Genomic DNA, 72,089 nt, shown 5'->3' on the forward strand with positions numbered 1-72,089 from the left:
CTCCATGACATAAATCATAGCAAGATCCTTTTTGACCCACATCCTAGAGAAGTGGAAACAAAAGCAAAAATGAACAAATGGGACCTAATGAAACTTCAAAGATTTTGCACAGCAAAGGAAAACATAAACAAGACAAAAAGAGAACACTCTGAATGGGAGAAAATACTTGCAAACGAAGCAACTGACAAAGGATTAATCTCCAAAATATACAAGCAGCTCATGCAGCTCAATATGAACAAAACAAACAACCCAATCCAAAAATGGGCAGAAGACCTAAATAGACATTTCTCCAATGAAGATATATAGATTGCCAACCAACACATGAAAGGATGCTCAACATCACTAATCATTAGAGAAATGCAAATCAAAACTACAATGAAGTATTACCTCACTCCAGTCAGAATGGCCATCATCAAAAAATCTACAAACAATAAATGCTGGAGAGGGTGTGGAAAAAAGGGAACCCTCTTGCACTGTTGGTGGGAATGTAAATTGATACAGCCACTATGGAGAACAGAATGGAGTTTCCTTAAAAAACTAAAAATAAACTACCATATGACCCAGCAATCCCACTACTGGGCATATACCCTGAGAAAACCATAATTCAAAAATAGTCATATACCGCAATGTTCATTGTAGCACTATTTACAATAGCCAGGACATGGAAGCAACATAAGTGTCCACTGACAGAAGAATGGATAAAGATGTGGCACATATATACAATGAAATACTACTCTGCCGTAAAAGAAAATGAAATTTTGTAATTTTCAGTGAGGTGGATAGACTTAACATCTGTCACACAGAGTGAAGTAAGAAAGAAAGAGAAAAACAAATACTGTATGCTAACATATATATATGGAATCAAAAAAAAATGTTTTTGAAGAAACGAGGGGCAGCACAGGGGTAAAGACGCAGACGTGGAGAGTGGACTTGAGGACACGGGGAGCAGGATGGGTGGGCTGGGACGAGCTGAGAGAGTGGCATTGACATATATACACTACCAAATGTAGAATGGATCTCTGGTGGGAAGCAGCCTCATAGTACAGGGAGATCAGCTCAGTGCTTTGTGACCACCTAGAGGGGTGGGATAGGGAGGATGGGAGGGAGATGCAAGAGAGAAGTTATATGGAGATATGTGTATACATATGGCTGATTCACTTTGTTATACAGCAGAAGCTAACGCACCATTGTAGAGAAATTATACTCCAATAAAGATGTTGAAAAAAAATATTATGATGTGATGACAAAACAACTCTAGCTGAAGGATAAAATAGTAATTTAAACTACCATTCAAAGACCACCATTCATCATGTTTAAGAACATACGTTGGCCTGACAAAATTACGATGGAATTTCATTCTTTTCTTAGTCATTGGCTTATAACTATAGGTAGACCAGTCTTCCAGGATTTTCCTCAGGGGGCTATTGAATGGAATTAAAGAAGTGCTTCTCATATTTGATCTACAGAACACTCATGCACGGACTAAGAACGAACCAAATCCTTGCAAGCAATGGAAGCCTCAAACCAAAAACCAAACAGAAACCAAAACAAAATCAGCTTCAAAGTTCCAACTTAGACTGTGATTTCTGTTCAAACAGCGAGCCTTCCAAGTGAGATCCTCCAGAATGGAAAATCCCCTAAATGGGAACCAAGGATCTCCCAAACAGGGGCAAAAGGGTCTTTGGAGTGCTTGTCTACCACACACTAGACAAGGTGTCATGACATCCTAGATGCTACTTTTCTGCTTCCCCAAAATAATTCCTCGGAGTAGCAAGTCCAGGGTAGTCCAGGTAGAGAGGAAAGTACTTAAGGCAAAGATGACCTCAGCAGCTGCTAGGGCAGTCCCTCTTCCCCTCTCTATTCCCGCCTTGGAGTTCCAGCTTCTGGGATGGTGGACAGGGTATGACTGTGGCTTGGCCTTTCCAGGCAAGTGTCCCAAGCTGTCTGCTCTCTAAAGGAATTCTCCAACCCTCTGCTCTCTTGAAAGAGGCCAGCATGGAGAAAACCTCAGAGCATCCGATCAAGCCAGGGGTCCCCCATGAGGGACTGTCCCCAAGTCAGCCCCATGTTGGATGCCAAATTTGATGCCAGAATCTTCGTTTCTGTGCACCAGTGTCAAATCAAATCTCTGAGGCAGTTTTGGGTGAAGTAGAAAAGAATAGCTTTATTACTTTGCCAGGCAAAGGGGGACACAGTGGGCTCTTGCCCTCAAAAACTTTGTGTCCCAACCTGAGAGGGTTTAGTGAGGAGTTTTATAGCAATCAGTTCAAGCCTGGAGTTGCTGATAATATTAGGGTGTGTGCAGGGTCTGCACTTCTTTAATCCAGTCTCAGGTAATCTGATGAGTTTCTGTGGTTCCTTTAATCTGGCCTCAGGTGGTCTTCTTGAAGAGTTTCTCTGGTTCCTTTAATCTGCAATGAAGAATGCTGACATTTTTATTTGTTGGAGGTTTTAGTTCTATAAAGAGCTTGATATGTGTATCCCTGGAGGCAGAACCAGGACCCTGCTCCAAGGCTGCACTACTGTTTCTTGGCTGTTCCTCTGGTGCCTCTGCATCCCCTCTTTTCCCTATTAGCAACTGTTCAAATCTGCCCTTTGGAACTAGGGAAGGTCACAGAGGCTGGAGTCAAACAAGGAATGGGAGACAAGGAAAGGCTTCTGTGCCCTGGATCCCTGCAGGGTCCTGCTCAGTTTCATAAGTAGTAATTTTTTACATATGTTTTTATGAGTTGTTGACCTGAAAAGAAAAGACTGCCAGATATTTTTCCAGCAAACATGGGTTTATTCAGAATCAGCAAAGAATTGTAATTCAGGCTTGTTGGGCTGTACCCCTCAGGCCTACAAAGCCTGTACTTGCCCAGCTTTAAGACCTAAGAAAGAGCCCTGAGTTAGCAACAAAGACATCAGTGATTTAATGGATAGGAGGATCTTACACATCAGCAGCAAGTTTCTGGTGTGACACCCCACCCTGTACTGCAAATGGTGGGCAGGGCAAGGCGGCAGTCTTTGCTCTAGAAAAGGGGGAACGAGAGATTGCCAGGAATAGGGGGAATGATGTCAGGTTGGCTAGTTTACCAGGAAAACTAGCAGAGGGTTATGCCCCTCACTGCCCCTTTGATAAGAACAATCACTAGCTGGGGCCTGGGGCAAGTATATAGGTAGGTCAGTCTTGTGAGTAGGGTGTAGGTAAAGTAGGCACTGGTCGGGCAGAGGATGTACAGAGAGGAAGTGAACAGCTGCCTTGAGTGGCCTGACCATACAAGGGTCTGCAACATATATATGTATCTCTCTCTCTCTCTCTCTCTCTCTCTCTCTCTCTCTCTCTCTGTCTACCTACCTATCTATCTATCTATACATGTATATATATTCATAGTCTGTTGCTTTTTCATGGCCTTTTCTCTTTTAAAGAGAGCATTAAAAGGTTGCATGTAATCATCAAACGTATGTAAAAATGGAGTATTTTTTAACTTAATAATTGTTGACTATATGAATGTTCATTCAGCACTGCCTATTCAAAGTATGAAAAGCATTAAATCTAAGATTAGAATTGATCGTTTCATGTTATGTATTATTTTCTTCTTTTAGTCAAAGGAATGTTTAAGATAAGCTGACCTTCAAGGAAATGCCATGTCTCAGTGAAAATTAGATAATTTACTTATGAAACATGTTTTAACAAAATCAATATAATGCCTATCTAAAAAATAACACATAAAATCAGAGTAACCTCTAATAAGCAGATTTTTAAGATATCTTCCATTGTGGACAGTTTTAACAACATGCTAATGATACTTCTCGTTAATGTTAAATGCATATATGCGGAAATAAAAAATCATCATCATGGAAGATAATTAAAAGTACCAAACAAAATCAAGACAATTCTTTAAATGTATTTTAAATCATTCTCATTAATCAGTTGTTTTTCAAATGTAAATCATCCAAGAAACATTTGATTGCTGTGTTCAAGACTGTTGACATTATCCTGGTTCATTACTTCAGGTTTCACTGCAAGCAGAGCCTGAGACAAGATCTTAGTGCAGGTGGTTAATTGAGAAGTGATCACAAGAAGTAGGACTATGTGTGTGGCAAGAATGGGACAGGACAGGGTTAAAAGCCACAAATGATGATGTCCTATGAAGTTCATTGTGGTAGTCTGTAGGAGTTGTTTCTTCCCACATCTGAGAAAATTACAGAATGAAATCTACAAGTATCTCCCTGAAATATTGGTGGCTGGGATATTTATTTACTGGCTCCTGCACCCCATTTGAGGGCTGCCACTAGAGACACTATCTTCTACAGGGGTGTTAAGTTTGGTAGGCTTTAAGTGTGTAGTCGGTGTGTACTTTGTTCCAGGTGCCAGATAAGGCCCCAGGGCAAACGCAGAAAGATGAGCAACAACCACTCCGGGCGAGACACTGACAGTGCAAAATCAGTCTGAATCCACACAGAATTTTTCAGTACCTCTAGCTGAAATCAGGCATAAGCTAAAGAGATGTAATGCAGGCATTAGAAGGATCTGCCAGTCCTGGAGGCATTAAAAAAACCAAAGCACAGTCACTGCAAGAACAAATTAGAGAAGATACTGGCTTTTAAATAAAGAATTACAAAAGGGGTGAGTTGTGTAAAATACAGTTATGTAATGAAGAGTAAAATAATTGGCTGGCTTGGTAGGAAGTTATTAGTTACTGGTTACCAAGTGTATTAGTTTCTTATTGCTACTGTAACAAATTACCACAAATTTAGTGACTTAAAACAAAACAAATGTATTATCCTACAATTCTGGAAGCTCAGAGTCCAAAATCAGTTTCACTTGGCTAAGGTCATGGTGTTCACAGGGATGGTTTCTTCACAGGCTTTAAGAGAATCTGTTTCCTTGCGTTTTCCAGTTTCTAGATTTTGCCTATGTTCCCTGGCTCATGCCCCACCCACCGACCTCCATCTTTCAGTCCAAACATTGTGGCATCTTCTTTCCTCTCTGACTTCTGATTCCATCTTCATATCTTCTCTCTCTGACCCTAACTTTATTGTCTCCCTCTCATAAAGACCCTTGTGATTACATTAGGCCCACCTGCATCATCCAAGATAATCTCCCAATTTTAAGATTATTGGTTTAATCACATCTGAAAAGTCCCTTCTTCCAAATAAGATAAAATACACACAAGTTCTTGGGATAAGGATACGGAGATCTTTGGGAGGCCATTATTCAACCTACAATAAATTAAATTTTGAAGCAAAAATATAATCTGAGGACTTTATCAGAAATCTAGCTACTTCTAAATACTCTGGTGCTTTATGAAACTTACATGTAATTCTACCTGTTTCTCCAAGTTCTTATTCAAGGCAAACTTTTCATGAAGTACAAACATCTCAAAGACACAAATGAGAAACAGAATAGGGATGAATTACTCCAGATCCTCTAAATGATTCTCTCTGGGAAAAATAGTTTCTTGGTGTCCTTCAAATCTAAGTTTGGGCATAAAGAGTTAGGCTGAATATTCTTTAATAAACTCTCCAAAAAATATCATTCTTTTTGTTTTGATATGGAACAACTGTTTAGGGTCACTTATACATTCCCCCATCCATTTAGGGTAAAATGTTTCATGTTTACTGTAATGAATACTAATGCCATTTATTTACCCCAGGTTCCCCACTGCCCCACTTTTGGTTGTTGGAAGATATTCATAAAGTAGAATATTTTCTACTTTATAGATATTCATAGATATTCATATAGTAGAAGATATTCATAAATGTCATAAAGTAGACATTTTGAAAAGCTACTTTTCTCAGTAAGGGTAAAGCAGCCTTAGATGCCAGAAATGTATTTCAGTTCTATGCCTAATTACCATAGTAAATGTCAGGAAAGCGTGGCTTTAAGTGTATTTTCATAAAAAGCCTATAGTGTGCAGTGGATCTCATTATCTTGACTAAAGGGGGCATTTCATAGTAGAGTTTCAATGACTCAAAGCCAAGCTACCTTTCAGTGATTTATAATTCCTATTACCAGGACGTTCTGCATGATGAACCAGCCATTTCATCAGACAGAAAGTTCTCAGTTGTGCAATTCTCTATCAAACCTGTTTGTGGAAAGAAAGATTTAGGAAAGCAGTACAAATTTTTCAAAAACATAACACTAAATCTATAGTTGCAACCTACTCTCTCAGCATATCTAAAGGTTACAATTAGAATTTGCTAAATGAAAGTGTTTATATCCTGTCCTTTACCAAACACATGCACCACATATACATACTCAAACACAAACACAATTATTCCTCTAACTGTTGAGTGATAGTTTACTGTTAAATATTATCCAGAAAATCCCCATAAAATTATTACTGAAAATAACCTGTACAATAGCTGATGAAAGAGCAAAAACAATGCATGATATAAAATCATGCAAATAAATAGTAATTAAAATATTTTAAGTAAAAAGCACTCTACCTCTGAAAAATCCAAAATTAAAAAATATGATTATTCATACATTTAAAATTTTATTAAGACAGAAAGGTACACATATCACAAGGATACATTATACTGATTTTTAGCAAACTGAACGCATCACCTACAACATTACCAGCAACTTAGAAGTCTCTTGCTGCTCCCTTTCAGTCACTCGCCCCAAGGATAACCACTTCCAGACCTTTAACAGTATGAATAATTTTCCTCTTTTTGTCTTTTATTTAAATGAAATTCTATAAAGGGTACTCCTGTGACTGGCTTCATAGCCTTTAATTATTCCCTGATGAGTTGAAAAGTTCTGTCTTTTGTCTCTGTTGCAGAGGTTGTTACTATCTGATTCAAGGAATATTCCTTTTGTGATACAGAAAACAACAATTTAATCAAAGAAAGGTGCCTTCATAAGAATATTAAAAAAACTCCAAGGTAATCCAATTGTTGCAGGAAAGGCGACCCCTTCCAGGGCCGGAGAGTGAGCTCTTAGCTAACACTTTAAAATGCATTGTCCGAGGAGACACACATATTGACAAAGCAAAAGACTTTATTGGGAAGGGGCGCCCAGGTGGAGAGCAGTGGGGTAAGGGAATCCGGAAGAACTGCTCTGCCACCTGGCTCCCAGTCACAGGTTTTATGGTAATGAGGTTAGTTTCTGGGTTGTCTCTGGTCAGTTATCTTGGTTGGCCTGTATTTGGTCTGACTCAGGATTCTTCCTGGTGGCCCTGCCCATCTCTCAGCCAAGATGGATTCCAGCAAGAAGGATTCTGGAAGGTTGGTAGGACATATTATGGGCTGGCGTCTCCTCACTCTTTTCAACCCCTCCCGAATTCGCCTTGTTAGTTTTTGGTGGCAGCACCATGTTCCTTATTGTGACTTCCTGTTGTGAGACAGCTCATGCAAGTGGTCATCATTGTGCCTGGCCAAAGTGGGCTGTTCCGCTCAACAGTTTCCTAACAAAATGATATATATTTTATATATGCAAATGAATTTTTAAGATATAATCGGAACCTATAGAGTGTTGGGAATGTGATATAGATTACAAAGTTACAATCTCTAAAAATACATTTTGTAATCAAGAAGAAAAAGTGTGCACATGTTTTTAGTGATTTCAATATATTCAAAAAAGCTGGGCTTTTAGAGAACTACTCAATCTAATTTTAAGGAATTGTTAAAGAATAGTATTTTTTTCAATCTTGTCCTCAAAAAATTCCCAGGTAAAGTCCTAGGCATTAGATTAAAGCCAGTCAAAAGACCCCCACAACCACTTTAAGTGGGCCTGTCATAATTCCAAATTATTTTTTCAAGAATGCCAAATTAACCTATATTGAAGATATTTTTGGCATATTTTAATTAAGGAATGTTCATTGGGCATAACTTCTAATTGGTAAGAATTTTCTCTCCTAAAACACCATGTCAATATTGATACATGCAATTTTTCAGCACTTAGTCTTACAGGAACACACATAAGGTGTGTGTTATTATAGTTCATGGGTAAAGCTCTATGTAGTTGGAATCCATCAACCCCGGCTCTGGCTGCCTCAGGCATCACCCAGAAACACCGAGAGCAAAGGAGATCAATAATTTTGGCACAGCTGTCATCAACTGGGGGGCACTCCTGTGTCCTCTTGAATATCCATTGAGAAACTCTATGCTAAAGCCTTGCTATTCAGTATGGTCTGGAAAAAGGCCAGCTTTGAAAGCACTTGGGAACTTGTTAGAAATTTGGAAAACTCAGGTGCCACCCCACCCCTGCATTTTAACAAGAGTTTGGGAGTTCCGTTTAAATATTGTAATTTTAGAAGTGTTGCTGTAAAGAAAGTAAGAGCGCTGATTGTAAGTTTTGGTGTGAAAGGGGAAAATTAGGATACACATATTTCTTTGGAAGAATGGAATGCTTACTATAAGAGGACATGGATGTTTTATTTGCATCTCCATACAAATATTTTTACCATGAAATAAATCACCTTTATTCAAACTGACCATTTCTCAGAAATGGTTTCTTCGTGGAACATATGCATCTCTTTTTTTCTCCTTTCTGATTTATCTGTGAACTAGTCATTAATTTAGTCATTGGAAAAGTCATTTATCTATTTTCCTATAAAAAACATATTTAAAGAGGGAGATTAGGTTTAAAAGTCATATTTGGTTATTCTGTGACTCTCTGTGATTTCAGATCAGGATTTTTTCCCTTTGTTTTTAGGTATCTATTTCTTTACAATTCACTGTCATGTTTCACAGTGTACCAAAGGCAAAGAGGAAACTCTATTATCTTTTGTCTTTGGAGAGATTCTTAGGTATAGTTGTGAAAGGAAATGTGCAAACAATGTAAGTTTGCCTATTTTATGAAAGTCAATATTTCAGACATATTTGCCAATATATCCTGGGGCACTGTTAGCAAAGCTGGGTTTGTCTCATGGAAGTTTTGCTCCCCACTGCTTCCAGTGAATCAGAAACATCTGATGCTCCCCTCTGGTTAGCAGATTTCTGCATTGAGATTCTGTTCTGTTTCTCCACAGAAGTACTCCTATGTTGCCTTTAACGTTTTAGCCAATCAATTCTTAAAAAATAACTTCAGCCACGTATGGTACCTAAACTCCTAATGAGTCTGCAAATATGGAGTTTTTAAATAAAATGACTCATTTTTATGTTATACCAACACAGGGCCATTATTTCTGGAGAAATAATGCTTATGTTAACTCTGAGTTACTCACAAATGTCCAAAACACGGAACTCTCTCTCTACTTTTATCTTGACTACTGGTATTTTCTTGAAATTACATACATTTGTTTCCAAAGTACGTATCATAAAGCAAAATTTCCACAAAACATATGGTTGGAAAAAATACAACAGTGATCTATTTCAGAAATAGGTATTTTATTTAAAATCTCTCTATCATATTTTTTCTAAGTGAAATTTTTCTGACAGATCAACAGCAATTGTCTTTATGTCCATATTTAATTATTGAAGTAACTATGTATTTGGTGAGATATCTCTTTAAAAAAATATTAAGTTATAAGGTACTTACTTTGTACCATGTGGAGCTTTTCATGCTACATTTTTTAATTTAGGTTTTAGAACTCTTCGACATTTTAATCCACGTGTAGAAAAACTATACATTTTTCCATTTATGCAAAGAGAAGGTATACAACAAACCTCAAAATAAGATATGCAGTTAGCTAGACACTGAGCTAAACACAACACACATACACGCAATCATATAATAATGCATATATATAATATGCATAATGATATATATGCATTCTTGCCAAACTTTTAGAAGTGATTAAAGAGGCAGAATCCTATTTGGCAACACATTTTCCTTATGTTCTCCACAATTTAGGTGGTCTAAATTTTTTTTTTCTTTTTTTCTCATGGAAGTTTGGTATTCTGTTAGGAATAAGCCCAACTTGGGCACAATAATTCACATGATTTTATGATTTGCTTGGTTACTGGCACAGAGGAAGTAGATCTTCAAGGCAAAGTGATTCAATATATGTTCAAATACTCATCAACTTGGATAATGGTTTGCTTGATTTTACTAAGATATTCTCTCATTATCTAAGATGGAAAAAATAAGGGTAACTGAGTTGATGTTCCTTGTTATCAGAAATGGGGCCAAGATGTATATTCTGACTTAGATATATCTTAATAGATTTATTGGCCCAGAGAAAACATGAACTATTTTATTCAGTACACAAATAATTCATCTCAATGACCATACAGGATATTGAAAGAATAATGTATATAACACTCACAGGCTATTATAAAATATTTTCATTAAAAGTCATGTTATATTCAAATGAAAGATTAAATATTTCATAAAGGCATAAGTATTAACATAAGAACTGATAATGAACATGAGATCCATTTACAAATAGGAATGATACAATATAGTATGTAGAATTATAGCTTCAGAATAAAAGGTAAGTAGTACATACACACACACACAAATCAACCTCAAAATATATATGGCTTTAATTCAAAGTTTTAAAAAATAGGATTTTCGCCATTTTTGAAAAGGAAAATCTACAGAGAGATATCTATATTTATTAGTACACAATCCATAAAAAGACTACAGAATAATCACGTACATATAAAGTGTGATGTTATCATTTATAAACTTCTCAAAACCTATGTAATCTGTTGGCATTCTTTCACCATTTATTCTCTTCCTTAGACATAGATTGGCCATCAGCTACTAACATAGCAGCATAATTTATACCCACACAAGACTGTGTTGGAGGGCATGGTCTCCATCTGTGTTTTCCCTCCATCTCTGAGCGCTATACTCTTTATATTTGCTGACATTTGAAAGCTACACATTACGTCTACAATTCACAACACTATACATTTTATCTTGGTACACATTTGCCTACTAGAAATTTCTTATTTGATTATCATACCTTAGAATCCCACATATATTTTTATTACATTTTAATATTATGCCTTCAGCTTTCTATGAAAGTCATTGTATAAAATGTCTCACAAAATATTTCAAAAATGTTTCTGAGTGTAATCCTTCTAAATATACCTACCTCCTGATTAAGTATTCGCCCAGGAACTTTCTTTTGAAATTCAATGCTAAAAAAAAATGCTTTTTCTGTGAAAATAGACAGTCCTTCTTTCCGTCAAGATAAATGGTACTATCAGTGGTGGTGATGTTCTATTGCCCTTTGGAAGCAAAGAAATCCACCTATATGAATTACCCTTTTCTTCCTAATCTCTTATACTTCTTCCTTAAACCTGAATTTGATTTTCTAATTTGATATCATTTTATGATTTTATCATGAAAAATAGAATCAACTACCTAAGTTTGTGCAGATAGATGAAAATCAACCAACATTTCATTTATTTTTATGGGATTAAAGAACACACACTTTAGGGCTTCCCTGGTGGCGCAGTGGTTGAGGGTCCGCTTGCCGATGCAGGGGACACGGGTTCGTGCCCCGGTCCAGGAAGATCCCACATGTCGCGGAGCGGCTGGGCCCGTGAGCCATGGCCGCTGAGCCTGCGCGTTCGGAGCCTGTGCTCCGCAACGGGGGAGGCCACAACAGTGAGAGGCCCGCGTACCACACACACACAAAAAAAGAACACACACTTTAATATATTTGTTTGGGGTTCTGTCATTTTAAATGATTATGTCCAAAGTAGCAGTTTACCAGATTGCATTTCAATGTATTATGTAACTCCAATAAAGAGCAACAATAATTTAATTTTGATAAATTTGAAAAAGAGATTGAGTTAAAGCGCATGATAAAATAAAATTTGTGAATTGTCTTTAAGAGGTAACTGTTGAGAATTAATAAAATATTAATTAGATTCAGTTGTTCACACAAAGAAAATTAAAGTAAAAACTTAATCTTCATTTTATTTAAACCTTTTAATCCTCAATACAATAATTTTAATTTGAATCATTATATTCTAAATTTATTAATTTTAGGTGTTGTTAATAATGAGACAATGATAGGCATAGTTTCATTAACCATGATAAAGAACCTGAACATATTAAAAACCCTTTCAGCATTATTCTTGTGTCTGTTAATTGACTCAAGAGAAAATAATTTATGACCTCTTAATTTAACACACTGGCTTTCGAGAGTTTGCTAATAGACAAATGATGTATCCTTTTGATTAACTGAACACATTTTCAGGAGTGTTAATAGACTGCTTTACTGAACTTTAGTAATCTTGAATTTTTAATACCATAGTGATGTTTAAAGAGGCTGGAAATGACCGTTTCCTTTTATAGGTTGGTGTTTAATTAACCATTTATTCATTCAGTCAGTCAGAGAGAGTTTTAATGTATACCTATGTGCCAAGAACTCTTCTAGATGTTGGGGATTCAGCACCCAACTAAAGAAATCACTAGATTAGATTATTAGAGAGTACTCAGAGGACATTTCCCTCATTTTGGCACCACTGATGAATGTGGTGTCAAAATTTTGCAAACAGCATTGATGGCTAGGCTGTCAGGGTAATCTGTTTGGTATTGAGCTTCCTTATGAGCTTATAAGCTCATAAGGCTGGTGGGATGCTAGAATGGCAGAGCACAGCTAAAGCATTCAACAGTCAGAGACAACAGGAAGTTGATTAATGTGATGAGCTGTAATGCTGGGTTGAAATCACAGTCTCTTAACTCAAAGAAATCTATGGCAATGTATAAAAGCTCATTGTATGCATAGCACACAATAGTAATGCTGTTAATTTGTATATTTTATAAAAAGGATTAAAGGTCGGCCAGCAGAAGTTTGACCACAGTGGAAAAATTAAATTCCTCACTCAGTGTATTAATTTTCTATTTCTGCCACCACAAATCAAATATAACCACTTAAAGCACACCCATTTATTATCTCACAGCTCCATAGGTCATAAGTCCAGTCAGACTCAAACAGCTTCTCTGCTTAGGGCCTCACAAGATCAAAGTCAATGTTTCAGCCAGGTTAGGCTCCTATTGCAAGGATCTGGTGGAAAATCCACTTCCAAACTCATTCAAGTTGTTGGTTCTCCCAGTTCTTTGTGGTTGTAGATCTGTGGTTCCACTTCCTTGCTGGCTGTCATCCAGGGGTTGCTTTCCTCCTAAGGCTGCACAAGTTCTTCACATGGCTCCTTCTATCTCAAAGCCAGCAAGAGTATATTGAGTTCTCACACTTCCATTTTCTCTGCCTTCCCCTCCTGCCATCAGCCAGGGAAAGCTCTCTGAGCTTAAGGTCTCATGTGATTAGACAAAGCCCACCTGGATAATTTCCCTATCTGAAGGTCAACTGCACCATACCACATAAACTAATCATGTGTGATGTTTCATTATATTCACAGATTCCGAGGGTTACAGTAAGACGTTTTGGGAACGGGAAGGGGAAGGGCACTTGAACATTTTTAACAGCCACATTCAGTTTCTAGATCTAAATCAACTCCTGAATTCAAAGACCTAAAGTTATTGCTGGATATACTTGAGGAAAGCCATTGCACTCTAACTAGAAGTATATACAGTATCTTCCAGTCCTTCACCAAATGGACCTGCAGCCACAATCTGGAGTGTAATGTGCTCTGGTGTGCTGCCCAGATATCCCTTTCAGGACCAAAGTCCTTATTTCCCCAGGTGCCAAGAGAGTTGACATGTAATGGCTCATAGCTGAGAAATTCCCTGGAAACTGTTCCCAATTGTTTTTGGTCAAAGGAGCTGTATTTCCCAAAGTTCTGTGTCTTCTCTGGGAGCAGCTCATACCTAGTGACCAGTCAATGTGTTGTAGGTCCCTTTCCTATATTTCAGTTCACTGTGAAGGGCCATCCTCACATCAGAGCTATAGTAGGATCAGCTGAGGCCTCTGGTGCAACTGCATCAGAGCTCACCATAAAAATACAATCCTCTGCTTAATTCATTCCTGCTTCCCTCACCTTGTTTTGGATATATTCCTGAAAGTCCAAAACACATCCTACATGCAAGTCTCTACCTCGGAGTCTAATTCCCAGGAGGTTGATTTAAATAAAATGAAGTAAAATTTGCACTGGGAAAGGATAGTATCTAGACTTATTGGGGACTATTAGATACAGGGTCTGGGTTAACCTGGGTAACAGGTGATGCAAAATGCTGATTAATCTTAAACACAAAAAGGAGTACAATACATTCTATCCGTGCCAGTAGTTCTCTAAATCCTGGCTGTCAGTGGTGGAGAGGTGAGAAAGAGGTTTGCTTCATGGAGCATCACTGACCTATGTAATAAACTCCTATTGTATTAGACTTAGTGGCTAGACAACTGTCTCATACCACTGGCTCATATGAGCTTTCTGTCCACTGAAATGTTGCATTTTTTAATTGGACAATTATTAGTTCAAAAAACAACAAACAACACAAAATAAAAACTACATATATTGACATTCATAGAAATATATTAATGTATTTCAGAATGCAAATCCACATGAACTGACATTTTCACCATAAAGATCACAGTTTAAAAATGTCTTACATCATGTATCCATTTTCTAATGCTGTGTAATATATTATGAAAAATTTAGCAGCTTAAAACCATACCCACTTATCAACTCACATTTCTGTAGGTCAGAATTCCTGGTGGGTTTGAGTGGGTTCTCTGCATATGGTTGCAAAAATCTGAAGTTACATGTCAGCCAGAAATGACTCTTATCTAGGAACTTGTTTTGGATATATTCCTGAATATATCCAAAACAAGAAGAATCCACTTCTAAGCACATTCAAGTTGTGACCAAACTCAGTACCTTGAGGTGTAGGACTAAGGTTCCCATTCCTTTGTCACTGTCAGCCAGGGACTGCCCTTTATCATGTAGAAGATGCCCGCATTTCTTGGCATGTGGCCTCCTCTATCTGCAAAGACAGATGTGGAATGTCCATTCATTCCTCCCTAGGCTTTAAATCTTTCTTAATTCCTTTTTCTACCAATCAGGAAAATCTCTGCTTTTAAAGGCTTATGTGATCAGAGTAGGTCCACCTAGATATTCCTCCTTTTGTCATATGAAGTAGCAGAATCATGAAATGATATCTTACAATATTCACTATCTCTACCCACACTTAAAGAGAAGTGGGTTATGCTAGGGCAAGGAACATTGGGGACTATTCTCAGAATCCTTCCTACCACACATCTCATGTGTGAAAACATGTATATTTGACCATATGCCCTCAAACAGGAAAAAGAGACACTCAAAGAGAATTTTTCAATTTGCATGTTGATAGAACAATACTACATAGTATATCTGATTGTTTAAAATTTATGGGATGAATAAATTTAGTTAATGTCTACAATCCTACTTGAACATAACTTTCTGAAAATACATAAAAATGAATAAATGACTAGAGTTCAGTTTTCTTTTCTTCCTTTCTATGATGAGAGCTCCTGAAAACCCCAAATCTCCTCCAAAAAGAAGAGAGTAGGAATAAAATTACACCTTTAGGTATTTCTTTCATTATGATGTCAGTGTCAACTAGTATAAAAATAGTATGGGCAAGGTTCTATTCATTATTTTAATCCAGGAACTTAACAATTCCTGGTAACCCCCCCCCACACACACACACACAAAGCCCAACAAACAAACAAAAACTAAGGCAAATTATAGTGTAAACCAGGTACATTTTTTCTCTGATGCTCCATTAGTTCTAGCAGATTGAAATAATATATGTAACATGCTTTCTAAAAAAATACCTGTTGCTACCTGCCATCTTTTACCCATATGCACTGAACTATTTTTTATATTTGGTTGGTTTTCTACTGGGACACCGGTTTCTATAGAATGTTTCTGCTTCCTCTCCTTTTCCATCAGAAAATGCTGGTTGAAGTTCCTGCATCTGTTGTATCACACCTGAGTTTACTTGAGTTATGACTAAGAATATCTCTCCAAAGCTGTTCACATATGTTGTATTTTATAAATCTTCAGTTCCAGAAAACTGCAACTGTTTTCACCCCCTGGACTATAACATTTTATTATTAACTCTCTTACAATACTTGAAAACAATTTTGGGATAGTATCAACCTTGGATTTATCTTTGATTTTTATTATTATAAAATAATACATATTTATTTAAAGATTATTACATTTTTAAACACTTAGTTTGTCTCTGTATAATACAAACTCTTTTTTGTATAGTATATGCTCAATTAATTCCAGTGAGTTCATTTATCATTTATTTCTTCATTCTATGTTTATTCATTCTACAAAGATTAAATTATCAATGGAACATTAAGAAAAAATCTTATCTATTTTAAACATTTTCAAGGTAATTTGACATCGTACTAAAATATTCTTTAGAAATTAACTATAAATTATAATGTTTACTAAAAATTTGTATGTCAGGCTGTTTTATTTTTATTTTTTCCCCAAGGAAATTTTAATTTTATTAAATAGAACTGTCATGCAATCAGAGCACAATGTACTTACTGACAACTCAACAGCAAAATTGTCTAATGCTCTTCTGTATGACATATTATTATAGTTTTACAAGTTATAGTAATGGGTAACAGTCAGTGAGTAATTACTATGTGCCTAGCAATCTGCTAATTATTTTGCATAATTTATCTCTAAACTTTGTTACATTTCTGCAAAGTAGGCATTATTGTTCCTAATTCATACCTGGGAAAAATGAAGCTCAGAGAAGTTAAGGAACTTGCCCAAAGTCAGAGATAGTAAGTGACAGAAATCCACTGATTTCAAAGTCTGCTTTTTACACAATGTTACTTTGCTAGGGCCTTTGTGAAGTAGCTGAGTGCTCTATCTCTGCAAGCAGAATGTCCTGGGTTTATTCAAGGCTCTATCAGTCTGTGGCCAATGTATTTGGGCAAATAAATTACATCAGGCTGCTTTAAACTCTGCATGTCAGTAGCATATAATAGTAACATCCTTAGTCAGAAATCCTGGGTTCTAGTCCTAGTTAGCTTCTTTGTAGCTAATTAACACTAAGTAAGTAACTTATTCTAAAATGCAGTTTCATAATCAATTAAAAATAATTTTATAAAATGCTACATAAATGTAAGCTGTAATGATGACGATATAATGACAACACCTTCCATTCTGCAATACCTGCGTGATCTGGAATTGATCAGCTCCATTCTTAGGAGAGCATTCTAACAAGAAACAAAATTTTTCCTGGAGTAATATACCTTGATAAAGCTTCAAATGATACAATCATTGAATACTCACAAATTCTGAACATCTGAGTTATTTTCTTTTTATCTTGTTCTGCAAGCCTATTCATGTGAGGAAAATTGATGGCAATTAGATTCCAAAGCAACCTGTGTATGAGGAACTGAAGAAACCAGTTGTGCAACAGATGGTCATAAGAAATCCTTTGAGAGCATGTTTGAAGCACAATTTGGATCAATATGATAGAGTTGTCAATATCAGAGAAGCCCAGACTTAACGTGCCTGTGCAGCAAAGTGTGAAGGGGTGTCTCAGTCAGAACAAAATGCTCTTAGGAGGCAAAGAGGCAGAACTATAAACAACAAACTGTGCAAGTGGCAGCCAGTCATTAAGGCTGAGATAGTTTATACATATAATCAATGTTGTGGAAATTTCAGTTTATTCATTAAGGTATTTGACTCACTAGACCATGTTTTTACATTGGGTGCAGTTTGATGCCATCAAAGAAAATATGTATCCTTCATTCACTGTTTCAAAAAGGAGAAATTTTTAAGTCATTGGATATATGCCTGTTATCCCTCTGAATTCTTCGTATGCAGGGGGAATATTATGTTTGTATTGTTTTAATACTTAACACGTGTAAAATTCCTTACAGTTACTGTATGACTAAAAAGCAATATGAAATATTTATGAAATTTATTTTCTCATTCAATAATATTTTTTGAGCAACTATCATTTACCAGACTATGGAGATAAAATAGTAAACAGGACACATACAGCATGTTCTCTATTGTTTTAATAGGATGACAGGAAAAAAGACAGACAATTACACTGATGTGTGACTAATTCTGTGTCAAAGTAAATCATAATATAGAACAAATACTGGAGGAATCTGATCCAGTCTACACAATGTCTGGGTACTTTACCAGAAAACATCTCTCTTCCACCTTAGCTAGAAATCTCCCAAACTAGCATTGTTCCTTAGTTCATTGTTTCTCAAACTGTAGTAATAACTTCCTTTAAAAAGAAATAAATCATTTCATGGGAGCTGAGCATTGTTATTTTTATTATAATATTATTTAAATATGCCCAATCATAAAACTTAGAACAAAGTTCTTGGGGTTTCAGTTCGTCTGCTACGTTAAAGTGTACTGTATAATGAATCATAAAGCAACACAAATCAAATGACTGGAATGGAAATGTTTGCCTACTGGTAAATTGCTACAATGTAGATTTTTGAATATGACCTGATTTACTGCTAAATGATTTCTAACACAAAGTTCATTTCATAACTTAAAAAAAATAAAAAATCTAAAAACAACAGCTCTTCGTCAGGGTCTGCCTCAGCAAAGTCAACACACAGAAAACTGTGTTGGAAAATCAGTACACATTCAAGAACCAACAAACATTTGAATAAGGTTACTATCTTAAATGAGATATAAGGAATACAAGAAGACAGAATTACACAGAGGAAAAGAAAAAAGAGTATACTTAGAACTTTAAAATAAGTGTTTCTTTTCATTTCTCAGAGATATAAGTGAAGGATCTGTGTCCATTAAGCAGAGATCATCACACAGTAATAAGTTATTGGAGATTCTGGAACTTAAAACTGTGATTGTTGAAATTAAAAATGAAAATAAAAACAAAAGTTCAGAATGTGGAAATAATTCCAGACTAAACAAAACTGAAGAGAAAATTACTATGGTGCAATGTTGAGCTACAAAATTATCAGAGAAAACAGAACCAAAAAATAAAGCACTGGATATACACTCATATGTGCTCACACCTACAAGTACACACTTACCACACAGAATTGTTAAAAATTCTAAAGTAAAACCCAGTGGTTCTTAACAGTGTCTAGGAATGGAGCTAGAATAGGAGATTGTCCAGCCTTGTATGCAATGTTCTCCTTATTAAAGGAAAATGCATTCCTATGTGGTTTACGGATATAAAGGTATTTAATTTTAAAAGGCATGAAATAATGGGCTTATTTGGAAATAGAGGAGCAAAAAATAATATAATAATACTTACCTGGTATATATTTTAGTAACCAAGGCACTTAAATAATGTTAGTTGGAAGTCAAATTTAAAATGAAACATTAATGTAGTCAATTATTCCTGTCTGATTTAACCAAACAGAGAAGAGTGAAAAGAGAAAGAAAGGAAAGGAGGAAGGAATTTTCTACTTAAGCTGCTCCAACAACTTACTACTAAAGTTACCCAGCTTCCTTAGTAAAAAGAGTCCCAAAAGTGGCATCATTTTTAAATGCGTTTCAATAACAACAAGAAAATAATGCAGTGAACCAATTTCTGAAATGATTAACTGCTACCAGTTAAAATACAATTTTGTTCTTGATAATAATGACATAACTGCACATTAATTATAAATGTCTACAAATAGCTTAACAAATGCACTTAGAAACCTAAACAGCATTTGTAATATAACTGAAATTCAGCTTTAGAACATAAACATTACATGTGCATTGGTCTCTTTTTGAGAGGCTTGATGCCAGTTAAATGGATGGATTATGTGAGAAGTACTGTATAATCATAGTAAGTCATCAAGTGCTTTCTTATTAATATAAAACCTAGAACCTTTAATATTTGTAATCTATATAATAATACTTTACTGTGTAAACAAAGTAAATCCATATTTTTGGCATATTTCCCTGAAGACATAATTAAAAAGGAAAAAATGCAGTGAAATTACAGATTGGATTAACTTGCTTCTGCAAAAGAAATATTGTTTAGTATAAAAATTATTTTTCCCAAAATAAAACTAAGAAAGTAAAGAGGTCTTATATCCAGAAATGTATTGAATTCACTTAGAAAACAGTCCAAATTCAAATACATGCACGCATTTATTGAGATTGGATGATTTTAAAAATTTTAATCTTTCAGATGGGATAATCCTGATTTATTTTTAATAAAAAATTTATTTTCTTACACATATAAGTATTGTATAAATAGTATTATACAAAAGTATAACGGCATTGTAAAAACTATAAGTTGCTCTTTGATTATATAGAATTATAACTTTTCCATATGGCTTTACTTATTGAAATCTCATAAGTACTCAATATTTAAGTCATTTTTCCAATTGAAGATGATGAAGAAAAGGCAAAGGAGGAAAAGAAACAGTAACATAAAAAATGAGGCCAGAGGGCTCCTGAGGTCAGCAAGAAATATGATGGAGTGAAAACAGTTTTACTCTCATGCTTATGACAAGAACAAAGCTGGAGAAACAGCAAATTAATGACTTTTCTTGAACTCATCAGAAAACTGACTTTTCAGGGCAAACAACTAACCTGAAGTGGACAGAGAGATAGTCATCTGTCTTGAGAAACAAGATCCCATATTTAGACACCTGTCTTGAGAAACAGGATCCCGTATTTTCTTACCCAGGACAAAAGCTTCCAAATGCCACCTAAACAGGAAAGAAGATTCAGTTAATTAAAAAAAAAAAGTTCAAGGCCAAGTGTAAGATAGAGTAAAAGTGAGAAGCCCCTTCAGATTTCAGACATGGGAGGAGGGTTGCACCTTCTTACAGGGTTTCCCTCCAAGATCTCCATGATGAACTCACAAGGAAGATCTGGGAGAACCTCAGAAATCTTTGCTGTGGTGCTGGCTGAGGAAGAAGAACAGCCATTATACAAACTCCACTCAGCCCTACTTCTCCTATTTCTCCTAAAGAACAAGTCTTCATCTACCAAACATTTAAGGAAGAAATAACACCTGTTGTACAAAATCTCCTCTAGAAAATACAAGGGGAGGGAAAGGTGCCCAGCTCATTTATGAGACCAGCATTACCCTAACGCCAAAACCAGACAAAAACTTTATAAGGTATTGTAAGAAGAGTACAAACCAAACTCTACAGTGGGTAAACCTGGCAGATACCACCTTAATCCAAGGATCAAGGTTAACAGGAACAAGTCCTTGATGCCATGTTGATGTCATGTATCCGTTGGTATGATGCAATTGAAGAACACTTTCTCTCTGTGATATTCTTCCCTCAAATCCATAATCCCAATATAATTATGAGAAAACATCAGAAAAAAACTAGTTTTGGTTCTACAAAATTCTTGACCAATACTCTTCAAAAATGTGAAGGTTAGTTAAAAAAAAAAAGGAAAGATGTAAAACCTGTCACAAATTTGCCAGGAGACCTGATGACTAAATGAAATATTTTAACAAGCATTAGAAATTTTAATGTCTGTACTATACTTTACTAGCATCACACCTTTGTTATGTCTTAATTTTGATATATGTGCCATGGTTATATGAAATGTTAACATTAGGAGGAGCTTGGTGAGAGGTATACAGTAAAACTATCTGTATTATCTTTGCAACTCTATAATCTAAATCTAAAATTATTCAAAATAAAAAAATAAAAATATGAAAAATGAGTATACTCATCAAAATTAAAAACAAACAACTGTAAGACGTCTACATCACAAAGGCGGGTAATAAATTATTACTAGAATTAAAACCCTGACATATGGGAGCTTGTGTCGGTTCAGTACCTCACATAGCAGTCCCTGAGATAAACTTAGGCGTTCAGAAAAGTTATTGTCCTTAATGTCTGCAAGAAAAAAAGGGAAAGGAAGCCAGAATACACGGGGGAAAACTTCAGAATGCATTGAGGATCTGCAACCCATTAAATGAAAGATGGGTGGGAACAGGATAGGCAGGTAGAGCCTGAGATTGGTATGCAGATCTGACAGTTTGCCAGCATGATGAGAAGTTCTGAAATAGCTACTGCCTAATAAAGGAGCCGTGCATTGGACAAAAATGACCAGCACTGGTAGCCTTGCTATGTTCACTCATTGGCTGGGACTGGGCAAAAAATGTGTTGTCTCAGCTCAAATGCTGGGACAGAAATTAAAGATGCTACAATTATAGACTGTCAGCTACCCGCTATCTTCAGCGCTGAATGCAAGTTCTTTTCTGAAGGGAGATCTGAGCAGGGCAACTGAAGAATAGTCAATGTAGAACTAGATGATGACAGCTTGGAGTAATAATCACATAGCTTCACACAAATATTCATATGGAGATAATATAGATATATGAAAAATAATTTTACTTCACTTTAGTTTGCCCTTAACATTTGATAATGTTTAATAATTTTCTTCCAAATGCTTATGAATGGTATGAATAAAATACTTTGCTAAATAAAATATATAATACAATAGTATAAAATTTTGTGAAAAAGTGGAAATAAAATCTTACTTCACTGAAACAAGGAAAAGAATAATATTAAATTGCTAATGTTAAAAAAGTTGCATGTCATGATGGGTATTTTATGGGATTCATCATATGCATTTAAATTAATTGTGTAACCATTTTATATAATATCCCAAATATACAATGTGCTGAAAATCATATTATTTTCAAGTTTTGGAGCTTACATGGAAAAACTATAATAATTTGAAAATGTACAAAATATCATTTCATTCTTCAAAATACATTCAAAGTTTGCAGGAGCAAAAAACATGGATTATTTCTGGCATATAGTTGGGTAATTTGAGTGGAAGGAAATGCTGGTAATGAATCAAAATGTGCTATCTCTGAAAAAAAATCAACTTATTCTATTCCATAAAAGCTTTCATAACTTGTTACTCTTGGCAAATATGTTTATTTGATTAGAGTATACAATTCCACCTAAATAAAAAGGAAAATGCCATAAACTGAATTCTCTTACCATTACTAGTTTGCTCACAGATTCCACATATTGTATTTGGACATTATCTATCTATCTATCTATACATCTTCACCAGAAGACTGCATGTATTTTTTCCAAACTGAAAAATATTGACTTCTAAATGTTGGACTGAATATTGGGGATTAATTTTTTTTCTAATCAGATTCACGCTGGTGTGAAGAGAATCAGTACATGTGCTTATATGGAGAGTTATATCCTATTCTTTTCTTAAATTCTTTGTATATTTACTTATATAATTTGATGTAATGGGAAAAAATTAAATTAGTATGGGTACATTTTAAATATCCCAGGTAACTTAGAGTAAAAACCAATGCCGAAACAACCTTAAAACAACATTAGAGCCAGAAGGGTACACAAGTAAGTTGCAAGTGATTGGATAAAACTTTTTCTGAATGAATGAAACTTTACTTCTACTGGAATCGACTAGAAATAATTTTAACTATTCCAAATTTTCAAATTTTCCATATTCCAAATTACTATTTTTTAAACTTTGTTCAACATATCATAAAAGAAATTAAATATAATATATTTTGTCTTGAATTAATAAATAATGAAATGGTATTTAACTTTTAAAATATGTAAATACACAATAAAAAATTAAGGATAGAAAATTAGTTTAAAAACTGTTTGTGGCCAGCTAGGAACAATCAGGTGATTGACAATTCAAAAAAAACATCTTAGCATTACTAACTTTAAGACAGTTTATAAGGAAAATCATGATTCTGTATTGAGGTCCAAATTACAGGCAGAGTCAATCAGTATATGCTGGGGATTTTTCCCTACTGGATTTTAGAGTAAAAACTTAAAAGCATTCTTGATACCAAAAATTAGCATTCATTATTTATCTGTTAAATAGGTGTGCTCTTCTAAACTTAAAAGTAAAGGCTTTCTTGAAGAAAAGAAATAAGGTACTGTGAATGAATGTTCACAAATATAACAAGCTGTCAAGATTCACACAGAGGCAAGTAAAGCTATAAATGATAATAATGATAAAGAAGAGAAAGTATAATTGCATGTCTGAGGCTAATAAAATATGACAAACCATAAGAAATCCTGGCACATAGAAAGACATAGAAGTCAAACAAGACTGTCTGATGAAAATAATGTTTATTTCCTCCTCTTATTTGGTACATTCACTATTTTGCAAACTTATTAAATATACCAAGTTTAGGGCATAAAACTCCAAGTTCAGTCGATATTCTGTGTGGTACAAATTTTGGACTGTGTTATGTTAAAAGTAGAATATAAAATTTAAACAAGATTGATTTACATAGTGGCAAATTGAATCAAACCAATTAGCTAAAATAAGGAATTCTGTTATTTGAAAGAATCTGCTTATTGATATAGATAAATATGCTGCTATTAGGATATAACTGAATATATTTGAATACATTAACATTTCTCCTTGGAAACTCCATCTAATATTCTTGCCAAAATAGGTTGTGGTTTTATTTTGAAAGAACACAAGGCTGAGATTTTGTCTCTGATATATTTATGTATCATTGTTTTTTAAGGGAAAGAATATGAAATGTACTACAGTCACTTAAGGTAATTTCAAGCAATATTGTCTTCTGCATTAAGAAAAACATAGTTTATTTTACTTCTAGGTATTACTGACTACAGAAAAAGCCAAATTGCATTTTATCCCATTATATTTTGAGGTCTTTGATGGTACATTTTGGTATTATTATTTTTGTATTCATAATAGCTAGTCAAGAACTTGGTGTATTGTTTTTCTGTTTTTCAGTTCAATTAACACCAAGTTCTTAATGGCAAACATGTTTCATGGTCAACTGATATCTCATGTTGTGTCATTTAATATTTATAGGATCTGAGTCCTATATAAGTCACTATTTCTCAAAAGAACAGTTATTTGCTGAATAAAGTAAAAGTTTACATCAAAAGCCAAGAACCTTCTTCTATGATATTCTGCCCAAGAAAAGCTAAAGTTACCTTATATTATTCCAATCTGCCACAAATGCTTCAGGTATATTAACTTAAGTGATCCATATGCATCAAACAGAATAGCTTATTCTGCCACCAATTAAAATTAAACACTGGATTATGGTAGCTATTTTGTATGATTGAGAAAATGCCCAAGCTATTTGGATATAACCATTGCCTCCAAAATTCAAGACTACTTTAAAACCACTGTCCAACAATAATTGGTTGCATTGTAGTAAGTTAGTGAGATCTATTTTTGCAAGAACAAGAGGATTTTCTGATTATAAAGATCAAGTTGATGGGGTGCCTTCAAGATGGCAGAGGAGTAAGAAGTGGAGATCACCTTCCTCCGCACAAATATATCAAAACTACATCTACATGTGGAACAACTCCTAAAGAACACATACTGTATGCTGGCAGAAGACCTCAGACTTCCCAAAAGACACCCTCAGGCAACCTACACACAGAGGCAGGGCCAAATCCAAAGCTGAACCCCAGGAGCTGTGCAAACAAAGAAGAGAAAGGGAAATTTCTCCCAGTAGCCTCAGGAGCAGCAGATTAAATCTCCACAATCAACTTGATGTACACTGCAGCTGTGGAATATCTGAATAGACAACGAATCATTCCAAAATTGAAGCAGTGGACTTTGGGAGAAACTGTAGACTTGGGGTTAGCTTTCTGCATTGAATTTGTTTCTGGTTTTATGTTTATCTTAGTTTAGTATTTAGAGCTTATTATCATTCTTAGATTTGTTTATTTATTTGGTTGCTCTCTTTTATTATTTTTATATATATATATACATATTTTCTCTATTTTTTCCTTTTTCTCTTTTTGTGAGTGTGTATGCTTCGTTGTGTCATTTGTCTGTATAGCTTTGCTTTTGCCATTTTTCCTAGGGTTCTGACTGTCCGTTTTTTGTTTTATGTTTTTTTTTTAGTTTTTAGTATAGATTTTAGTGCTTGTTATCATTGGAGGATTTGTTTTTTGGTTTGGTTGTTCTCTTCTTTCTTTTTCTTTTTTACTTTTTAACTTTTTTATTTTTAATAATTTTTTCTATTTTAATAACTATTTTATTTTTCATTCTTTCTTTCCTTCCTTTTTTTCTCCCTTTTCTTCTGAGCTGTGTGGCTGACAGGGTCTTGGTGCTGTGGCCGGGTGTCAGGACTGAGCCTCTGAGGTGGGAGAGCCGATTTCAGGACAATGGTCCACCAGAGTCCTCCGGTTCCACATAATATCAAATGGCGAAAGCTCCCCCAGAGCTCTCCATCTCAGTGCTAAGACCCAGGTCCACTCAACAAGCAGCAAGCTGCAGTGCTGGACACCCTATGCCAAACAACTAGCAAGACAGAAATACAAACCCACCCATTAGCAGAAGGTCTGCCTAAAATCATAAGGCTGGGCTTCCCTGGTGGCGCAGTGGTTGAGAGTCCGCCTGCCGATGCAGGGGACACGGGTTCATGCCCTGGTCCGGGAAGTTCCCACATGCCGTGGAACGGCTAGGCCTGTGAACCATGGCCACTGAGCCTGCACGTCCGGAGCCTGTGCTCCACAACAGGAGAGGCCACAACAGTGAGAGGCCCGCGTACCGCAAAAAAAAAAAAAATCATAAAAAGGTCACAGACACCCCAAAACACCACTGGACACGGTCCTGTCCACCAGAAAGACAAGATCCAGCATCATCCACTAGAACACAGGCACTAGTGCCCTCCATCAGAAAGCCTACACAAGCCACCGAAGCAACCTTACCCACTGGGGACAGACACAAAAACGATGGGAACTATGAACCTGCAGCCTGAAAAAAAGAGACCCCAAACACAGTAAGTTAAGCAAAATGAGAAAACAGAGAAATAAGCAGTAGATGAAGGAGCAAGATAAAAACCCACAAGACCAAACTAGTGAAGAGGAAATAGGCAGTCTACCTGAAAAAGAATTCAGAGTAATTATAGTAAATGTGATCCAAAATCTTGGAAATAGAATGGAGAAAATATAAGAAACGTTTAACAAGGAACTAGAAGAACTAAAGAGCAAACAAACAATGATGATCAACACGAGATATGAGATTAAAAATTCTCTAGAAGGAATCAATAGCAGAATAACTGAGGAAGAAAAATGGATAAGTGACCTGGAAGATAAAATAGTGGAAATAACTACCACAGAGCAGAATAAAGGAAACAGAATGAAAAGAATAAAAGACAGTCTCAGAGACCTCTGGGACAACATTAAATGCACCAACATTCGAATTATAGGGGTCCCAGAAGAAGAAGAGAAAAAAAAGGGACTGAGAAAATATTTGAAGAGATTATAGTTGAAAACTTCCCTAATATGGGTAAGAAAATAGTCAATCAAGTCCAGGAAGCTCAAAGAGTCCCATACAGGATAAATCCAAGGAGAAACAGGCCAAGACACATATCAATCACACTATTAAAAATTAAATACAAGGAAAAAATATTAAAAGCAGGAAGGGAAAAGCAACAATTAACACACAAGGGAGTCCCCATAAGTTTAACAGCTGATCTTTCAGCAGAAACTCCGCAAGGCCAGAAGGGAGTAGCAGGACATATTTAAAGTGATGAAAGGGAAAAACCTACAACCAAGATTACTCTACCCAGCAAGGATCGCATTCAGATTCAGTGGAGAAATTAAAATCTTTACAGACAAGCAAAACCTAAGAGAATTCAGCACCACGAAACCAGCTCTACAAGAAATGCTAAAGGAATTTCTCTAGGCAGGAAACAAAAGAGAAGGAAAAGAATTACAATAACAAACCCAAAACAATTAAGAAAATGGTAATAGGGATATACATGTTGAAAACTACCTTAAATGTAAATGGTTAAATGCTCCAACCAAACAGAACATATATGGATATCAAAGATGTCTGTATACATAATAGTTATTTTTCAGATTCTCCATAGAAAATATTTTCAAAGTTATGAATGTCATTAATATAAAATTTGTTTAAAGCTTCTGGTAATTAAATACTTAATTGTCCCTATATGAGTGAGTTTGTATGACAGAAAGATGTTTAAGTTACTTGGATTATAATCAGAGAGCTATTGAATAAATTCCCGATTCCTTTGAGAACATACTGGAATGCACAAGTTGATTTACCTAATTTTTTCACCATATTTGAAATCTTCATGTTCATTCAAAAGCTTTAGATTATTAACTCTCCAAGTAAGTATAATATATATATTAAAATTCATATACAAATATGCTTTTGCAAAACCTTCAATGTACTATTTGCCCCTGTCTGCTAGTAGTCTTAGCATACACTGTCCAGAAGAAAGATTTTCATTTAAATAGTCCAGTAGGAAAACTTATATAAACTTTCCAGATCTGCAAAAGAAAGCCTTTGATAGTAGAGGTGATTTAAATTAGTGCTGATTTAGAACCCTTTTTAGAATATTTGCCTGTCAGCTCAGTGCTTGACATGGAGCTAATTAGAGCTTTTTTGCCCGCAAAAGATGATTGTTAAGTCCAGCAACAATACACATGGAATGATTAAAGAGCCTCAGAAGCAGAAATAGAAAGGCAATTTTTATTAGAGTGTATTTTCTTTTCCGTTTTTGACCTCATAGATTAGATTTTTGAAAGAATAATACCTCTTATTCAAAATACTGGATAGGGCAAAAGGACTGGGTTGACTTCTCAAGCAAGGATAATAAGAACCAACTTAAAGTGGACAATTCAGTGGCATGTAGCACATTCACAGTGTTATACAATCACCATGTATCTCTAGTTTCAAAACTTTTTTATTACTCCAGAAGAATATCCAGGACCCATTAAGTAATCTCCATTGAGAATTTCTACATCCTAAGCTGAAGCAGCTATCTCTTTTGCATCAATATTTGCAAGAAATGGAGAATACCATTTGTCAAGATGAGCTCGTTTTGTTTGTTTGCTAGTTTGATTTTTAGTTTTTTGGGGGTCTTTTTGTTTGTCTGTTTGTTTTTGGTCTAGAATAAAGTACAAAGATATTCCTGGAGCTAAGGAAGAGCTTTGGCTTTTGACAATGGGGAATCCATAAATTTCTCATCTGTCTTGTGCTGCTGCTTTCTCTGCGCAGAAAGTGTTTAGTCATATGCAAAGGTTTTTTCCCCCTTGAATTAAACATCCTTGAGGTTTTTGGAATTTTTATACTACTAAAGTTAATTTCAGTTAAGGAGAAATTCCAAATTGTGTTAGTTATGTTTAGAGGAACTAGGTTGAGATAAAGAGACGTATCTAATAGAAGGGTAATAGCCACCCTTCTTATTCCCATTTTTGTGCCAGTTTGAAGAACATTTTTTTCAGTGGGGGGGCAATCCTGGATTTAGTTGCTATGTATTATGTCACTTCCAAATAGTCTTCCTGGAATACACAGCAGATTGAAGCTGTCAGTTTCTCCCTGTAAAATAGGTTCCCACTTGCTATGCACATGCTTTCCTCTTTTTGTACTTTTTGACTTCATTTTCCCTTTCTTAAGCTTAGCCCTCGAATGAGTATTCTTGGCTTTGAACTTCTGCTGAGTATACAGCGTCTCCATTTCTTATATATTATTTTATAAGATGGGGAATGGTATCTTTTAATAACTGAATGTTTTCAATTTTAGTTTAATCAAAATATGAATAACTTTTAAAGTTGGTGCTTTTCTTTGTTTTATGAAGATATTTATTTGAATGCAGTTGTTTAAAACAATACATTTCTAAAATATTTGTCTACTAATTGAGAGACATTAGGAATGCTCACCAAAGAAGTGGATTTATGATTCATTTTCTCTCAAGATGGGCAGACTACATAACCTTTATTGGCCTCAGTTGACCCATTCGCAAGGCAGATATAACAATAAAATCAACTTATGAATTAATTGTGGATCTCTAGTAGTTTAATGCATGTAAAATGCTTAGAACAATGACTGGCACAGTATGTTCTCTCTATTTTTACTAAAGTGATTCAACTTATTTGTCCTAACTGGGATGACCAACTGATTTTTTTAATGGCAGTTATTTGCTTTGTGCATTTATTATATTTATTTAATTAATGCCTACCTTTAAAAGTTTATGTATATATTACTTATACTTAAACATCAATGTGTATCTTTACTACCAAGATGCTTGTTTATGGTTTTATTCTTATAACACTCATACTTAATTTGCAAATAAAATTCAATAGTTTCATTTAATAACTATGATGCCAGGCTAGTTTCTTTTTCCTTCCTCTCCCTTATTATACATGCATTTAATGTAAGAAAATAGTTATTTTCTTATATTAGACTATAAGATACCTTATCATGATTAGATTATCAATAAAAATATTCCTAGATTCATTGACTACTCCTATTTTTTCTCAATGCAATCTACATTGCCATGTCTGTTTGAATGTTGGCAGACTTTATTGAACTGTGGTGAAAGTCTCAGCCTCTAAAGGCAAAGTGAATGGCTTAAAAACTATATTACATCCTGTGTTCCTGTGTCCTACATAGCTATTTAATTTCTTAAACTTTGTTATCCTCATTTGGAAATTAGTAATACTATTTTGTCCATAGAATTCTTGTAAGAAATGAAATACATATTATATGCAAAAGACAGAACAGTGCTTGGTAAAATATACATAATTGCTGAATATAATTATTATATAGTTCCAATATGATTTTCATGGAGCTTATCAATTATATAAGTATTTCTCTCATATATGTGTTATCTTTGAAATGTTTAACATCCAGCAAGTTTTGATTTTGCTGATTCATGAGCGATGGTGGTATACTGTACTTTTTCCTACTATAGATAGCCTATTACTGAGTAAAAAGAATTTGATACAACCTTTTAAAAAATAGTCTTCCCTTTTCTAGCTTATAATGTATAAGAAAAAATATAATGCCTGTTTGGTTATGTTTCCATTGGTATTGACCTGTTCTTGAAATCTGGAATGTTTTTTGGTTTTCATGGGTTTATAATTGGTATTCGGAAAAGTTAGCAACACATACCTAAGTGTATGTCTTTATATAATATTTCATTTTATGCTTATGCTCAAACTATTTCTTTTCCACTCTCTTCATCAGGGACTCCTTTATTTTGTAATTAGTTTCTGGACTCAAACACTCCTTTGCATATTTGTCATGGTAAGAGTTACTTCTTTCATTTGATGCTTTACATCATTATTAATTTGTTCCTGCATATTTTAATTCCTACCTTTATAATATTTCAACTGGAACTCCCTTTAAGCTATCGTATATTAAAAAAATCAATTATTTATAACCACATTGACATATACATTGGAAATCTTGATCAGAAAGTCAGAATTCAACATTCAATAAATTTCAAAAAATATTCCTATTTGAGGTATAAATCTAACCAAGGGATTGCCATAGCTAAATAACTACTAAGTACTCTGCTAACTTTGAAAATCTTTAAATATATTCCTATTTTCTATTTTTTTCCAATTTTACTGTGTAATATTTCATGACAAGGATCATTGCTTCTGATGCATGTTTAATTCACTTATATTTTATCAGTACCAGGAACATGAGAAATGTAATCTATGCCATTTAAACTATTTTATATTATACATATTTATATACATATGTTTATAAATATCATATACATACATATGCACATATATATTATATGTATGTAACATACATACGGAAGCAGGAGTGTTCAGCATAAAGCAAAAGTCTGTTACTTCTTTGATAAACAATGATCACAGCATAAGATTGTTTTGTGAGATACATTCTGCAGATTTGCTTCGTGACATGTAATAAAATGTTTATTTTGAGCCAAAATAAGAATACATGATATATTTTTAAACGACTTGATTAGATTTGAGATAACACCTTGATTCCCAATAATCTAGCAGTTAAAGCAATACATAGTGACTTATGTTCTATGAAATTTTGTTATAATCCAGAACACAGCTATATATTCTAACATTTTATTTCAGTTATTATTAAGCATATGTAATATGACATTAACTGTTGCATCTTACCAATGTGATGTTTTTGTAAATACTTTTGAAAAAAGAAGTATTCTTCACTGAATAATTATTTCCGTTTTATTTTTATCTTATTCCATAGTGTTTTTATTATAATATTTTATGATCTAATTAAATTAAAACCAATTGAATGACTGACAGGAAAAAATGAATTTTTATAAGTGATAGGGCATGACAGTTTTTCCATTAAAATATATTTTCAGAAGAAGAAGCACTATTGAAAAGATGTATTAAAGTTTATATGTATTAATTTATTCATCAGTGCAGATCATGTACTATACTTCTTGATTCCAGATGGCAATGTTAATGGAGTCATTATTTTATCAAACCCAACATCTATCCATTCTATAAATACTTATTGACTAACTTCTGTGAATGAAGACCTGGACTTACATATTAGAAAACACAAACCTTAAGTTACTGAAAACCTAGTTGCATGTTGAAAAATACTCAGGGATGGTGGGGAAGTTGAAGAAAATAGGAAAAGAGGAAAAGGCAAATTAATGTGAGTGTGGCTATAATGTGTCTTTGGAAGAACATGGTACCTAAGCCACTTTTTATATAGTCAGCTAAGTCTTAAGCATTGACCAGTCTATAAACAAGGAGGAAGTACAGATAAGTGGATTGTGTATACGTGTGCATGTGTGTACATGTGTTGTCGTTTTCACTGTTGTTCCTCTGGGTTTCTTTTAATTATTTGAACAAAGTACTTGGTACACTTGCAATCATTTTATCAGTAAATGATATAATTTACAGAAGGTGAGTATAATTCAGAAAAGGGGGTAAAGGGGTTTCTTCATTCTGTGATGAATGTTAAGATACAAAATTTGTTGATGTAAAAAGATAGCTGATTACGGTTGGAACAAGAAATTCAGTTTTACTGGACTCATTGGTACTACCAACTTATGAATTGCAAATGAATGCAAATTTTACTCTCATTCAGTATTTCTGTTTTAAATACTCCCATATATTTTTATGAGTTACAGTTTTATATTGGCTTGTTAAACATTTTTCTAAATTTTTCCTATTGCTAATCAAATTTATGAAAATATATGGCTCTTGCTAAGCCAATTCATCAGCGAATTAAGATTAATAGCAAAGGAGAGTGATGACAGTGGGTCCTATTTCAAGAAATATTTCATTTAATGTTGTTATTCTTGGCAGGCATGTACACTTAGCATAAACGATAGAGACTATTTTTAGTTTATAGCCTATTTTCATTTTGTCAGAAAATGATCTCAGGCATGAGCAGGAAATTATTTCCAATTCTGCCATCCCCTCTCTCCTCACCTCAAATTCAAAACTGAGTGTTAAACTTAACCATAGTCTTGTGCTTTGATTTTGGTTTATTTTTAAATTTTGATTTTATATTTTCAATTATTCTCAGACCTGTTTGACTATATTAACTGATTCATAGAATTGTTTTCTGATATGTAGTATATGTTGAACTCCAAGGGTGGTGATGAATAAGTTGGTGATGAAAAATATCATATTGATTGTATAACATAATTATTTTCCTAAATACAGTCTGTTATTTCTTGCCAAATATACAAGGTTGGTAAAGTAGGGATAATATTGTGAATTTTAATTTTCATTATTCTTTGATTATCCCTCCATAAAAATGTGTCCCTTCATCAGATCATTTATTTCACTATTTTTTTCTTTTATTAATCATAGAAAATGTATTTGCTAGCTCATTTACACTCAATAAACAATTATGTTGATGGCCAACAGTATACAAATGTGAGATTCCAGGCAAGTTTTATGCTTAGCCTCTAAAAAGCACATAAAATTGCTTTCTCCTGATATCACTGTAAAAATAAAAATAGAAGTAGCAAGCATATATAGAAAACTCACTCTTTTCTCAGTCTCTTTTGAAAATACTTTTCAAATATTCACTTATTAAATTTTCATAAATATTATGAAGTAAATAATACAGTAATATCTACTTTAAATGTGGCAAAATTGGAAGATAAAGGTTAAGTATGTTACCTAAAGCCACATAGTTAACAGCAGAATTGAAAGTTGAACCTTGAAAATTTGGCCAAAGAATTTGGGCTAGCGAGCACTAAGCTATTTACCTCCATGATGGTCACAATAACGATTGCCTCCTAGTGACAATATTATGTAGTTTTCTACTACTCTGCACCAGGGCTGACTGTCCCTGCATGACCAGTGAAATATTGAGTTTAGGTCATTCAAGTGTTACAACTTCCAGTTTGGTTGCTTGAATCTCTTGCTCTGATGTTTGCTAGTTTCCATGCTGAGACGACACTTAATTAGCCCCATAAAGAGGTCCACATTATAGAAGTAAGGCTCCTAGACAACCACCAGCACCAATTTCCCATGTAGATAAAGTTATTTTTGTATGACTTCTGTGGAAATTAATTCTACAAATGTATGTGTGATGTAAGAAGACTGAAGTCCAGTTGATACCTACTACAATCTTGTGGTGACCCCCTAGCCAGAACCTCCCAATCAACCAACACTGAAACTCCATACCCACAGAGACTGTATAAGACAATACATGATTCTTGGTGTTTTAAGCCAATTCATTTTGAGATTTGTTTTGTAACACTAAATACATAATATACGTACACTCGCTTCTTCTGAACTTTTCTTCTAAAACTCATTAAAATAAGTCAAATAATAATTATGTTTCTATTGATACAATAAGTGTGAGAGGCTTGGAGACAAGGCTTTGTACAATTTCATTCCCTCCCAATGACACGTTTCATTCTAGTTAGCAATGCGTGAATAATTAGAACTTCTGAATAATTAGAACTCTGTGGATTTTAATTTGAAAATCTCATTTTAACCATTTTATTTAACCAGCTTTAATGAGTTGTAAAATAGAACAAGAATAAATCATACCAGATGAACAATATTGCATTAGCTTCACAGAAGTTACACAAAATATGATGGCTACCTGTGATTTTTAAGAGGTTTAAAATGTAAATGCAAATTCAAGTATTGTATAGAAAATCCAAAATAAATTACAACAAATATTACTAGAAAATAAAATTTTATATATACTGCATTTAGCTTATATATACTGCATTTAGTAAGAGAAAAGAATTTTGCCATACTTGGACAATTTCTACCAAGTGTTTTTTTTTTCTTTACTGTGATAAAATATTTATAATAAAAATATTACATAATTACTTAAGTGGAAAAATATGATAAGTAATGGATAAAAATGCTATTGAAGTAGGACAGAAAGAAAGATATTTTTGGAGCAATCAGGCTGCTCTACACAAAGTATACTTAATTAGGAAGATCTCTTAATTGGGATTTTCCCATCTTATCAAATCGAGCCTAGTAACAGGCATCTGTAAAGACAGGTGTTTAATTGGGATAGTAATTCTAGATAATTGGGGTGCCTGCAGGCGATCAAGAGTAGCCTAAATCAATCTGATTTCCAGATATTATGTCTTTGTAGGAATCTCCTGCTGTGCCTGTTTATTTGCTCTCTAAGAATGACCTCTGCACTGCTAAGAGAACAAATGTCTTTTTAGCACTAACTGCTGCAATTTTTGATTCCCGTCCCAGTTCTTAATCACATTATAATTCTTAAATATTCTTTCTTCTGTAAAATAGCTACATTTTATATAGGATAACTTTAATATTACTTAATGTTTCCAATTGAATAGTAAAGCAAATAATTAGCACATTAAAACCGATGAAATCAAACATCACAAATCAAATATGCTCTAGCACACTAAGCTATAAGAAATAATAATTATCACCTCTGAATGTAATAATTTATCATATGTAAATAAATTACTTCACTTGAAAACCTTTTTCATTTTGTTCTTAAAGAACTACTTAGAAGTTGTCTGAATTTGAAAATATATATTTTATTATATTTAATTATATGATTCAAATGAAATTATCACAGCAATGCAACATGTAGCATTGCATTTTGTTCAGACATAATATAGAAGCATGCAAACTCATAGGATGAGATCGAATTTTCTGTACATGAACTTCTACTTAGAGAAAATTTATTTCTTTACATCTTAGATTCTTTGGAATATATTTTTCAGTAGAAGTAATATTAATATACATGCTTTTTCTTTTAAATTAAGAGATATATTTTACAACTAAACTTGAAACTTTTTAAGACTCATAGTAAAGTTATACTGATTTATGGTACACAAAAATTCTGTACAATTAAAGTTCTAGGAATCTTTGCAGATAAATCTTTATTAGACTGTGTTTAAAGTAGAAATTTTAATAAATTTTCAAAGGAAAATTTTAGATAACCCATTTTCCTAAGCAAGAATCGTAATTAAAATATAATAATACCTTCAGTAGCAGGCCAAGTTACCCAGCACCAAGTCCTCCTGTCTGCAGACCCCGGTACTAGGTCACCTGCTAGCAGACCTAGGAAACAGGTCTGTCCATAATCTCTAGCCAGGCCTACTGGTGAAAGATTTTCCCTGCTGAAGTCAGTCTGTAAAGACTAGAAATGTGAATACTTCATGAAACACACAGACACCAGTGCAAGACTGCAAGGATTATAAAGAATCAGGGAAACATGAAACTACTGAAGAAACAAAATAGAGCTCCAGTAACCGATCCTAAAGAAATGGAGATCTAATAATTGCCTGTCAAAGGTTTAAAATAATCATATTAAAGAAGCTCAGTGAGGTACAAGAGAACACATGTGGACATGTAAACATAATCTGGAAAACAACACATAGATAAGATGAGAGAACCAAACAGAAATTCTGGAGCTGAAGAATACAACGACTGAACTAAAAAAATTTGATAGAAGCTTTAACAGCAGACTTTATAAGGCAGAATAATCAGTGAACTCAAATACAGGTCATCTGAAATTATCCAGTCAGAGGAACAAAAAGATAAAAGAATGAAAAAGAGTGAAGGACATCTACAGAACTATGGGTAACCATTGAATGGACCAATATATTCATTTTGGTAGTCCCAGAAGGGGAGGAGAAAGGAACAGAAACCTTATTTAAAGAAAAATGGTGGAAAACTTCACAAGTCAAAGGAGGGAAATGGACAACCAGATTCATGAAAGCCAAAGTAATCAAAATATGGTAAATCAAATTAAATCTACATCAAGATACATTATAATCAAATTGGTTATTTGAAAAGATAAGCAAAATTGATAAAGCATTAGCTAGACTAAGAAAAGCAAAAAGAAGACCCAAAAAATAACAAAAAAAATGGAAGAAGAGATATAACAGCTGATGTAACTGGAAATTTTAAAATTGTAAAAAAAATTATTATAAACAATTATATGCCAACAAATTGGACAACCTGGAATGAATTAAGAAATTCCTAGAAACATACAACCTACCAACACTGTTTGAAGAAGAAATAGAAGGCTGGAACAGACCAATAATGAATAAAGAGATTGAATTAGTAATCCAATACCTCCCCACAGAGAAAAGCCCAGGACCAGATGGCCTCACAAGTCAATTCTAACAAACATTTAAAGAATAATTAATACCAGTTCTTCTTAAACTTTTCTAAAAAAACAGAAGAAACACTTCTAAATTTTTAGGAGGCTAGCATCACTCTGATACCAAAACTACCCTAAGACACCAAAATTACAAATCAATATCACTGATGAACATGGATGAAAAATTGTGTCAACAAAATATCAGCAAAATGGAAATGAATTCAACAGCACATTAAATGGAGCATAGGCCATGGCCAGGTGTCATCCCTGGGATGCAATGATGGTTCAACATATGCAAATAAAACAGTGTGATATACTACATTAATGTACTTAAGAATAAAAATCACACAATCATCTCAATAGATACAGAAAAAGGAGCCATTGATCTTTTTGCTATTTTTAAATAAGAATTTATTGATTAGATAAATTCAATATCCTTTCATAATAAAATTCTTAACAAAGTAGGTATAGAAAGAATGTACCTCAACATAATAAAGACCATATATGACAAGCTAACATCATACTCAAAGGTGATAAAAAGCTGAAAGCTCTTTGTCTAAGATCAGGAATAAGACAAGGATGCCCACTCTCATGATTTCTATTCAACATAATACTGAAAGTGCTAACTACAGCAATTAGGCAAGAAAAATGACTAAAAGTCACCCACTTCAGTAAGGAAGAAGAACAATTATCTCTGTTTGTGGATGGTATAAGATTATAAGTAGAAAATCCTACAGGTTCCAAACAAACACACACAACACACACACACACTATATATGTTAGAGCTAATAAGCAAATTCAGTAAAATTGCAGGATACAATATTAATATACAAAAATTAGTTGCATTTTTATATACTAACAAAAACTATCCTTAAAAAATTAAAAAGAAAAAATCCATTCACAATTGGATAAAATACTGAGGAATAACCAAGGAGGTGAAAAACTTGTACACTGAACAGTGTAAAACACTGATAAAGGAAATTAAATACTAATAAATGGAAGACCATCCCATGTTCATATATTGACAGAATTAAGATTGTTGCAGTGTGCATACTATGCAAATCTATGTATAGATTCAATGCAATCTCTAGCAAAATGTCAATGATAGTTTTTACAGAAATAGAAAAAAATAATAAAATTCATATGGAACTACAAGAAACCCAGAATATCAAAATGCAGTTTTGAGCAAGAAGAACAAAGCTGGAAGTGTCACATTTTTTTATGTGAAAATATATTACAAATTTACAGTAATTAAAAAAATAGTATGGTGCTAGCATAAAAACAAATATGTTGACCAATGGAACAAAATATAGAGGTAGGAAAAAAACCACATGTATCAACTGATCCTTGGCAAGGATTCCAAGAGTACATAATAGGGAAAGGATAGTCTCTTTAATAAATGATATTAATAAACTGAATACCCATATGTAAAAGAATGAAATTAAATCCTTATCTTACACAATACATAAAAATTAACTCAAAAGGGATTAAAGACTTAAATGTGAGACTTCAAACCATAAAAATACTCAAAGTATAGGGGAAAAGCTTCTTGACGTGGCCTAGGCTATGATTTCTTGGATATGATACCAAAAGCACAGGCAACAAAGACAAAAATAGGCAAGTAAGATTACACAAACCAAAAAGATTCTGAATAGCAAAAGAAACAATCAACAAATTTAAAAGGCAACCTACAGAATGGGGGAAAATATTTGAAATCCATATATCTGATAAGAGGTTAATATTCAAAATATATAAGGAACTCCTACAACTCAATAGGAAAAAAATGGGCACAGCAACTGAATAAGCATTTCTCCAATGAAGACATACAAATGGCCAACAGGTCTATGAAAAGTTGCTTAATGTTAATAATTATCAGGGAAAAATAAATTAAAACCACAATGAGATACCACTTCATGCATGTTAGAATGACTATTATCAAAAAATCAAAAGATAACATACAATGGCAAGGATGTGAAGAAAAGATATCCTTGGACATTGTTCATGGAGATGCAACTTGGTATAGCCATGACAGAAAAATGTATGGCATTTCCTCAAAAATTAAAAAGAGAACTATTATATTATCCAGTAATCCCATTTCTAAATATATATCTGAAGAAAACAAAATCATTACCTTGAAGAAATATCTGTACAGAAATATCTGTACAATGAAATATCTGTTCATTGCTGCATTATATACAATAGCCAAGGCATGGAAGAAACCTAAATGTCTATCTTTGAATTAATGGATAAAAAGTATATACATAAAATGCAATATTACTGTCTTAAAAAAAGAAGGAAATCCTGCCATTTACAATGACATGGATGAACCTGGAGGGCATTATGCTAAGTGAAACAAGCCAGACACAGAAGGGCAAATACTATACATGGTACCACTTACATGAGGAATCTAAAATAGTCAAACTCATAGAAGCAAAAAGTGGAATTGTGGTAGCTAGGAGCTGGAGAAAAAGAGAAATCGGTGAGGTATTAGTCAAAGGATACAAAGTTTTGGCTGAAAATGAATTAGTCCTAAAAACCAACTTCCAGCATAGTACAGTAAAAATACTGTACTATATACTTAAAAATTTGCCAAGAGGTAGATCTTATGTTATGTGTTATTGTCACACACACACACAATGTAATAAAGAGAGCTGAAGAAAACTTTTGGAGGTGATAGATATGTTTATGGCATAGATTATGTTGATAGTTTCACTGTTATTAAAGACAAAATTATATATATATACACACAAATGTATACATATATATGCACATATATATACGTATATACATATTTATATATACATGTATATATGGTAAAATTTAGCCTTACCAGATTCATTTGTGTTACCTATTGATGGATGTGTCATCCCCTTCAGAGTGAATTACTTAAACTTTAGCCCAAATGTTGAATACTTTATAAATATTTTTGACTGTCATTGTAATGGGCATGTAAAAAAAGAAGGAAAAAAATTAGGAAGGATAAAAAGATGGAAAAAGTGGGAAAGTAAGAAGTATTAAATCATATTGCTGATGTTTGAAGTGGTAAGATATTTATTACAAATCATTAGAAATTATTTGACATGTAAATAAGGACTTTAAGATTATTACATTAGATTATTAAAAAACTGAATATTAAATGTTAAATTGAAAAATATTATTTCAAGAATTTAATATATAGAAATATATATCAAACAGAAAAAAATAGTAAACATACAACAAAGATAGGAAGGAAGGTAGGGAAGAAATGAACAATGGAAGGAAGAAAAATATATAGAATGATGGATGGGTATACACAATATTGAATGACATACTACAATTTTGTCTTAATAAAGTTGCATATAAGGAATATGTGCATATTTATTTAAACAAAGTATGTGTTTAGAACAAATGATATCTTCCATGAGGTCTTCTCATCACTGTTGACTGGATGACTATTAGAAATAACTGTCAGTACTTCTTTATCAATCTCAAAAATACCAGCAGAAGAAACAAAGTTTCAGAATGAATGTTAGTAACCTGGAGAAGTTGTGAAGAAAGAGGGAAGAAGAGGTGAGGGAGGGGAGAAGAGGTAGGGGGAGAGAAAGAGTGAGAGAGAATGAATGGGAATGAGAGTAGTTTCTGGTCAGCTGCAACTGTTACACCAGGCCAGTGCATGCACCAGATATTTGAATGAAGAAGGGATCTTGTGTATCAGACTGAATTGTACTTTCAGGTGGCTTTTGACTGTATGTGTATGAGAGATCCTGAGAGGGAACTGTCCAGCTGTAAGTAGTCAATGATTTAAGCACTATGTTCTGTGGCAATTTTTTTCTTTCACATTAGACACGCAGAACAAGAGAAGGGATGCCTGAGAAGGGATGCCTGAGTTAGGAAAACTGTAATAGTGGAATCAGTCAGCAAATATTTGTAATTTTCTTTAATAATGATCAATAACCAGGGACAAAGAAAGCAGAAAGTATGATATACTCTTCCCATGAGATATACAAAAGGAAAAACACTAAGAAAAATGTTTCAAAAGGAAATTTTAAAGTGGCTAATATACTAAACTTTTCAGTGAAAGCCATTAATTTTGTTACTCAATGTAACAGGCAAGTGAAAAGTACATTAATCATATAAAATATTTGTAGTATATAAAATAATTCTGAATTGAAAATAAGGCTAGATAATTTTTAAATTATGCAATGTAAACATTTTTACATGTTAAATGAATTGCTCAAAATTTAAAATATTTGCATATATTTCAGATGATATACACATTTTATGGCTAATATCACAAATACTACAGATTTATATATTTCTAATACCCAGTTTAAGAAGATAATTGGGAATCAAAATATTTTACTTATAATTAAAGAATAATATAACTTCAAATCAAATATTTGGGCTTTAGAAATAAAGCACTGAGTTTCATTTTTATATATTTTGAATTTTAAAAGTTAGGTTAAAATAGTTAACACTGAATGTTTTAATACTTATTTAGTTTTTACAATGTCTGAACAATGTTCAAATACAATACTTAAGTGATATAATGTTTTTAAAGTAATATAATATTTTTGAATCACAGTGAAAAGCTGTGTGGAAATAAAAGTCAACATTATAAAATATCTTATTAAGTGGATTTTTCCTATTGTAAAAAGCCTTTTTATTGACAGCTTTCAGGATATTTTAAGTCTTTGAAATCTTGAAAATAGATTTAGCATTTCAACATACATATTCATATCTGTTTTAATAATCTACTATTTGGGTATTAGTGACTCACTTTCATGCCTTAATCAACTTTATTGGACTGAATCATGTGACTTGCAACATGTCAAATCTTATTCTCACTTTCCTCAAAAAAAAAAAAAGTAGCAGCTGCTAAGGATGCATTAATAATTCCCTGGGTAGGAGTTTAACAATCATATATGCAAAATCTGTTTTACTATGTTTGTGCATACTGGCTTGAAAAACTCCTTGAAACTTGAATTTTTCTGTTGACACCGAGTTACATGCACATAAAAATGATTACATACAAGAGTAGTAATTTTGATTTAGAAAGTACCTCCTAACCTTTAGAAGAAAGCCTGATATATCGTTTTACATGCCAGTAAACACTTCATTCTAACGCTCTGTATACCCATTGCATTTAATAATGGCAAAGGCATTAAAATGTTATGAATTAATATATGGATTGCTGAATTAGAAGAAATAGTCTTATTGTTTTTTTTTCATCAAATTTCTACATTACCATGAAGTCAAATGTCTTGATCTGTATAATACTTACTGTTAACACAGAATTTCCTTAATATCTATTAGATGTATAAGTTATTCTTATTTAATGGTTACAATAAACATATTACATACTACTGGTACCAGGATAATCCCCACCAGCCCTTCCCTCTCTCATTTTTGCTCATACTTTTCCAAGATAAAATGTGCAAACATTGATCTTTCCTTTGCAAGTGATAACTCTGATTAGCCACACTACTTTCACAATGCCATTGGAGTCAGGAAATCTGCTTGTCCAAATTAGACAGCAAAATGAAAATTTTTATAAAGAATCTTAAGATATCTTCCTATTACGTCTAATTCTACAAAACTTCCATTATCATTAAAATACACATAAGCAAAAGGCAAGAAGAGGTAGATTCAAATATTCTTGCTAGGGCTTCCCTGGTGGCGCAGTGGTTGAGAGTCCGTCTGCCGATTCAGGGGACATGGGTTCGTGCCCTGGTCCGGGAAGATCCCACATGCCGCGGAGCGGCTGGGCCCGTGAGCCATGGCCGCTGAGCTTGTGCGTCCGGAGCCTGTGCTCAGCAACGGGAGAGGCCACAACAGTGAGAGGCCCGCGTACTGCAAAAAAACACAAATATTCTTGCTAATCTGAGTTCAAATTATTTTGAATATTAAACATACTTATAATTCATATTTGACTTCTGTAAGTTCAGGATGCAGAAATACAGATGTTATTTCTCACCAGTTCTAGGAATTAGTTTGAAAACTATAAAAAAGTAAAATCAGCATTCTTTTTTTTTTGCGGTACACGGGCCTCTCACTGCTGTGGCCTCTCCCCTTGCGGAGCACGGGCTCTGAACGCGCAGGCTCAGTGGCCATGGCTCACGGGCCCAGCCGCTCGGCAGCATGTGGGATCTTCCCGGACCGGGGCACAAACCCGCGTCCCCTGCATCGGCAGGCGGACTCTCAACCACTGCGCCGCCAGGGAAGCCCTATTTTTACTTTTTAAACTCCCCTGTGTTCCTGTCACTGCAGTTTAAAAAAAAAAAACAAAACATGTAGTCATGTTGCTGAGCAACATTTATGTTAAACACGTACTTTGGATACTTAAAAAGACTAAAACTACATAAACTGACGCAAAAAAACAAAATGCATGAGACTAGAAAAAGCACGAGACTAGTTTATGAGGTAGCAAATAGCAAGTAATGGTTATACAAGGGATATTTATGTAAATAGCAAGTTATATTTTGTACAAGACTCTGCATGTTGCAAACTTTAATTGAAGTAGTATTTATAATTATTCATTTGAGAAAGAAAACAAGGAGTAAAAGAAGTGTAACTTTTCATACATTACACAATTCTAATCAGTGACAAAGTAGGGAAACACGAAGTGAATTTTATGACGTATACATTCACATGCTTCTTTTAACTAAACTTAGAAATAATTCATTGTTAAAATAATGCTGATAATGCTCATTACACACTATTAATCACTTTCATTTTAAGTTATAAAGTGTATAAGGCATGGGCCAAAAGAAATATTTGGAATATGTATTGATTCTAGAGGGCAGTTGTAGAAGTTATTATGTACAGTCCCTGACTTACAATTTTTCAGCTTTAAGATAGTGCAAAAGCAATATGCATTCAGAAGAAAACATACTTTGAATTTTGATCTTATCCTGGGCTAGAGATATGTAATACGATAGCCTCTTGTGATACTGGGCAGCGACAGCTTGTCTCAGCGCCCACTCAACCACGAGATAAGGAGGGTAAACAATCAATACACTTACGACTATTCTGTACTCTTAAAACCATTCTGTTTTTCACTTTAAGTACAGTATTCAATAAATCCCATGAACTATTCAACATTTTATTATAAAATACGTTTTGTGTTAGATGATTTTGCCCAGCCACAGGCTAATGTAAGCATTCTGAGTACGTTTAAAGTGGGCTAGGCTTAGCTATGATGTTCGGTAGGGTGGTGTATTAAATGTATTTTCGACTTAACGATATTTTCAACTAACAATGAGTTTATTGAGATGTAACCCCATCATAAATTGAGGAGATGTGTATTCACTCAATCAACAACATACACTGAACACAGATTATATGGTCTGCTTTTGTGAATTTAATGTTAATGAAGACATGAACTGGTTTTAGAATGTTAAATTTCAGAGGCAGAGATAATTAAGTAGTTGAGTATGTTATATGCAAACAACAATGGGAGAGAATAAGTCCCATTTGAATAAGGGTAATTATGCTACTGGAAGGTAGAGGAAGAAGAAATTATTGTCCTTGATTGGGGGCATTAAGAGATGGCTTGAACATAGCACAGGGAGATCAGCTCGGTGCTTTGTGACCACCTAGAGGGGTAGGATAGGGAGAGTGGGAGGGAAACGCATGAGGGAGGGGATATGGGGATATATGTATATGTATGGCTGATTCACTTTGTTATAAAGCAGAAACTAACACACCATTGTAGAGCAATTATACTCCAATAAAGATGTTAAAAAAAAAAGAGATGGCTTTATAAACTTGGCTTTATTTGAACTTTAATGAAGTCTGCAGTTTTGCTTTTTTTGTTTGTTTTTTTTTAATTTTTGCAAGAGGGATATTCTACAACTGCCTTTATTATATTATTTCATTTGAATACAGTTTACTTATTTCAATAGATATATATGTATAAGTCCACAGACATTTATTAATGCATAAATTATTCTCCCAATAGGCACTGAAAACCAAAACTGGCCTGCAAAAACTGGCCTTCAAATATCTATGTATTTAAATAACGAATGAACAATTATATTTTCCGATATGAAAAATAGGCCATTTTTGCCAGTCAAAACAAAATTATTGCACATGACCTGAGTGCTTGAATTATTTCACTTACTTTAGTTTGAAAACTGGCCCTTGTATACAGAAGGCTAAGAGAGACTAAAGAAAGAGGCAGACCACTCCATATTGGTAGCTGGCAGTTTTAATAAGCAAGGGAACTTACATGCAAGACTTGTCTTGGGAGGCCACAAGAGGAGTAGATTTCTGTGTCCACCTGCCAGAATCCTAAAAGTTTATACAGAGGCCTTAAATGGGTTCAGTCACGTACTCAATCCACATGGTCTCAGTAGCACAATGCTCTTTCCAGGCTATGTCCTTGGAACAACTCCTACTGTGGAATTGGTAGGCAGAGTGTACATTCCAAAGACAGGGGAGGAGCCTCTGATTGCCTGGGTCCATCTCACAGGTGAACTCGCGGTCACATCCTCTTGACAACCTCCTCCAACTTACCATGTCTCTTTCATAATATATGGGCATACATTCACAAAGCACACACATATATATTTTTTTCTTTTAAAGATAACACCTTCACAATTTCCTCTGTAGTTTACTTTTCAGAGTAAAATTAATCACTGCTTAAATAACATGTGGTATGTTTTCCAAAAGTAATTATTTTATCAATGTTTATTTTCAAGCTTCATAGTAACAATTATATGAGTTTCCTAGGGTGGCTTTAAAAAATTATAATGAATATTGTGGCATAAAACAACAGGAACTTATTGTCTCACCTGGAGGCTAGAATTCAGAAATCTAGTTGTCAGTATGGTCATGCTCTCTCTGGAGGTTCTAGTGGAGGATACTTTCTTGCCTTTTCCAGGCTTCTGGTGGTTGCTAGCAATCCTTGGTGTTCTTTGCTTGGTAACTGCAACTCAGCTCAAACCACTACAGTTGTCAAAAGTGATATGAATACACGTGATAAAAAGTTATAATAATTTAAAGTCATGTAAAAGAGCCAAAATCTCTGTAAAAATTTTACATATCATGGTAGTTTCTTCCAATATGTGTATATCTATATTGTTCTAACTATTATCTTCTATTGAAAATTATTTTTCTTAAGTACCAAATGTCATGGTAAATATAAAGTTGTGTTCAGTTGTATTACCTTTCTTCCATTTGATTTTATTTTTTATGCTTTTAGCCTCTCTGGGTTGCTGTTTGGATGAATTTTTTCTGTACATATTGGGTATTTCTGTGATACTATATTTATATGTAAAATATAATCTCTTAAAATATGCTATTTGGAAATTGAATTTTTTGGTAATTCTTTTAATAATATTCTATATATGAGATTAATACTTGACTTTGTAAAACCCACAAAATGATCACAAAGGGAACTCAGTGATCATAAAAATAACATAATTTTCTGGTGATCTAAAAAAAAAAGCTATAGCAACACCATGGCATATTTTTGGTGTCACAGTTTATTTCACATGAAAGCTGTTACCAGCAACCTAAAAAGAAAGTTAAGGAACAGTGAGGGCCTAAAATCACAGATTTTTGAGGATAGGGATTTTAGTGAAAAGAGATAGATCATCTCTTGACTGAGCATTTTGTTGCAAACTGAGCAATCCACAAAATGAAATAAATCAAAACTATAATGCAACTGGGTTGTTCAACCCTACTCATAATTGCATCATAGAAATGATTCTCTCTTTAGCCCCTGAAATTTATTATTTTATATTATAAATTATAGATAAGTGGATTAGTTTTGTCATCAAGTCTCAATTCTACAAAGAGAAAAGGCAAAACATGTTTCTCCCATCAAAAGGTCTTACAAATGTGTCAGAGGAAGGTTTCAAAACAAACTCCTTTCTCTCTGAATGTACTGTAACAACACTGGTAAAGCAAAGGACAAACATGCTTCTGTAAAATAAGATGTTTTATTTCCTATCTATTTATTTTTTGATAACAACAATCACTCTTACCAGTGTATTTATGAATTGCACACACCCTTGTTGCACCAGAAATTCATTGCATCCATCTTCACTCTTTACCACTCTCTCCAAATTAAACCTAAAACCATTGATGCTGTGAAGTCACTTATAGATTATAATTGAAGCAGTGCTCTAAATGTCTGCATGTGCAAAACACCACCAATGTGCTTGAACTTATATTGTATTTGGAGAGCAGTTCTCCTATATTTAAAACATCTTATTTTGGAAAAAACATATGCTGAGCATATTTCCCCAACTTTTATCCTTTGTTAAACATCTCTGCTAACTCTGCCTACCAATTTTCCATCTCTCCTTTTAAGGACAATGACTTCCCTTTCCAACCCACATCTCTGTTCCAACCAGAAATTTTTAACAGTAGCTTTCCATTATATTACTAGGGACTTCTGTCTATAGTTGATCATCCCTGGAATAAACAATAAAGCCATTCCATCTACGAACTACTCAAGTCTATGTTCAAATCAGATGGAAATAGCTTGTCTGAAAAAAGTAAAACTAACACAGGAAGAAAAGTGAAATTGAAAGGTAGACTATTCGTAACATTCAATTGCTGGTGCCAGATGTTTCAGAAGCCCAGACACATATTACAAACTCGTAACTAAATAAACTTTACCATATATTTTACTCCTTGTCTAAGCTATTTTAGGATGAATTTCTTGTACTTCTTTCATTTTTTTACTAAGTTACCTCTATTTTTCTTACAAGAAAGGTAGAGAAATTTATCAGGAAAAGAACAAAATCGGGTCAACAAAATCATTATTAATAGTATCCTCTATTGGAGCAAAGGGTTAATGTATTCTTAAAATAGTGCTTAGATTAACATGCATCAGATGACAAACATAATGAGAGGGATTTGAAAGTAATTAATTTTATTAGAAGTAATTTTCTGACTGTTACAACCTCTTTCCAAAAGCATATCAATGATTAAACCAATATTCCTTAATTCATAGTGTAAACATTTTGATGGGTTGGAGGATTTTAACATTATAAATATGAAAATAAATTACAAATTATTGGTTATTTATAAACAATTTGTTTTCCTTAAGTATATATTAATGTTTTTAACCAAAAGACTTTTAGAGAAAAATCAATGACTTAAGAACATTTTATAATATGCCTACATTTTTATTTACTTCATTAATCAGTACATAAAGTAATTATTTAATGCTTATTTTGGAGGAAAGCCAGGGAAATCAATACACTGGTGTCTCTCTCCCCACCTCTTCTAATGCTCCCCAGTGACTTTCCATTGCTTGACAACAAGTGAAGTCAAAAGGTATGGGAATAAATCTATATGTGTCATAAAAATCATTCTTCCCAGGAAGAGAGTAGGAATAAGACAAGAGTAGATATGGAAAGTCAAATGGAAAATATTTGGTAAAAGCACTCTTTTTCCTTTATCATCACTTCTGTTTTTAGTTCAGGTAAATATAATGTGCTTCCAATGAGAAGAATTCACATAGATCCAGCATCATAAACTTCTCATTAACATGTGGATAACAAACAAGTGTGGATAACAAACAAACACTTACTCCAGTGTAAAGCCTAGCATATTAGCCATCACTGTGTTCTTTCTAGGGTTGCAAACATAAATAAGTAACTAAATAAATGAATGAATAAATAGATAAGGGGATGCAGATCACTAACAGTGGTGTAAAACATAAATGTCACATACCCCTCTTAAAGCTTGTCACAACTCTATGCTGGTAATCTCCCCTGACTTCTACCATCCATGTTCTATTCTCCTGCCCTTCATCAGCACATCAGTTATAAGGGGAAAAAGCCAGTCACTTATTGCTTCAGGATCTGAGGGCTTACTAATGGTATCTTGATCATATCTCCCTAGTTTTCATTTCCCTGAATTACTGTCGTACTTAAAAGAAAAACCCGAGAAAATTTCATATTCCAAATATAGTCCTCCCTGTTCCAATTGTATCTCAGCAGAACATCGGTAAAAGGGATTAATCGTTCCATCTACAATAGCCACCCCGCTAGCTGCTTGATATCTCAGCTGCATGCTAAACCCAGGATATTCATGAACTAGTCTTGACTTCTAGCTCATCAGAACTCTAGTGATGTTTCTTAGTGGAAGCATTTGTCCTAAAATATCCAAATTCATTGAGCCTAAAGTATTGGCTATGAAAGGTAAAAATATTTTCCATGGATTATTTGGCAATGAATAAGGAATTTTGTCAGCCAAGGACTTGAAGTGCTAACAGAAACACTATAAACAAAGAAGGCAGTCCAAGACAATCAACCTGCCACTAATAAGGGAAATGATTATCCTTGAGATGGTGTCATATCAACAGCACAGGACTCATCTTTGTTGTTGATAGGTTGAACATACAGTTGTGACAAAAGCCCAGCTTGCTTTGTTGAGGGAAAAAGAAGTTTTATGAGTTCATGCCTTTCACTATGGCTATTTTTTGTCTGGGCCCAGTGATCAAGAATGGGGTGGCTAGGGAAGAAGTTTTTATATACCCACAAGGGAGGTAATTTTGCCTGCCTATTTAGTACCTATGCTGACATGGATGAAAAATTTTGTTCATTTACTTTAAATTGATTTTTTTAACGTCTATTGGAGTATAATTGCTTTACAGTGGTGTGTTAGTTTCTGCTTTATAACAAAGTGAATCAGCTATATTTCGTGCCCACTCTGACAATCTCTTCCCCAAAACTTCTTGTAAAAAGTATTGAAGCTTTGTCCTTTTTAGGTCTCTGACAAGCCAGCTAACCCACCAACCAGACTCCGTAATCCCAGGTAGATCCTAAACTCAGATCATTTCTCCTATCACACAAAGTAGAGAATCAGAGAAGCAAGTCAAATATTTGCCAGCTGGGCAATTTCTCTTTAAGGCTCCCTTCAGGAACATTATTGAGATGCGTGTTAGTTCAGTGGCTACTCACTAAAGACTTCTAACCAGGATACTCATTTGATCTATCTTGGGACCAGGATCATGAATTTTCTTCCTACTCTCCATATTTGTAGGGCCCTGCCCCTGAGGTGAAAGATTTTGATTAAGGGAAAGGTGGAGAATCAGTGGGAGAAACTAGTAAGGGACTCGATGCCAAGCTCAGAATCCTACTCAGGTGTCCTATTTCCAGGCCATTTCTAGTATTAGTAGCTGCATTGCTTAGGGTGCCAACAAAAAATAGATTGAATACTTGAAAAAAAAGGAAAGTTGAGCAGAGTTTATTTAAAATAAGTAGTGTACAAAAGTGTGGGTATAGGTATTTCAGAGATAGGACTGTAACCCCAGAGGTTAGTAGCTTGAGAGCTGTTATGACCTCTAGGCCCTGAAATGACAAGGGGAGGGAAATTTTGTGAAGCACCAGAGCAACTTATTTGGACTACTTGAGAAGAGCTGTGAGTTACAGCTCAATTGACACAAACATCTCAAATGTCCCTGCAGAGAGGGACCTGCTAGGTCCTGCTTTTATTCTTCCACTACCTTCTTCCACTACCTTCTAAATCCCTGCTAGGCCTCTCCACTATCAAGGAAAAGCACAGCGAACAGGAGATCACTGATTTGGTTTTATAAAGGCTGTCTTAAGTGTCAATAATTTAAATATATATAGATATATCTACATACACAGAAACTTAGACAAACATGCATAAAATACCACACATACACACCATTAAAAACTTCATTTTATAGGGCTAATCCCCAAAATGAGATTGATAGTAAATTGTAATAAGTTTTAGTTCTAAGAAAACTTTTCAAATATCTCATTCACAACTTCTAAGAATCAAAACTTTTAGAGTAACAATGTTCTTTTGTCCCCCAAATTATATTTCAATTCTTCTACTCTTATCATTTTCTAAATAAATAGTTAATAGTGAATAAACTGAATAGACTTGAATCAATTAATTATGCCAAAAATAAAATTACAAAGTGTTTATATTTAGTGTCTATATATATTTTTTTACTTTTTCTCGTCTTTAGAATTATGCATCTATCACTGTACACAATTGACTGTATACAATGACTATCAGTGCAGCTACACAATGATTTTATTATTGCAATGTTTTAGATATATATATTGAATCAATGAGCGCTTATTATAGTTTTAGTAATTCCAACCAGTTATCAGGAAGAGTATTACTAACTGAAACGCCTCCCCACCCCCATCAAAATGTAAGTTTGGAAATAGAATTATTACAGTTAAAGTCATGTGTGTGTATGTGTGTAGCTCTGTGTGTGTGTGTGTGTGTGTGTGTGTGTGTGTGTGTGTGTGTAGGGGTGAATATTAACCACATATTTATGTTTGCTTTGAATTTCCTATATAGGAACATGTGATATCTCTCAATAGGTTCAGACTTCATTATGTTATTCACTCAATTATCTTTCAGTTTTTCACATTGTTCTTAGGTATACATTTTGAATGATGGATTATAGTTTTTCTAGGTGTGGTAATTGCATATTTCCATTATATTTTTATTGAAAAAACATGGATATTTTGTATTATTCTGTATTATTCTGCACATATTACTCCATATAGTTATTCAATGTGAATTTAAATAATTTTATTTAAATTTAAATAATTTTATAAAGTGATTTTTTCACATGAATTTTTTTCAATATACTTATTGAGTAATATACTGATTGAATAATAAATACATATTATGACATTGAATTTTATATTCAGAAATTTACCCTTCTGCTTCATAGAATATAAGGCTTTTAAAGCATTATTAGATTTGCGTGTAGTAATGTCAGTGCAAGATATTTTGTGCTATTTTTTTCTAGGTTATCCTTTTAATCCTAGAAAATTCTTTTCTTAAAATACGTACGTAGTGTGAAGTTATTTGTCATCTTCTATTTTCTGTGATTATCTGAACCTTGATTTTCTGGAATTACTGAATCATCTGATATTGACACATTTCTGGTAATTTTATAAAATTTCCTTTTTTCTATATTTATTCTTATACTCACCTCTCTATTCAAAACTTTTTTCCCCTGGAAATCATCACCTCAACAATTTTATTTAATTAATTTGCCATGTAATTTTCTTTAGTTCATTCTTATAAATTTTGGTAATTATTTTCCTATCCATGCTTATATTATCACTAGACAATTGAGATTGAATCTAATGCTCTTAAAATTTTGAAGTCCAATTCAGAAAATATATTTTAATAAGACTTTTTAGACCATACATTCGTGACACTATGGACAAAGAATGTTGCCTGCCATTCCAGTAAACAACTAATGTTACCGGCCATCAAGCCATCAGCCACTAGAGCTGCCTCAGACAGGTGTGCCCTGAAGGGAATTCAGGGTGGAGAAAACAGGATACTAGCTCTAGAGAGTTTAAGATGCATACCTAAGGAATAATTTCAATAAACCCAGACCCTTGCATCTTCCCAGACATAGAAAACCACTAAAATGTCTGCTTTCTGTGATTAGCAGTATTTTTTGACGTTCCACTACATGCTTATTTTTTCTTTTTTTCAGCAAAAATTCCTATATAACCTGGCTTCTCCTTTACTTTTTTGGAATGGTTCCTCCAAAGAGCTACCTGAGAGGCTGTCTCCCAGGTTATAGTCCTCAGTAAGGTCCCCAGATGAAATATAATTCACATCTTTTAGGTTGTGTGTTTTTCTTCAGTCAATAACAATATATTTTAGAGTATATTTCCTACTTGGAAGAGGGAATAGATAAGGCCATTGGAGAATTATTAGAGCCAAGTAGTTTTCTGTTCTATACTACACTGAATTGCCCATGCCCTTAAAATTTGTAATTAATTAAAATTCATTTTGCACATTGTTTATTTTATAGTAAACATGTTAAACAGAAGACTAAAATAAGTATAAACTTTGTTATTAATCCAAATTCCATCTTAACAATTACAACGCCAGATATTTGTTCTGAGTACGAGAGATATTTTCAAGAGACAACAAAGGGGTCTTAAAATACACTATATTTCTCTTTTAGACCTACCAGTCATATTTTTAAAGATATTCTCCTTTCATGTTTGTTCATTGACATGTAAAGCCCTTAATGAAAATATTTACAATTTCAATACAATTATATTTTTAACTTACTTTATAAAACATGTCTAGCAACTAAATTCATTTTTAACACATGAGAGCACAGATCCTGTCTACTGCATGTAACGAGTACTTTTCTGTAGGAATATATGTATGAATTTGCCACTACTCAAGACTGAAATTTTTCTTTCGAATTATTGCTGGAAGCTAGGAAACTATGTAAGAATTAAGAAATAAATGTGTTTGTTTTATTCATTTCCACATAAACTATGTGGTAATGTGCTCTTCCCAATGTGCTTATTTCCTACCTTATCTCTCACTTTTTAGTTCCATCTATATATATGCTTTTATTTTTAATGCAAATGTATAGTTACACAGGTAATAATGAGAAAAATGAGAAATAACATAGAAGTTATAAAAAGTGTTATTGAGAAGAATTAATAATTTTTCACAATAGGTAGGTTTTAATGTTATACAAAAATAAAAATTAGTTCAGAGTATTTTTATTTTACCATTGTTAGGCTTTATATTTTAAAACTATTTCTGGAAGAAAAATATTAACTATCTCCTTTGCATAGGATCTGTAACATTTTATCAATAACCATATAAATCATGCCAGCATTTTCCAAATTGTCCACCATGGGGTACTAGTCCTCTTAAAAGATCTGTGAGCTAATATTTATATTAAGAAATAGACATTTGTAGCACAGGGAAATCAGCTCGGTGCTTTGTGACCACCTAGAGGGGTGGGATAGGGAAGGTAGGAGGGAGACACAAGAGGGAGGAGATATGGGGATATATGTATATGTATAGCTGATTCACTTTGTTATAAAGCAGAAACTAACACACCATTGTAAAGCAATTATACTCCAATAAAGATGTTAAATAAATAATAAAGAAAGAAACAAAAAGAAATAGACATTTAGTCTGTAATAATTGCTTGCTTGAAATTGAATCTATACAAGGTATGCAATGACCAAGACAGCCGTAATGTTCCCCTCAGCTTAACTAAAGACAGTGTTCTTCCTGACTCTAGGCTCTTGACATCCCTTTTCTTACAGCATTTACTTCAGAAAACTTGTAATTTACCATTGTCCCTTTGGGTTTAAATCTTCTCTCAGCCTCTTGCCAGCTTTACACCCCAGGAATATCTTTCACAAGAATCTTGAAGCCCTCTCTTTGAATAAAGACAGGGCTCCTATTTCCCAGTCTCTGTGAGAAAACAAGGAGCCTAAATTGATTAGCCAATTACCAAAGACAGAAAGTCTTAACACACTGACAAACCCCTCCCTCCCTCCCTTGATGTCATTCATTACTTTTTCACTGTTCACCTCTGTTCTTCAAATCTTTCAGTGGTCCTTTTGTTTCAGAGGAGCGCAGTTCAGTCTCTCCCTCCTACTGCACTAGTTTGACCCCCACTGCAATAGATCTGAATACGGTTGTCTTTGCCTGTTTATCTGGTCCACTACAATTTTTACTTGACATTAATACAATATTTGGAAAGAACTATAAAAAGTGCATCTGTTTAAAGTCATATTTCTCAAAACATAGCTTTGTTCAACTCAAGCTCTGTGAAGTATAATTTACAAAATGCAGATCAATGTAAAAATAAATTACATCTAATATGTAACTATATCACTAAATATTGAGCATTCTCTATGGGTAAAACCAGATTTATAGTATTGGAGTGATGCAAAACTAAACGTGATGCTGTATCTACCACAAATTATTGCACATGCTGGAAATGGAGATAAATATCTATATTGAAAATTATGAAGCAAGACATAAAAATATGCCTTCTAAAAATTATGAAACATGTCCCAAATGAAATATTCTAATCATACTCCAGGAAAAAATCTGCAGAGGTTCTGGAAACACCATTTTGTCCCCTTATCCCCTCAGGTAATATGTCTTTGTCAAAGCTGAATGTACAAGAGCAATTCCCACACTGCTAAGTAGATATTCTGGAAAAGAGGTATCTTGTGAACACATGGAAGCACAATGACAGAATTTTGTTCTTGCAAAACCCATGTTCCCAATTCTTTGCATCACCTGACAAAAATGGATGCATAAAAATTTTTTAGTAACTGACGATTCTGAAGACAGAATTGGGAAAGGTCTGGCCAAAGTAGGCAATGAGTTACTGATGCTAATGGAGATAAAGGGCATTGTCAGCTTAGAAGGAAATGCATCGTGTTCACTTTCAGATCTGTACAACCATGGGACACATTATCTCCCTAGCTTTCCCCAAAAAGAATGTCTACCAAGCTTCATTTATTATTTCCTGTTTATGTAGCTGGTAGAAAGAGCATCTGATCACTGCGTGAAGACTTCAGTTGTCCTTTTTAGTTGTTTTTTCCCTGATCTGAGCAGCCTTATCTCTACCAACTTTACTTGGATTCATTATTGGATTTGAGTTAGGTACTCCCTTTTTTCCAAGGACAGGGATAGTTTTCTGCTTAAGTCTGAGTGTTCAAAGTATACTATGGCTTGGGAACTCCTAACCTAGAACCATCCACTATCACAGAAATCGATGAAATACAAAAAGAATATTAGGCACATCTATAGTTTCTCATTCTGAAAAGAGAATTTATTTTAAAAAAAATACGCTTGGGCCTCAGGCAAAGACTTCCTTCCCTCAATAATTATCAAACTGAGATAAATCAAGATGGTGCTTTTGTTGTTTTATTTTTTATTATTCTTTTTTGGTAGAGGTAGGAGGAAGTTTACATAGCAAGGATATGGGAAACAGATTTAAGGGTAAAAGTGATAAAATAAAATTTAGGAATTTTTCTTTAAACCAGACTGTCAAAGTTAGCTGTGTCTAAGAATTCCTCAGTGACCTTTGTGTTGCTGCCAATTTTTAGAAGCCTGTTTTTGATCTTCCCATTCCCTTCCCCTATCTGCCATGTTCCCAAGTTGTCTTCAAGGCAGCCTAATTTACAAGCTTGCCTTTGAAATGTGAGAGAACACTGAACCAGCCTTTGGGACTTAAGTTCTCAAACCACCATTATAACAACTATCTTCATCTCCAAATAAAGTTATCCACTCCTGCCCCTACCCTGTGTGTGTGTGTGCCCACGTGTGCATGTGTGTGTGTGTGTCTATAACTTCAGGAAACAGTAAAAGAATAGTAAAATATATCTTTGAAAATGGAGGAAAGACCTAATGAAGTTAAGAACATTTCCTTTCAAAGAAACACTCTTAACCCCTACTGTCTTTTGCAAAGTTTGCATGAATTTAATTGTAAAAACAAGCAAGGACACTATATGTAAAAGGAGAATAGAAAATGAAAAAATTACACTATAGATATTTTTGTAAAAATGCTAAACATGTCTCAAAGCAAGCAAACCAAGTATTGTATTAAATTAAAATTCATCATGAAAAATTAATTCCAAATATTCATACATATTTTGACTTGCATTTTCTATGAGATTATTCAACACTTTAAAATCTTCATTTAGCTTGTACATATTTAGTGTTGATTATATTCTAGGTATTGAAATGAGTTGAAAATTAATAGATTAACAGAGATTAACAAATTGCAGATAAAATAAATGATCATGTAAATATATATAGGAATGGTATTAAAAGACAATTAACACTTGTTCATGAAAAAACTCAGCAAACAAGAATAGAAAATAATTATACATTTCATTAAATGCAACTACCCCAATGGATAGCAATAATCAGAATAATCAATCAAAGTAGTTATATCTATGAAATCTTCAATATATTAAGTTTAATATAAAGTAATTTCATTGAGCAAATGGTAAATTATTTAAAATTAACCAAAATAAGGAAAATAAATATGTCATGGACCTAAAGAAATAAGAATATCATATAATGTTTCTACAGAAAATAAATACATATACAAAACGATGTAATATAATTGAGACCTGTTGGGCTGCACCCCACAGGCCTACAAGGCCTGTGCTTGCCCAGCTTCAAGACTGAAGAAAGAGCCCAGAGTCAGCAACAGGGACATCAATTGTTTAATGGATTGAGGAGCTTACATGTCTGAAGCAAGGTCCTGGAATGACACCTCACCATGTGCGGTAGTCAGTGGGCAGGACATGGTGGCAATCTTTGCTCCCCAGTGGAAGAGTAGATTGCCGGTTATAGGGGGATTTACAGCAGGTTGGCTCATTAGTTATCAGGGAAAAAAGCAGAGAGACACTCCCCTTACCACCCCTTTGATAAGCTATCCAAACTGGGGCCCCGGGGCAAGTATGTAGGAAGGTCAGTCATCTGAGTTGGGTGTAGGTGAAGCAAGCACTGGTTGGGCAGGGGATGTATAGAGAGCAAGATAACAACCATCCTGAGTGGCGTTTCCATACAAGACCATGAAGAGACAAATTCTCATGAACTTTATTTTACAAAGCGAAGAGAAGAGACCCCAGCTCACAGAGTCTAACAGCTTATGATGAGAACTTTAATTCTAATTTAAGAGAAATTTAATTTTACAAACAAGAAGCAATAGCAGGTTGACTTTTGAAAGGAAAGAGGCTGAATTTGATCTAGAAAAACCATTCAGGCCACTTAAACATTCATCTGTTCTATAAAGCTCTATAATTTCTGATAACAGCATGTTTTATCATCTGTAGATCTTGAAGATATTACATTTGAAATAGTGTTTTTATTATGTTTCATTCTTCCCTTTATATAATCAGAAATTTCATTTTAATTTTAACTATCTATTCAAAACTAGATAAGGTCCACTGTCCGATAATACTAAACTACCACAACAATCAGATAAAACAAACAACATAAATAAGTACATTAGAGAGCTGATTACATATTTTTGTTTGTTAAATATATGACTCCAGGGATCTAAGCATAATGACTTGATGCATTAGTCATCTGAGGTGCCATGAGTTACAAAACAAAAATTTCCAGAGTTCATTTTTTTTTAACATCTTTATTGGAGTATAATTACTTTACAATGTTGTGTTAGTTTCTGCTGTATAACAAAGTGAATCAGCTATACGTATACATATACACCCATATCCCCACACTCTGGTGTCCCCCTCCCACCCCTCTAGGTGGACACAAAGCACTGAGCTGATCTCCCTCTGCTATACGGCTGCTTCCCACTAGCTATCTATTTTACATTTGGTAGTGTATATATGCCAATGCCACACTCTCACTTCGTCCCAGCTTACACAATCCCCTCCCCGTCTCCTCAAGTCCATTCTCTACATCTGTATCTTTTGTTCTGTCCTGCCCCTAGGTTCATCAGCCTTCTTTTTTTTTTTTTTTTTAGATTCCATATATATGTGTTAGCATACGGTATTTGTTTTTCTCTTTCTGACTTACTTCACTCTGTATGACAGACTCTAGGTCTATACACCTCACTACAAATAACTCGATTTCATTTCTTTTTAGGGCTAATATTCCACTGTATGTATGTGCCACATTTTCTTTATCCACTCATCTGTCAATGGACACTTAGGTTGCTTCCATGTCCTGGATATTGTAAATAGAGCTGCAATGAATATTGTGGTACATGTCTCTTTTTGAATTATGGTTTTCTCAGGGTATATGCCCAGTAGTGGGATTGCTGGGTTGTATGGTAGTTCTATTTTTAGTTTTATAAGGAACCTCCATACTGTTCTCCATAGTGGCTGTATCAATTTACATTCCCACCAACAGTTCAAGAGGGTTCCCTTTTTTCCACACCCTCTCCAGCATTTATTGTTTGTAGATTTTTTGATGATGGCCATTCTGACTGGAGTGAGGTGATACTTCATTGTAGTTTTGATTTGCATTTCTCTAATGATTAGTGATGTTGCGCCTCCTTTCATGTGTTTGTTGGCAATCTGTACCTCTTCTTTGGAGAAATGTCTATTTAGGTCTTCTGCCCATTTTTGGATTGGGTTGTTTGTTTTTTTGATATTGAGCTGTATGAGCTGCTTATATATTTTGGAGATTAATCCTTCATCAGTTGCTTCATTTGCAAATATTTTCTCCCATTCTGAGGGTTGTCTTTTGGTCTTGTTTATGGTTTCCTTTGCTGTGCAAAAGCTTTGAAGTTTCATTTGTTTATTTTTGTTTTTATTTCCATTTCTCTAGGAGGTGGGTCAAAAAGGATCTTTCTGTGATTTATGTCCTAGAGTGTTCTGCCTATGTTTTCCTCTAAGAGTTTTATAGTATCTGGCCTTCCATTTTGGTCTTTAATCCATTTTGAGTTTATTTTTGTACATGGTGTTATGGGGTGTTCTAATTTCATTCTCTTATATGTAGCTGTCCAGTTTTCCCAGCACCACTTATTGAAGAGGCTGTCTTTTCTCCATTGTATATTCTTGCCTCTTTATCAAAGATAGGGTGACCATATGTGTGTGGGTTTATCTCTGGGCTTTCTAGTCTGTTCCATTGATCTATATTTCTGTTTTTGTGTCAGTACCATACTGTCTTGATTACTGTAGCTTTGTAGGATAGCCTGAAGTCAGGGAGCCTGATTCCTCCAGCTTCATTTTTCTTTCTCAAGATTACTTTGGCTATTTGGGGTGTTTCCATACAAGTTGTAAACTTTTTTGTTCTAGTTAGTTATGTTAAAAATGCCATTGGTAGTTTGATAGGGATTGCATTGTATCTGTAGATTGTTTTGGGTAGTATAGTCATTTTCACAATACTGATTCTTCCAATCCAAGAACATGGTATATCTCTCCATCTGTTTGTATTGTCTTTAATTTCTTTCATCAGTGTCTTATAGTTTTCTGCATACAGGTCTTTTGTCTTCTTAGGTAGGTTTATTCCTAGGTATTTTATTCTTTTTGTTGCAGTGGTAAATGGGAGTGTTTCCTTAATTTCTCTTTCAGATTTTTCATTTTAGTGTATAGGAAAGCAAGAGATTTCTGTTCATCAATTTTGTATTCTGCTACTTTACCAAATTCATTGATTAGCTCTAGTAGTTTTCTGCTAACATCTTTAGGATTCTCCATGTATAGTATCATGTCATCTGCAAACAATGACAGTTTTACTCCTTTTCTTATTTGGATTCCTTTTATTTCTTTTTCTTCTCTGATTGTGGTGGCTAAAACTTCCAAAACTATGTTGAGTAATAGTGGTGAGAGTGGCAACCTTGTCTTTTTCCTGATCTTAGTGGAAATGGTTTCAGTTTTTCTCAGTTTTTCACTGAGAACGATGTTGGCTTTGGGTTTGCATATATGGCCTTTATTATGTTGAGGTAAGTTCTCTCTATGCCTACTTTCTGGATGGTTTTTATCATAAATGGGTGTTGAATTTTGTTGAAAGCTTTTTCTGCATCTATTGAGATTATCATATGGTTTTTACCCTTCAATTTGTTAACATGGTGTATCACACTGATTGATTTGTGTATATTGAAGAATCCTTGCATTCCAGGGATAAACCCCAATTGATCATAGTGTATGATCCTTTTAATGTGCTGTTGAATTCTGTTTGCTAGTATTTTGTTGAGGATTTTTTGCATGTATGTTCATCAGTGATATTGGCCTGTAGTTTTCTTTTTTTGTGACATCTTTGTCTGGTTTTGGTATCAGGGTGATGGTGGCCTCATAGAATGTGTTTGGGTGTGTTCCTCCTTTGCTATATTTTGGAAGAGTTTGATCCAGGGTTCATTTTATAAGCCTCAATAGTTTGGGAAGTCCTGTCATATTTTTATGGTTTTAACATTTATCACAATTTACAATTATAATTATTTATTTATTCAGGCAGAGTAGAACCTTAGAAGAAATACAACAGCTGTGACCTGTATAATTAAGAAAAGAAGGGTGTTTTGAATAAATAGACATGAGAGTTTCATTTGCCCCAGTATCCACAGAGTATTCTTTAATCCATAAACAACTGAGAATATGCAAATTTTTTAATTGCTACCCAGAAAGAATAACAAAGACTAAGAACACATTAAAATCTAAAATAGATGAGTATTGTTAAATTTAAATATATTATATTATAATAATATATAATATTAATAACATATTTCATGTATAATTTATAAGGTACATTTTCTTGTTATCTTTTTACAAGGCAGTGGAAAATGTAAATTCATATCAGATGAATATGACATGCAAAGCTATAGGGATAAAACGTTGAATCTCAATTTCTCTAAATCTCTCTCTCTCTCATCACTCCCTTTCCTTTCATCCTTCCCTCACTCTCTCTGTTGATTTGATAGTTTTAGTAAGATTTCTAGTTGACGTTGAGATTTTAATACTTACAGAAACTAGTGCATTTATTTGGAGGAATAATCTGATAACTGGATTGGAAAAGAGAGTAAAGATTTTAAATGTATGATCAAGCCAGCAAGAATTATTAGTAAATCCTTCTAATGAGTATACACTTGTAGCAAACAACAGCAACAAACAAGAAGACATGTTGGATTTCTTTTAAGAGAGACGAGGAAGTACAAGGAGAGAGATTTTGGGGAAAAAAGTGAGAGAATGAGCTCCAGAAACATGACAGAAACTACACATTTGGTGTGTCGTTATCCTCTCCTCATGTCTCTAAAAGCTTATGTGAATTTTAGTTACACATGAATAGTTGTGCAAATCAATATGCAATTTTGTATGTCAGTTTGTGAGGGTGTGTGTGTATGCTTGGCATTACTTCCATTTTAAATGTGTGCTGGATTTCAGCTGTAAAGCCATGGGGTCTGGTGGTTAACTGGAAATATTTAACTACAAATTCAGTTTCTTAAAAATTGTAGGTCTATTCAGATTGCCTATGACTTTTGGGAGAACTTGGGTGACTTATTTTTTTCCAAGAAATTTGCCCATTTCAGCTAAGTTATTGAATTTCTTTGTACACATTTGTTAATATTACTTTTATAGTCTGTAGGATTAATAGTAGTTTTCGCTCATTCAGTCCTGATATTGGTAAAGTGTCTTTTGTTCTTCATAAGTCTGGCTAGAGTGCATAAAATTCATGAACTTTCTCTATAGCAGCTTTTTGATTCACTGATTTTTTTTTGTATTAGTTTTTTAAAAAATATTCTATTCCATTTATTTATGTTCTTATTTTAATTATTTCTTTGTTTCTATGGATTTAATTTGATCTTCTCATGTTTCTTAAGGTGGGAGCCTATGTTATTGGCTTTAGATAGTTTTTCTTTTCTAATATAGGATTTTGCACTATAAGTTTCCTCTAAGCACTGTTTTAGGTGCATCACACAAATATTCATATGTGTTTGTCATTTTTATACAGTTAAAACTTTGTTCTATTTTCATTTATTGTAATTTCCTTTATTTCTTTTTTGACCCATATATTATTTAGAAGTATGTTATATTGGCTTTAAATATTTGAGGATTTTCCATATACCTTCTGGTTATTGATTTCTAATTTAATTTCACTGTAGTTAAAAATAAACTATTATGATTTGAAACATTTTGTAATTATTGATATTTGATTAATGTCCAGAATATAGTATATCTGAGTAAATACTTTGTATAACTTTAAAAAGAACGCTTATTCTTCTGTTCTTGATTGGAGACATATTAATGTCAATTAGAACAATTTGGTTGATAGCATGGTTCATGTCTCCATTCTTACTGACTTTCTCCTGAATATTGAGAGAGGGGTTTTTAAATCTTTGATTATAATTGTTGATTTAGGTACTTTCACTTCTACCATGTGTTGCTTAAAGAAATATAAATCTGGAAGTATATTTCATGTTCATGAATTGGAATTATATTGTTAAAATATCCATAGTACTCAAAGTAATCAAAAGATTTAAGGCAATCCTTATCAAAATTCTAATGGCATTTTTCATAGAAATAGAACAAATAACCTTAAAATCATAAAAGACCCTGAATAACCAAACCAACCTGAAGAAAGAAGAACAAAGCTGGAGCCATCATGGTCCCTGATTTCAAACTGTATTACAAAGCTATAGTTATCAAAATAGTATGGTATTAGCAGAAAAATAAAAACATAGATAATGGTACAGAATAGAGAGCCCAGAAATAAACCCATGAATATATGGTCAATTATTTATGACAAAGGAGCCAAGACTATACAATGGAGAAAGGACAGCCTCTTCAATAAACAGTGTTGGAAAAACTAAATAGCCACATTACCCATAGGTGTAAATAATGCTAAAACTAATGTATAGAAAATGGATAGGTAAAGGGTATAATCAGTTTTTATTTTAAATATTTGAAGGAATTAAGGGGACAAAATGATAAGTTAGTTAAACCTATGAGAAAGACCAGATCCAAATGTACACTATGCGAGTTCTTTGAACAGAGACTGGAATGTTCTATGTTAGAAGGATTAAATTTGAAAGAGCAGATGGTTTACCAGTTTATAGAGATATTTATTTTTACCAAAACAAAAGTAAATAGTTAAAAACTAGAACAAAGTACTTGAATTCTCAACAATACTGAATGTATTAAATTTCGGAAAGTTTGGGTGAAAGTCTCTACTGTCATACTTTAAAGCATCCTTTAGATTAGTGGCTGATAATAATCAGATTATCCTTACTCAAAAATATAAGAATCAAACTGAATACATTGACTATATGAACAGATGTAATTTTTTCAATATATTACAAAAATGGTAGTCTTCTATTTAATTTAATTCTGGGAAAGATTCTAGATGCACTTGCTACAGCATTTTTTTTCTTGCTATGCTGAGCTCTGTGTCAAAGACATATGCACTGTGACTTGTGTTCTCCATATGTGTAAAACTGAGACTCAATTTTAAAATGCCAAATGACAAAGTGCGAATGTCCTAATTTATTCTGTAAATCACAGTGTACCACCTTGTCAGCATTAGTAAATTAGCACCTTAATTATAACAAAACAAACTTCCTCAACAGTGCTAAATGAATAAAGTGCCAGCCCATTGCATGGGATACTCAATTTAGAAGAGTAATAAACTTTAAAATTGTCCAGTGTAGCAACTGCATGCAATCTTAAATAACATTATTCTGTTATTTTAAGTGCTTATAAGTGAAAATGACTCTTGAGGTGCTTGAGAGTCAAGTGTTCAAAGGCAGTGTAGTTGTCATGTTTGGGAGACTGGGCACTAGAGTCCAATCAGTGGTTTTAACCAGCTCTACTTTATACAAACTATTTCATTTTGGAGAAGTAAAATGATAATTACTAGGCTTTGCTTTTCTCATTTATATAATAAAGGAAATTATATATACCTTAGAATTTAGTGTAGTGAGTGTTAAATATAAAAACAAATAAACATTTTAACAAATTTTTGGATTATCTGAATCCCAGTTTCAAGTCCTTTATATAAAGAGCTCAAAGTCTTTACATTCATTCTTCTAACAGGAAAAGGCTGAACACGCTGAAAATCAATGAATTTCTTAGACCCATGAGAGAATTGAGGTAACAGGGTAAACTCGCATCCTCAGATCAGGAAAATAGACACATCTAGAAAGTCACAGCTTAGATCTATTTACCTGGAGAGGAATCCTTTGGAACCATAGACTGGGAGGAACATTTAAATGGTGATTTGGACAAAATGCTGCAGGGTAGTTGTTGGATAAGTTGAGAATGAGAAACCCCTGAAGGCTGCAGTCTTACGAGGGCCCCCAGACTTTTGTGGGTTTTACCTCCTGTTCTGCACCAGGTTCACTCAGCAAAGGGCCCATAAAATTTTCATTATGTCTCTAAGGGGGATTGAGGAGAGAGTAATCCTTGTGAAATACTACCAGAACATTCTCCATAAAGTGACGGACTCTCTAGCTAAACATACTCTACCTGAATATTATTTGACTTGAAGGTAGGATATTCTGTCACACTAGGGCCCTCTAGCTTTTGTGTACCACCTGAAAAGGAAACCAAATATTAACACTGAAGGTCACAGCTGAAAGGCTAACGCTCAGTGAATAATGGAGATTTCATCTTAAGAGTATAGAGTGATTTTCTTCCTCCCACCTTACCGCCTCATCAATAAGACTCAAATATAACAGTGAATTACAGTGAAAGAGGTGTAAGAAGATACAGGAATAACTAAGGAAGCCCTAAGTCAACAGAAGAGAGAAAAAGAGTGGGGGAGTTTGAGGCCTTGGGCATCTATCTCTACAGCAAATATTAAACACAGTCCGGCTCTGAGCTAAATGAACATAAAATCTTCTACTAAAAGTCTATTTACCTGGACTCCTCTTATCTAATGTGTTATTCCAGCTTTCAACAAAAATTTAAGGTATTGTAAAAGGTAGGACAAAATAAGAGCTTGAAGAGACAAAGTATGGATTAGAACCAGACTCTGATATGACACAGGGGATGGAATTATAAGACAGAAAATTTTAAATAACTATAATTAATATGTTAAAGACCCTAACAGAAAAAAATATATACAATAAGTGGATAATGTAAAGCAAAGAGATAGAAATCTGTAAGAAAGAATCAAAAGGAAATGCTAGAAAGGAAATGCAAAATGACTGAGACAGAAATGAAGAATGTCTTTGTAGGTAGACATTTGTAATTAGATCTGCAAAGGAAAAAGCAGTTTGGAGATTCATCTATAAAAACTTTTCAAATTGAAATGCAAAAGGAAAAAAAAGAATGGGAAAAATATCTAAGAACTGTGGAAAAGATTTGAAGCGTCCAACATACATGTAATGGGAAGACTAGGACAAGGAGGAAGTGTCCAAGAAATATTTAAAGGAATAATTGCTGAGAAGCCCATAATTAATGGCAATCATAAAACCATAGATTAAGAAGCCAATAAAACCCCAAGAATAAATGTTAAGAAACCTAAATCTAGGCATATTATATTCAAAATGCAGAAAAACAAAGATAAAGAGCAAATTTTGAATGAAGCCAGAGGTGAAGAAAATACCTTGTCTATATGAAAATAAGCATAAGAATTACAGTGAACTTCTCATGGGAAACAATGCAAGCAAGAAGAGAGGGGAGTGAAATATATGTGTGATATATTATATCCAGTGAAATAGTTCAAAAGTGAAGGAGAAATGAAGACTTTTTCAGTCAAACACAAGCCCAGTGAATTCATTACCATCTAACCTGTCATGGTGGGAAAAAAAATAATGGGACAGCCATATTGGAAGTCAGTTTTATAGTTTCTTATATAGCTACCTATAGTCTTACCATATGATCCAACTGTTGTGTTATGTCTTCGTAAAAGCCTATTTGGGGATGTTTAAATCCACTTTAGTCATAAGTGCCAAAAATTGGAAGCAACCAAGATACCCTACGATAGGTGAATGGATAAACACATTGTAGTATATCCATACTATGAATATTATTCAACAATAAGAATAACCTATCAAACCACAAAAAGACATAAAGCATTCTTAAATGCATGTTGCTCATTGAAAGAAACAAGTCTGAAAAGAATTCAAGACTATAGTATAATTCCAATTATATGACATTCTGGAAAAGGCATAACTATAGTGATGTTAAAAAGATGAGTGGTTGCAGGGTTACGGGGTTAGTGGGTGAGGGTTGAATAGGTGAAACACAGCAGATGTTTTAATTCTGCCAGTAGTTCTATTCTACATGATACTGTTAATGGTGGCTCATGACACTGCACATTTGTCAAAAGCCCTTGACCTTTACAGCACAGAATGGAGCCTGGTGTATGAAATTAGGAGGTTGGGGGATCTCAGGAATGAATGAAAACTAGAAGATAACCTATATTACAAATTTAAGAAATAGCCTCACTGAAGGGGGTAGGGAAAATGTACTGATGTCAGTAACTTTGAATATGAGTGGAGACTAAGATTAAAAACAGAAGAATTGTATGTAACTACTGTAACCTAGTTGATACAGATGTTTTCTACAGGGGTATAAGGTAATAATTTTGATACCATCATACATGCACACTGGAAATGAACGATTTTGTAAATGGATGACTGTTGGTAGGAGCCAGGTTTCTCACTGTTGGTGTCAAGGAGTGGAGGCCAGAATAATCCATGTAATCATGAATTAAAGTTTGATACATTTTATACACCACATGCTTATTCCAGCACTGTGCCATCTGAGAGTCTAAGAAGCAAACTCAATAGCAAAGAGCACACATAGTACCCAGATTTTAGGTTTTAATGCCGTTCCCCTTTCAGCCAACTGAAAGGGGCCATAGAACAGAGGGCACACTGAAGTGACAAGGTTAATAAGTATTGGATTCTATCCCAAAGTTTAAAATATACACCAAAGTAGAAAATAAAAACCACGGTATCACTCATATTGATATATCAGATGCATGTCTCACATTCCACTAGTGATTTTTTTTTCCTTTATTTTAAATAAATGTGTATTTGTGAGGAAAAAGTTAATACAATTAAGATTAACCCTAACAAAGGTGAAATAGAACTATGAAGACTGGAAAGTAAAAGAAATAATCAAATAGCTTCATATTTTCTAAGTAATAGCTTCATATTTTCTAAGTAATAAGACCATTTAAAAATAATTTGATATCAATAAGCTTTTGAAATAAAATTTATTCTCACAATTTTCTTCATATTATATGTAATACACTTGCTGAAATGGAGTCCTCAAAGCTGCTATAAACAAATTATGTTAATTTTAAACATTCTTCCAGGTGTTATAAGACATTAGATAGTTATATCAAATTAACAATTGTTACGAATATTTCTGATAGTATAATTGAAAGCATTAGAGAATTAGAAGAATTTTATTTTTTTTTACAAGTGGACAAAGAAGAGAATACATGGTTAATTTCTTATTAATTCAGTGTAGTACTTTAAGCATTTAGCTTTAAGCATTTAGAAAGATTTTATCTGAATAAAATGCATATATAAATTTCAACTTTGTTTTCAAAAGCTGTGGCATTCTTATTTGATAAGATTAAAATGCTGAAAGAAAAGTTACTACAAAGTAATATCTTTGAAGAAACATAAGAAATTACTACACTTTGGAAAATTTTTCCTTGCTGAATACCTACTCCACTACGACAGCTAGATCTTGCTGAAAATTGTAAAAAAAAAATTGAAAGCTCGAAAACACTTAAGTTTCAAAGCAACAGATTGTCACAAAGAAAATACAATTTGCACTTGTCTAGGATTTAAGAGCTGAAGTAGTATCAAATATTTATATCTGAGAAAACACCACAATAAGACCACAAATGCTATCTGTAAATATTTTAGAGTATAGAAATTGTAGCATCCAGCAAATATCCACTCCTATTCCTACCTTTTGTTTTGTTTTTCTTGAGGATATGTTGAAATGTTAGATAGTATTTTTTTAATTTATTAATTGAAGTACAGTTGATTTACAATATTGTGTTAATTTCTGCTGCACAGCAAAGTGCTTTAGTTATACATGTATACGTACATATTTGTGTGTATATATATATATATATATACACATACATTCTTTTTTACTATGATTTATCACAGGATATTGAATATAGTTCCCTGTGCTATACAGTAGGACTTGTTATTTATCTATTCTATGTATAATAGTTTGCATCTTCTAATCTCAAATTCCCAATCCATCTCTCTCCCACCTCCCTCCCCCTTGACAACCACAAGTCTGTTCTCTACATCTGTGAGTCTCTACATCTGTTTGTTTCATGGATAAGTTCATTTGTGTCACATTTTAGATTCCACATATAAGTGATAGGTATTTGTTTTTCTCTTTCTGAATTACCTCAGAATGATAATCTCTAGGTCCATCCATGTTGCTGCAAATGGAATTATTTCATTCTTATTTATGGCTGAGTAGTATTCCATTGTATATATGTTGAGTTTTCATTTTATCTTCATCATTTTCAAGTTTAAATGTAGTAAAGGAAGAGATTAATCATGATGAAATGAGACTAGGAAAAAGAGAAATAATTACATATTAGATTTAAGTCATTGGTTCTCACAATAATATAGATTCTAGTTTCTGAGTAAAGTTGGTGCAGATTTAAACTACGAAACAAAATAAATGCTTGAATACTATAGGAGATTGAGTTTGTGCTTTACTTGAGCAATTTGAAATATCTGATCAGTGTGGTTTCATTACCAACAAGGCATATGCATTGTACTATTAAAAATAACTATTCAATAAAATATTCAAAGTGGTGAAGCAGGCTTAACTTCACTAAAAAGGACAGTATGAAATGTATAAAAATGTTTGGAATAACCTCTTTCAATGTTATTCTCCTTTTACCTTCTTGCTAAATTTAACATCCCAAATCCTCTAAATATCCACACCAGGTTATGCTGTTAAATAAATAAGCTGGATTGATTTCTATAATATGTTTCTGTACAGTCAGATATGAGATTTCTTTGATAATAGTTAATATCACAAGTAATTTTCAGTGAATTCTCAGAAATAATACAAATTTTTGCTTTTCCTTTCTCTTTCCACTTCATACACCATAGCAATACCAAAAGTAGGAAAAGAACAGAGGAGAAAGATTTATAGTGAGTATTTGGAAACACGTTATAATTATTGCCAGATCTTAACGTGTAAACAGTAAATAGGAGAACATTGAGAAATGTTCACAGTACTAGATCAAGATGGTGGGGAGAGTAAACACCTCTACCAGCTCTTTAACTCAGAATTGATTATAATATCAAAAAGCAAACTATAAATTAACCCATCAATCCAGGAATATAACCATTTAAACAAGAATGTCAGAGAGGCTAAAATGTTAGGAATTCATAAAACATATTTTAAAACCAGACCAAATTTACATAAACTAAAACAAGATTTGAGAGAATAACGATGTCTCAGAAGAGTTTTATAGGCGGGAGCCCAGATAAGTCACTCAAAAACCTAAATAAGGATGACTTAAGAAGGAACAACTATTTGAACATACAACCCCTGTTGTTCTTGATAGTATGAATCGAGCTCAGGGTTTTCCCCATCAACTGTATAGTTTTTAAAAATGTGATCTAATCATTCAATGGAAAGCTATAGAGCAATGAATATGAACAAACAGCAACTCCAAATAAATGAAAAGATGTTATCTCCATACATTCTACTAAAAAAAAATCATATAGGAAACATTACTTGCCATATAACTTCATCTATAACAAACACAAATATGCATTTATTTAAGAAAACTACATGCAAAATATTCATAGGAGCAATAGTGTTAATAACTCTAAACTGTAAAAATGCTAATGCACCCCAGACAGATTTTTAGAATATCTGTTAACCCAATCCAGTTCTCAGAAATGTTTGTGGAAAATGGAAGAGCCAGTCCAATACTTATGTGAAAATGCAAAGAAACATTGTTAGCCATAAATATTACCAAGTTGAAGAATAATTTAGAATATTTTATACCAACATATTATTTCAGGGGAAAAAAAGCTTAGTTATGATATAGAAATTAAGACTGTGATATTGTACAAAGATTGGCAAATTAACCAATGGAAATGTTGCAAGGATAAAAGAACTCTTCACGTTGGCCCTGGAAAATGGTGAGGAAATAAAAAACTATCAAATAAATTGTGTTGGGTCAACTGGGTTATCAATATCAGGAAAAAGGGTAACATGACTACTGTCATCCATAAACAAAATTAATTCCAGGTAAATTGTAGATCAAATGTTTAAGGTAAAACAATAAAAACTCTGGAAGTTCATATAGGAAAATAACTTCCTTATCTTGTTATTTGGTGATATTGCCTAAATCGCTCATATAAATAGTAACTATAAAAGGTAATGCCTGTTCATTAACAGATGCCATTAAGATAGTGACAATGCAACCTATAATGTGACTGAGATAGTTTCAACATATGTGAATAACTATTAATAGCAAAGGGCTTATATTAAGAAAATGTAAGGTAATCCTAAAATAATAAAAATACAAACTTGTATAAAAATGAAAAGGATCTTGAAGCGGTACTAAAATTTAAAATATTAACTCAAAGTGGTTTGTAGACCTAAATGTAACTGCTGAAACTACAGAATTCTTAGAAGAAAATTTAGGAGGAAATCTTTGTAAACTTGATTTGGCAAAGCCTTACTAATTTTGACTCTAAAGCACATGGTACAAGTGAAAAAAAGATAAGGTGGACTTCAATAATTTTTGTTAAAGGTTTTTGCTTTAAAGGATATTATCAAGGAAGTAAAAAAGACAGCTAACAATAAGAGAAAATAGCTTTAAATTATGTATTAAGCAACTTTTATGTTGACTATATGAAGAACTCTTAGAACTGAATAATAAAAAGACAACCAATAGTTAATAATGGGCAAAGTATCTGAATTGATATTTCTACAAAGAAGATACACAAGTCAGTAAGCATATGAAAAGATATTCAACATCTTTGGCTGTGAGAGAAATGCATATCAAAATTACGACATATTAAAAAAAATCACGGCATATCACACCGACTAGAATAGCTGTAAGTAACCATAGATAATAAGTATTGGCAAAGATGTGGAGAAACTGGAACTCAGGTTTGTGAGAATATAAAAGGTGGTGAGGTTGTGAGAATACACAGGTTGTGAGAATATAAAATGATATGTCAGCTTTGAAACCATTCTGTAATTTCTCCAAAATGTTTAAGCGTAGCATTACCATTAGCTCAACATTCCGCTTCTAGGTATATACCCAACAAAATGAAAATAGACATCCACATAAAAATCATAGAATAAAGTTTATGACAGTACTATTCATAAGTCAAAAAGTGGAAACAACACAAATGTTCGTCAAGTGATAAATGTATAAATGTATTATATCCATACAATGGGATCCTTTTTAGGGAATAATATACTGATATATACTATAATATGAATAAACCTTGGAAACATTATGCTAAGTGAAAGAAGCCTTTCACAATAAAGCATGTAGTGTATTATTCTATTTGTATGAAATTTCCAGAATAGACAAATCTATAGAGACAGAAAGTAGGTTAGTGCTTTCCTAGTCCTGTGAGTGTTGCTGGAAAATGCGAAGTGACTGCTAATAGGTATGGGGTTTCTTTTTGAGGTGATGAGTGTTCTAAAATTGATTGTGGTGATAATTGCACAACTCTGTATATACTAAAACACCTGGAATGGTATGATATGTGAATTATATCTCACTAAAGCTTGTGACAAATGTTCCAGTAT

The sequence above is a fragment of the Lagenorhynchus albirostris genome, chromosome 18 (genome assembly GCF_949774975.1).
Source record: "Lagenorhynchus albirostris chromosome 18, mLagAlb1.1, whole genome shotgun sequence".
NCBI lineage: Eukaryota > Metazoa > Chordata > Mammalia > Artiodactyla > Delphinidae > Lagenorhynchus > Lagenorhynchus albirostris.